Source organism: Fukomys damarensis, unplaced genomic scaffold (assembly GCF_012274545.1).
Source record: "Fukomys damarensis isolate Sample0158 unplaced genomic scaffold, DMR_v1.0_HiC HiC_scaffold_14, whole genome shotgun sequence".
Taxonomy (NCBI): Eukaryota; Metazoa; Chordata; class Mammalia; order Rodentia; family Bathyergidae; genus Fukomys; species Fukomys damarensis.
The window spans coordinates 84,216,406-84,288,494 of record NW_022900926.1 but is presented as its reverse complement, the minus strand read 5'-3'; positions in this window follow the sequence as shown (position 1 = coordinate 84,288,494).

The following is a 72,089-nucleotide window of genomic DNA, read 5'->3' as shown; positions in this document are numbered from 1 at the left end:
TGACTCAAATAAAAAAGTTTTGGTAGATTAAGAAATATGTTAAATATCAGACTATAGCATGTAGTTGGCAAATGTCGACTACTTTATTTGAGGAAATCTATTTTTAATTAGAGGTATATCTGATGAACAATCCAGTACTTATCACTTTCTTCTTTCTTCTGCATAAATATGCTTTAGATATTGAGTTAAAATTATTAATGTAGACATATATTATATATATAGGCAAGCCATAAAAACACATAACTATTTAAACATTATCAAAATTAATAATTAGAAAATCCACATGAAAGCGTTATTTGTATAAATTATAACTGAAACAAATTTGACTTATGAGTGTTGCTCATCCTTACTTGGTCTGTCTTTATTCATGAAGTATCTCTTGGGCCAATAAAAATGTCAATAAATGCACGTGGTGCTGACATCTGCTGGGTACCATGGCTGCTAGCAGCTCATGACTATAATTTAACCTGCATAGGCAAGTGTGGAACATCCAAAAAGTAGTAAGCGTTTAAGATTTTTTTTTACATTTCTAAGACTTCTAACATCATGTTAAAATGTGTATAACATGTTTACTAAATTGCATTTCCAAATCAATTTGATTTGATTGATGAATGAAATATCCCAGAGCAAGTCCTTTGACCATATTTGGTTTAAATGTACTTTTCGTTTTTTCCAGCTCTTAATATTGAACTTGGTTGTGACCTGCTTTTATCTCTATGAAGTTGTCAGTGTAAATATATAGTATATCAGAAACTTCTTGTAGAAAATAATCTGAAGATGTTAAAATAGACCAGGAACCAAATAGATATAAATTAAATGTAAATTAGTATCAGAATTTCACCTATAAATGAAAGCAAAATAATTCTAAATTCACAAACAAGCCAAAAGCTTAACCAATCAAACAGTTTCAGCTACAAAATAAGAGATAAAATATTTCATTTGAAAAAATTAAAAATGTCAGCACTCAAAGAGCTAGGTTTTACTTTTTTGGCAAGTCACTTTAATATCTCCAAGATTCATACTTGAAAGTGGAAGTTGTGTAATTCTCTTATAGTATATTTAAAGACATTTAAATGTGAGAAATGTGTTCACTGATGATTATTAAACTATAAAGACCTATACAAATGTAAAACAATATGCTTTTATTACTTTGCATATCTATTTTATAAATCTGTGATCTAGTAACAATAGCTGAGAATCTATAGGTAATTTTATTCTGGTTGAAATTTCATTTTAAAAGTGTAATACAAATTAAAAATAAAAAGCAAAATAAATGATAGGTAATTCTCAAATGGGAAGTGGATGAGAGATGGAGGGAGGGAAGGAAAGGAAAAGGGATAAAAAAGGAATTAAGATATGTTATGCACATGTGCCAACCCCACACAAGCAATACAAATATTATGTAATGGAAACATGTACTAATAAAAACTTCACATTCTATAACATAAAATCTAAAAGTAAAAGTCTAGTCTTGAAAGACTTCAATGTTTTTTTTTCCATTAAGTTTATTGGTAGATTTAAAGCAAATGATACAGTCACACTTATCATTGGGATGTTGTACGTTTACCTCATATGTCTTGGTTCTTATTTTTTCCCCATACCCCTGCCCTCCCTTTACCCTCTTCACCCTTTCCTGTTAACAAAGACTTTGTTTCCATTTTTTCCTTTTTTCATACTTTTTCTTTTCCCTTATTCCCTTTTCTTTCCCCTTCCCACTTCCCCTTTAGCCATTTTCTTCCTATCAATTATACCTTTTGAGCCATATTTGCACTTTTAGTTTTTCACACCAAAGAAACTATTCAGTATTTACTCAGGTGTGTCCTATTTATTTCACTTAAGAATATAACTTCAATGTACATCCATTTAGCTATAAATGTCTCTAGTTTCTCAATGTTTATGGCTGAGTTTTACTCCATTTTATAGAAAAACCACATCTTCTTTATCCAGTCTCCACGTAATGGGCATTTGGGTTGCTTCCAAGTTTTAGCTATTACAAACTGTGCTGCTCTAAACATGGGTGTGCATATATCACTGTGGTATGATTTTTTTAATTCTTTTGGAAAGATAACCCAGCAGAAGGATAGTTGGGTCAAATGGGACATCCAATGTTAGTTTTTTTTTTAGTTATCTCCATATTGATTTCCACAGTGGTTGCACCAGTCTGCACTCCTACCAACAATGGAGAAGGGTTCCTTTTTCCCCACATCCCTGTCAGCAATTGTTATTAAGGGTGCACAGGGCACTAATTTCTTATCTCAAGCTTGACTTAATGCACTAAATACAGTTATGACAGAAGATTTGTAAACAGTACATGTATTTAAAATGGCAATAAATATTTCATCATCTTCCAAAATTTTCCTATTTATTCTATTGTTTTACCTTATTATTATGTTTTCTTAGTTGGCTTTTATTTTGTGCAAGTGTTGTAAAACTCTTACAAGTAATATATTAAATAAATGCTAAGGTGACTGTCACAATGGAAAATAGAAAGATAAAGATACAGTGTAGTCCTTACCCTGTACAGTAACTACAGGAAAAACAGATATTCTAAATAACACAAATGAGGCAAAAGAATTTGAAAGCAATACATAGTACAATCAAAAAGTAGAATAACCTACTCAAAAATCTCAAATTGGAAAATTTTCTCAGATGTGGTCTCATTTGAACTTGGGCCCTGCTAGCAAGATTCAGGGCAGGGTATCCCTTCTGAACTCATAGATTTTCGCAAAAACTAATAGACGTTATTATTCCAGGTCTTGTCCAGTAGTATGGTAAGGAAGAATAAAAAACGTTAGGCATGGGAATGTAAACAGTTACAAGAGGAACTTCTGGTTACTAAAGGGAAAATTAATAATAAGAAACACAAAGTTTGAATAAGATATGCAGGCAAATCAAGTAAGCAAGTGTATGAGAAACAAGGAGGGAGCGATGAAGCAAAGAAAGCGTCAGAAATCGATAAGTAATCTGAAGATTTATTTAATGCGAAGATTGGTTTAAAAATAAGAAGTTAGGATATATTAATTATTTATTCTTTATCATTTCAACATTTACTGAGAATTCTATGTACCCAAGAGCTTGGGTAGCCCAGAAGGAATACGAAATAAGTTTGGCCACTCTAAAATTAATTGTACAGATGTTTATAAAAAAAGCTTTAAAGCAGGGACTGTGGGGAACATACGCTAGAATAAATGAGAACATGCTCTTCACTTTCACAAAGTTTATATCCAGATCACTTAAAACAAATTGATGGAAATAAATGTTCTTAAAAGCATATGTGAAGTGCCTGGAGAAGCTGAAGCATTTAACAGTCTTAGAAAAAAATTAAGTGGAAAAGTTTTTCAGGCTTATTGCAAACTACCCATAAACACAGAACTATTCATAAGTAGTATAACTTCCATGTATAGTAATTGTATGGGTAAATAGTTTATGAATAAAAAGCAGAAGTAATATACAGGTGGAGTAAAGCTAGAAAGGGCTAGAGAGAGTTTTATCTACAGACATTTCAGTAAAATCAGGGACACAATGATCAAAGTCCAAGATTATCTGAAACAGCTTGGTTCAAAATAACCTGACCTGTTTTCCCCTCACACACTTCTGCTTACTTGACTTGTACTGATATATGGTTTATAAATATGAACATTTTAAGCATGTGTGGGGAAAAAATGATGCTTGAAGCAAAGGTAACTGGCTTCTGAGAGAGAACTCATTTCTTCCAGCCCAGGACCCATTTATTCTGAGAGGGGAGATTGGTGGGAGGGTAAGCTCCAAGTAGATACAGAACACCTTGGTGTAATCAGAATCAGTGTTAAGAGGTCCTTTTCAGTGAGGGCACGGACCTGGTTTCATTGCTAGTCTGCCATCTTCCTACCATATCCTTTCTTCTTTTTTTTCTATCATAACACACTTCAAATGCTCTTTGTTTTTAGAACATTACTAATGATTTTTTTCATTCTTTTCTTACATTCCAATGTACAACATAATGACTTAGCACAGTTACCATAAGTAATATCCATCAAAAAGGCCCAAGGCTCTATGCAGAATTCTTCACAATTTCTTGCACCATTTGTTCATAGTTCAATTAGATTAGCAAGCAAATTATTGTCAATTACTCAGGTTCTGAAAAAGCAATTGTAATCACATAAAGCAGACACTGTCTTAAGATGAGCTCTTTTCCTCAGTAGATGGTTTTTATTTGCCCACAACTCATTTCAATATTTTTCAAAATTAAAAACTCACACACTTAGCTGAATCACAGAATGCATCGTGTCATTTATTGTCTTCTCTCATTTAATATAATTTACTGTCTACAACATAAATTTGGAATAATCCTACAGAAAATTAATGCATTTGTCTGAGTTGGTGATTTATGGAAGTGAGGAGGAGAATCCTGAAAAATATTTGATTACTACAGGGAAGGCTATGATGCTCAGAAAAGAGGCTTAATAATCACATTACAGTTGTCTCATGGTTATAAAGCATAGACATTTATTACAGTGAAGTACACTTTGGTCCATCTTGATACTCCAAAAACGTTCACTTTTTGGCAAGTTGAACAGCTTGCCCTCATCAAAGCCAGCCACTTCGAAGCGTCCTACTTAGAAGCATCAAACTGACCCAATTGTACTGGTGCACATTCGTGACTCCAGCTACTCAGAAGGCTGAGGGAGGAAGATTAAAATTTCCATATCAGTCTCGGCAACAAAGCACAAACTTGTCTCTAAATAAATAAGTAAGGTTGCGGATGTAACTCAGTGTTTTGTGGGTTTTAATCTCCAGTAGCACACACATACATACAAATCACTGAACACCATTAATATGTGCAATTAATATATGTAATTTCAAAAGAGTTTCAGGTCACCTGAAAACTAACCATGCTTAACCTGAAAAAAAACTTGAATATAACATGTTCATGTATGTATGTTTTAATTTATCTTTAGTCACAGTAATACATGAGAATTGTACCTAGAATGGAGAATTTTTTAAAAGGTCACATACTTTTTGATAGCACGATAATAAACGAACATTAAGCTTAAGTCTTCTTTATCAATTCATGACTTCTGACTGTGGTAATGTCCTGGAATGTCAACCATCAGGATGGATTCTTTACAAACAACTGGTTTATAAGCCAGCTACTATCAACCCTTCCTACCTTTGCAACTAATATAAAACAAAATTCTGTAATAATTACAAACCCATAATTTATTTATTTTTGGGTTTCAATTTGAATATAATTTATCTTGATGCTCACCATTTCTTTCTTTAACTGCATCATGGCTGCCTATGAATTCAGGGAAAGATACTAGTCATTGTTTTTAAGTGTTTTGCTCATTTCTTGCACTTTCACTTGATTCTTCCTTATAGTCTCTACCTCTTTTTGACGTTGTGCATTGGATCTTAAATAATGGTGATATTTTTGCATTAAAGCCTTTAACTTACTAACCATGGATATTTCAAATGCTGTTATGCAGGTTATAAATGGGCGGTCCCTTGAGAGTGTGACCCTTTGTCTTGCCTTCCTCTATTCATATTTTCTATTGTTCTTAAAAGAAACTTGAATGGCAAATACTGACCTAAACAGTTCTACCCATGGAAATGGGCACCCCTTTCTTTCAGTGAGAGGTTTGGCAAAGGAGATTAAATTAGTCTAGTTGACTTGGGCTGCATTTGAGGGCTTTTTTTGTCATTTTTTTCTACAATTACTACACAGTAATCTTGAATTTTCTTGAAATAAATACTTGTGTTGAGTATGGGCTAGATTTCTTAGGTTTGCACATGTGCTTATCCTTTCCTTCAACATCTATTGTGTCAACATTTTAAAATCTTTTTACCTACTACATTTCAAATGTAATCTCTCTTTAGTAAGGTTCCTTTTATTTTATACCTGTTGACGTGGTGATGGGAACAATGCGTATTCTAATATAGCTTCTGTCTTACACAGACACCACGTCTCTGCTGACTTTCCCTCAGTGATAGAGTTCTCTTCTACCTTTTTTTACCTGCAATGGATTTTACCAGTGGCCTGAATGACAATAGTGTGTGCTGCCTCTCCTATAGATTAAGGATACCATTCAGTAAGAAAATAGGGGTGAGAATGTGTTCTTCTTCCCCTACCCCATGAGAGCCTCTGTGACCCTCCCCTGGTCTACAAGTAAGGAAAAATTTTTCAAAATTCTCCCAACTTTTCATGACCACTCAGTAGAGTTTATCTCTACTTTTTTCACTCTCTAGAGCTTTACCTCTTTCAGCGGCACATGTAGTCATGCCTCCTAGACAGCAATGTGTTGACGAGCATATGAATCCTTGTCAAAATACTAAGGGAAAAGAAAAAATGCGAGGAAATGAAAAGATGGAAATAAAGTGTTTGTAAATGGGGAGGTAAGGAGGAGGTGAAGGGAGGGCAGGGACAAGGGGAAAAATGAGAACCAAGACCTGTCATGTAAAGGTACAAGAACCCAACAATGAACGTAACTGTACTGTATACCTAAAATGTACCAATAAACTCAATTTTTATAAAAAGTACAAATTCCAATTTAACAAGTGTGGAAAAGCTCAATATTCTGCATGTATTCAATTCTTCAGGGAGATGCTGGTCATCAGAAGGTACTTGGAGAACATTTGTTGTAACGATAGACCACACTTTTTAGGAACTCTAGAACTTTCCGTCTCTTTGGGAAGAGTAACGTCTGTGTTTTTTAAAGACTCCAGATATGATTATATTACACAGGCAAGAAAGACTATTATGGGAGTAGCTTTACTATGTAGAAATGTTTGCAAGGGTCATAAGAAGATCAATTTTGATGAGTTAGGGATGTAGCTCAGTGGTGCAGTGCTTGCCTAGCATGATGGGGACCATGTGTTCAATCCTCAGCACCAAATTTAAAAATAAATACATAAATAACTTGAAAGCTAAATTATATAATACAGGTTTCCATATTTATTAAATTTTATGTTTAATTATTAGATAAAACAAAGAAACCTTAAAAAATATGATGTACTATAGCAACCTGATTGTGATATATGATTTTAAATTCAAAATTCTACAAAGCCTTTTTAAAGAGATGCTTTTCAAAGAATCTTTTTCATTGAAATGAAAATCATTTTTAATATTCTTTTACACATAAATCTCACTCCAAAAATTAACTGGTCATCAGGGAAAAAATTTGGTTTTCTGAGTGAGACAGTTGATTCTGACAATTTTAAAGTTCTTTAAGAATGACTTAATCAGCTTTAAAGCACTGTTTAAAAAAAATCTCTGACTTCAGAAAGTTTCTTATCAGGATTTAAGAAAATCTTTTCATAAGATCCCACGAAAGGGAGTACTTTGTTACTAAAAGGTCCTCTCTATTTTCAGTCCACTGACCAGGAGAAATTTAAAGTTTCTCTTAGCCCAAACAAACTTTTTAGATAGGTTTCTTTCTGCCTTTAGCCTTGACCTTTTGTTTCTAGGAACATTTACTATAGAAATTGTATAATTGTAAACTTTTCCTTTTCCCTTATGAAATGCAAATCTGTTTGAAGTTGCTCGACAGTTTTACAACCCTAAACTGTTTTTCTCTAGGACTTGGGAGGCATATTTTGAAATGTCATGCAGGAAGATCTTTCTCCTGTTCCCTAGTGCCTAAGAAGGTGGGAAGTTTTCTCCTGCTGTGAAAAATTAGAAAGAGTATTTTCCTTTGTGCAAGACTGATTAGCAAGTATGGATTGCCTAAGATCTCTTCCACTCAAACTCTTAAAAAGGCTCCCATTTGTGTTTCAGTAGAATTAAGTTCTGACTTTCTCTTCCTGTTTAAAGGAAGAAATTACTCTGTCCAAAGTAATTTTTGCTGTGACACAACCAAGACATTAAATTTCCAGACTGTATTAGCTTCTTTGTATCCCAAGCTCAAAACCTAAAGAAAGATTCAATTTAATTTACAATACAGGAAGATTCAGTCCATAGTCAGCTGGTTCCAAGGAAGAAACTTCATGGAAGAAGGGAGTGGCAGAGAAAACCTGCTTAGTTCAAGCTGTTTGGGGAGCAATGAAGAGGAACAGTGCCAGAGAGAAATTAGTTCACAAATTGAGTGAGTGACCATATGCAATTCTCAAGGACATGCCTCTACGAACCACACAGACGCACCCAGGAGTACATTCTATTAATTTGCGTGGCATTTCTTATTTCAATTAAGTTGACATAATCAGGATTAATGGTCCCAATTCATTCCTTGTCAACTTCACACCCAAGCATATATCTGTAAACCATACTTAATATCCAAATAAAGACAATTGAAATTTCATAATTCCACCTATGATAGTACAACTATGGAATATATAATCAGAAATGCAATAATCCCTTCCCCATGCTCTCAAGAGTTCCAGCATTTTAAAAAAGTCAAGTCAATGTCACTTCTACAGCTGATTGTAAACTTGTAGCTGTGTGAACTTGGATAAAAATGAGAAACAAGTTACACGATCCCACAGTTACAATGGCACAGAGTTCATATTCCTATTTCAAAAGGAAGGAACAGGAGGATACAAACTATGATGACAAAAAAAAAATAGCAAGGCAAACATTAAATTTTGTAGCTCCCTGTTCAGTTTCCATGGCATTTAGTTGTAAAATGTGAGTTCCAAAATATGGGAATGGCCCAACCTCACTGATTTTCTTGACTGCAGCCCATGAAGTCTCTTCACTGGCCTGGGTAAACTACACACAGAGACTGAAGTTTTCATTGACTATCATCTCTTGGCATCTCCAACTTACTGGCATTTCCAACTTACATGGAACCTTGAACTTCCCATATCTTCTTCAATCATTGTCTGCTAGGGTCTCCTTGTCTGTATTCCTAGGCCTTTCTCTGAAATCTGGATGGAAGTCGCCTTGATCCCACAATCTTGAAATTCTGCATAACAGTAAAGCTCCAAGGTCCACTGTCAGCAGGATCAGTGCCGAAGGCCTCTTGGACCATTCCTACCATGACTACTGAATGCCTGGATGTCTGAGCTTGGTGAAATGAATTCCAAGTGACCAATTCCTTAGAAAGCCCTCCTCAAGCAGAAGCCCCAGGGTTCTCTTCTCAAATGAATGTTTGACACTTTTGTACTCTTGAGCCTGACATAGATGTTTTCTTACTAATTCTGAGAAGCCTTCAAGTTATCTTACTTCTTGTCCTGTACAAAAGACTCAATTTCTTTTTAAAGGTTCTTATCTCTTCAACAACCACACTTCTGCTGCCTCTATCTTTATACGATTTCCTTTGAGAGAATATTGTTTATAATTTTTTCTTCTCTGTCTCTTGCCCATGATACTAACTATAAATCTGTCTAAACGAAGCCATCAATAGTCATCCATGGACTGAATGTTGGGCTGTCTTTAAGCATCCTATGATGGGTTAGTGGCCCACAACTAGTTGCAAAGTCTCAGAAAATGTGCAAAATTTAGAAGAATTGTGTGCCAGAATTTAATAGATATGGTCTCTAGTTCACCTGTCATTGAAGTCCTTTTCCCCAACTGAATCTTCCTGATCCTGACCATTACTGTTGGTATTTATATTAACATTCTAGCCTTCAAACATTCTGATCCTACCAGAATTTCCCATCAAGCTTTTACTGTCCACTTCTCCAAACTTTTCCAACTCCTTCTCCAGGTTCCAAAAGCATCTAACTATATGATCAGTTACGATCATAGCAGCAAGACCATTTCTATTACCAAATTTCTGTATTCACTTTCACATTGTTGGGCACAACACTGAACAGTCAAAAATTAAAGAAAGAATGATTTAATTTAACTCATGATTTCTGGGGATTCAGTCTCGAGTCAGCGGGATCTAAGTCAGGAACATCAGGGCAAAAGTGCTCTGTGAAGCAAAGCTACTCGTTTCGTGGCAGCAGGAGAGCAGAGCAGGGGAATAGCACCAAAAAAGGAGTAGGTGAAGGACCATATATCACATGCAGATCTTTCAAACTTATGGTATGGGACATTGAAAATAATTTACCTAGCAATTATCTTGGAATTCATTTAATATGAGAAGAGCAATTCAGTAACTTTGTTGCCTTTGCTTTTCTCTGCTTTGTTACATTTTCAAAGATGTCATTCTCTTCCAAACAACACACACACACACACACACACACACACACACACACACACAGATTTTAGGATCCAGAAATTTGTACTTCTACTCAACATGTTCATGGGTTCTGTAGGATAAAAATAGGCACAAATTTCACATTTGAGAACTTTACTAAAGCTGAACTGTATGTTGAAGTTTATTTGATTAGTCTCACCTGCTTGTCTATTATTCATCAACTATCTTCTACAGTTGCATGCAGGAAACACCTACAGCACTCCCTCCTCCATACGACAATGACGCTTAACGAGATTGCACAGTAGAATCATCTGAAGAGCTTGAAAAATAAAGCCTGGACTTCATCCCAATAGATTCTTTTCTGTTGGTAGACCCAGGCACTTTAACAACCTCCCAGACAGATTTAACATGAACAGGATGGAGAGCCTCCAGATTTCAAGTGAACAGATCTTTTGTTTGATTTACTCATGATGCTTATCACATACTTCTTTTTAAGACATTTTCTGCTGTTATAAAATATATTTCAAATCTATGGAATATATAATTTGTCTTCCATATTGAAATTACCTTACTAATTCTGTTTAAAAGGTATGGTACTGAACTCTATTAATTTGCTTCCTCTTCATTAACTCTTCAAGAATAGAGTTCATGATTTAGTCTCTCTAGATCTCCCTTTGTTATTTGTAAAATTGTGAAAAGCAAAATGAAGGAAACCAATCCACATAAACTTCCCCAAAGAAAGTAAATGATCATTAAGTGTTAATTTAATAAATATAAAGAATATAGATATTTACACTAGATATAAATAAGCTATATAATTTGCTAATGAAATAAAACATTCATAATTAATTTACAAACATTTCGGTATTCTTCTACTTCAGTAGGCTAAACTTCAAGAACTCCTAGCACATCTTTCACAGCATGTAATCAACATGCTGTTCAATCTTCAGCCACGCCCCTGTGTACTCACCTCCTTCATCTGTCCCAGTCTGAATCCTCTCCAGGAAAGCCACGGAAGGAAACACGGTCCTCACTTAGTCAGGCACCATAAATTGGTCATCAACTTTTAGGGAAAAGATGAAATCATTGTACCTCTCTCCCATGCCTGATTGGACCCCTACACATCAGGCCAGACTCGTTCACAGACATCCTTCTCATCTGCATGCCACACCCACCTTTCTCTGGGGAAATTTAGGTGGAGGTGGTATCACCGCTCAGAAACATCTCTCTTGCATTAGTTTCCCCTCACTCTCTCACTCTCTCAACATGTGTTCTGTATTTTACTTGGCATTTCTTAATCAGTTTTGGTCTGTGTCGTTGGCCTTTTGGGCTACTGTAACTGAATGAGTGACATATGAGCAGAAACTTTATTTTCTACATTTCTGAGGACTGGAAGTTCAAGATTTAGATCTCCTGGTTTGTAGTCAGCTCTCTTCCGTGTCCTTACCTGGTAGAACAAGTAAGAGAGCTCTCTGGAATCTCTGATATGAGGACATGAATTCACTGGGTGAAGACCTTATGATCCAGTCACCTCACTAAAGCCAACCATTCAAGTACCATAACCTTGGAGAGTAGATCTCAATATATAAACTTTTGGGAAAGTATGCATTAGTCTATAGAAGTTTGAAGTGTGCAGAAAAGAAAATAGAAAAAGAGCTTGAACTCTTTGGAGAAACATCATTTACTAGCTTTGTTGTTTTTTTGCAAAATGAATTTCTACCTGAAAAATTATGTTTACTGAAAAATATCCTGTGAAAATTTATGAATGAATGTATGAACCAGGAGTATCTAGGTGTAAAGTGGACTTTCCATTGATCAGAACATAAAATATGTAACATAAACATGATAATTTCTCTTTAATCTTGTAAGCCTGAGATTTGATAGAGTAATTTATATACCTTACTTCTTGGAATTAGTCATATTTGTTTGTCTTAAGCACACAAAAAAGCAAACATTTAAAACATTGATTAATCCCCTTACATCCCCCTCTCGTCACTCATGGTCTTTTCTACCTTTTGTCCACAAGAATTATACTAATAGCTTTCTGTTTCCTGATCTCTGAATCTTCCCCATCTAAACTGTTGTTCAAAACATTCCAGCTTTGCCATATCTTCTACCTCTAAACTTTGTTTCCATGACCATAAGAGTGGTCAGTAAACAAGGGCCTGGTGCTTCTACGAAACTTGTCTTAAAATTCACTTGAAATTGTAAGTGAAATTTCCCCCCATTACACATGTAACACAAATGGCCGGGGTGAGGGTGCTTGTGTTACCAGCTACTCAACAGGAAGAAACTGCAAGAAGGCTCAGCTCAAGGGTTTGGGCTGAAATGTACCCACTCCAAATTTAGCAATATTGTGACATAAAACCACAAAGAGATTTCTCATCAACTGGGGAAAAAAAATGCTCAAAAAGACGCTTCAGCTCTACCACAGCAACCTTAATGAACTGCTTTTAAATTTGCTTAAAAATAATGTTTTTCAATTTTGTAATATTTAATTGTTTATTTCGACAATTTATTTGGTAGTATTAATAGAATAATAGCATACAGTTGAATTTTTAAACTTTCTAATGTGTATTATGATTAATATTATCAATATATTTTTTCATATTTGACTTGCATTATTTTACATGTATATGTCTATATACCATATTCTACAATCTTGTATATATATTTTTATATGCATGTAAATTATATATTTGCTATCTGCTTATTTCTATTTGTGTATTCTGGATACTTTTTAGGAAATAGTGGTATTAATGCTAGGGTTTTGGTATTGTGGAAGTAAATACACACACGTGCAAACATAACTTGGCAATCTGTGTCAAGATAGCAATTCATCAAAAGGATGAAACTTCCAAGAGGGAAACAAAGCAGAAAAAAATTCACAAATGTTTGGCAAATAGCTTTTGGACAAGAAAAAATGAACACTTTAGTTAGCTTTCCCCCCTTCTTTCTTGATGCCTTCACATAATTCTACAATAATGAAGATAAATCCAAATTTTTTCCAATTATTTAATAATTCCTAAAAAGTTAAAATATTATACACTGGAATGTTTTATTCAAATTTTTGCGACTTTATTAGTATTCTTTCCCATGGCTGGACAAAATACCTCATACACAGAACTTAAAGGAGAAATTTATTCGGTTCATGGTTTCAGAGGATTCAGTCTGTGGTTAGCTGGCTCTAAGGTAGAAAATAGAAACATCACTGCAGAGTGGTAATGTGAAAGTCTAGGTTGGCTGTGAAGGAGAGCGAAAAAACAGTGTCAGAGAGGAAGGGGTAGGAAGAATAAACACCATTCAAAATCCATGCCTCCATGACCCACTTTAAAAAAATACCCACAAGTGTGCTGCACTAATCCCTTGGGATGCGTGGGCCAATGAAACAAGCTATTTTTCATGTTTTAGGACAACAATGAATCGACTGCTGTGCAAGCTGCATTTGTATACTTGTCAAAAGAATTATTTGGGGAAGTCTTTAAGGAAAAGAACTGTATTTAGATATTAGTAGATATTTCAAAGGTAAAACTCAGGAATTTTTTTTTTTCATTACAAGAAAAAAATAAAACATGAAGGTTAAGAAGAAAGAAAAAAATTGACTTAGATCTGAAAAGGATGATATAATAAAACAGATATGCCCATAAATTGATGGAGCTTGTTTGACAATGTATTTATTTTATTTAAATTAACAATAGGAGGCCTGGGGATTTGGCTCAGTGGTTCTGCAGCCTGCCTTGCAAATACAAGGGCCGGAATTTGATCCCTGGTACCACAAAAAACAAAGAAATAAATTAACAGTAGGGCCAGAAATTTAGCTCAGTGATGCTGCCTGAGAAGAAATTGCACTTTACAAGGTACATTTCAGGGCTGAGGATTTAGCTCAGCGGTTCGATGGCCTGCCTTGCAAGTTCAAGACCTGAGTTCAATCCCCGGTACCAAACAAAACAAAACAAAACAAGGTACATTTCAAACAATAAAATTAACATTACACCATAAAAGTAAAAATTAAACAATAAAAACAAACCTTATAAAGATGAAAAATTGAAAGAATGATTCTGGACACTTGTTACTTCATGTTACAGTGTATATTTACAATATTGAATTAGGCTGCCAAACATAATAGCTTAATGAACAATTACATGCTTAACATAATGATTAATATTAAAGAAATATTAACAAACAATGGCATTAATTCCTAAAATTTTTTGAAAGTTTATATGCTGCCACAGTGCTATGGACTTTCTGTGGATTGTTTCAATAAATTGTGGCTACCTTTAGGTATTATTATCACTACCTTATCAATAAAGAATGTGAATGAGACATTTAAAAGTTTTAAAAAATTCTACACTGTCTAAATAGATTACTATAACAATGAATAATTTAAAATGGATATGATACTTTAACCAATCATAGTATGCAAAAAAATAATCAAAGAAATTGAGTCTTTTCATGAACTTTAGAACATGAAACATATATAAGATGTGAGATGTAATAAGGGGGGGAGAGGGAGAGAGAGAGATGGAGTAAAATAATCATTTACTTAGGCAGCGTGTATCACTCATACTGATCAAGGACTTTTATCTGCCTTAAAATGTCCCTCTGCTTTTTGTTGCTCTTCTCAGAATCCTTCTCTTGATACAGTTTTCTATGTAGGATGGGGTTCAACAACCAAGTACTGGTCAAATTCTTGCAATCCTCTGATCATGACAAGAGTGATGATTGTAAATATAAAGTCATGGCAGGTGTTCTTTACATTGAAGATTTATTTTCTGGGTGTTATATTTTAGATCTAAAGTGTCTCTCAAAAGCCTCATATGTTCAGAAGGTGACTGAATTTAAGAGACACTATTCTCATCCACTGATGATTTAAGTAACTGAATGTGCTGTTATGAAATGGGGACCAGTGGATACAAGGTTAACACACAAAATTTAGTAGCTTTCCTGTACACAAACAACAGACACACTATAAGAGGAACTGGAGAAACAACTCCCTACAATAGCATCCAAAAGAAGTGAAATACCTAGGAATTAACCTAATGAAGGAAATCAAAGGCCTCTATGCTGAAAATTGTAGAACTCTGAAAAAGAGATCAAAGAGGGCATCAGAAAATAGAGAGGCCGGGGATTTAGCTCAGTGGTGCCATTGCCTGCCTTTCAAGTGCAAGGTCCTGAGTTTGACCCCTGTACAAACAAACAAAAAATGGAAAGACATCCCTTGCTCCTAAGTAGAAAGAATGAATTAGTATAAATGGCCATACTTCCAAAACTGCTATATAGGTTCAATACAATCCCAATTTAAATTCCAGCAGCATGCTTCATAGAGAAAATTATCCAAAAATTCATTTGGAGCAAGAAGAGACCTAGAATAGCAAAAGCAATTATAGGCAATGAAGAAAAAGTAGGTATATCACATTTCCCAACTTGAAATAATACTAAAAGCTACTGTGATATATACAGCATGATACTAGAAAAACAGACCTTCAGACCAGTGGAACAGATTAGAAGATGCAGAAACAACTCCAAATGCACTCAGCTACCTCATCTTCAACAAAGGAGTCAAACACCCTCACTGGAGGAAAGATAGCCTCTTTAATAAATGGCACCAGAAAAACTGGGTTTTAACTTGTCAAAGATTAAAACTAGACCTATATCTCTCACCATGCACTGAACCAAAATCAAAATGGATTAAAAATCTAAATATTAAAGCAGAAACACTAAACTGGCTGGCAAAGATATTAGGTACAACACTTGAAGACATTCTTGTTGTAGGGAGAGGTTTCACAAATAAAATCTCAGTTGCACATGAACTATCACAAAGAATCAACAACTGGGATCTCATCTTATAAAAAAGATTCTGTACAGCAACACAAACCACCAATAGCGTGAAGAGACAATCCACAATGTGGGAAATAATTTTTACCAGCTGTTCCTCAGACGAAGGTCTACTGTCTACAATACGTAAAGAACTTTATAAAATCAGATCTCCCAAATTTAAACATCCAATCCAAAAATGGGCATCTGAAGTGAAGAGACATTTCTCAAAGAAGAAATACCAAAGATGCAAATGAAAAAAATACTGAGATTCCACCCCCCCCCAGAAAGAATGGCTGCTATCAAGATACCAACCAATAACAAATGCTGGCAGTGCCCTTGGGAAAAGGGAACCCTGCTCCACTGCTGGTGGGAATGTAGGCTGGTGCAACCACTGTGGAAATCATTATGGAGATACCTCAAAGAAATATGTGGAGGTCCCACTTGACCCAGCCATTGCTCTCCTTGGTATCTTTCCAAAAGAATTAAAAGAATCATACCACAGTGATACATGTGCATCCATGTTTATAATGGCACAGCTTGTAATAACTAAAACTTGGAAGCTGTGCTATTGCCCATTGATTGGAGATTAGATAAATAAAATGTGTTTTTTAAAAAATAAAATGGAGTAATACTCAGCCATAAAAATGAGAAATTAGAGACATTTATAGCTAAATGAATGCACATTGGGGTGATATTCTAAGTGAAATAAACAGGACACACATGTAAATACTGAAAAGTTTCTCTGGTGGAAGAAACTGAAAATATAAATAAGGATCAAAATATACGATAGATAATATGAAATCAGAAGAAAAGGTGCAAAGGGGAAGCAGAAGTTGGAGGGGTAAGGAAAAGGAAAGAAGGAAATGGAATTAATATGAGAAAATGAAAAAATGGAAGCAAAGTCTTTGTGGAGGGGTTGAAGCTATGGTGGGGGAATAGAGACAAATAAGAACCAAGATATATTATGTGAAGGTACAAATCCCCAATGGTTAATGCCATTATATTGTATGCCTAAAATGCACCAATAAATTTAATTAAAAAACAAAAATAAATTGGTACTGGTTGGTGCTGGCCCACTAGGGGAATAATCAGAAGGATGTGTTACTGTCCACAGCTTCCCCTTCATTCTGCTTCCTGGCTGTCATTGGTTCAGCAGGTTTTGGGCCACCATAGCCTCCCCTGCTGTTTCTGCCTTGCAGCCAGGACCTCTGACTGTACCCATGCTCCAAAGTAAAACTCTCGTCCTTTAAATTGCAGTTGTCAGGTATTGTCTTCCTGCCACGAGAAAGTGACAAAGCCTTTAGGGACTTAATACCATTTCTCCCCTGTGTGGCAGCCACACTCATAATACTCTTACTTTTGGACAGTGGGGTATGATATTTCTCTGAACAAACTTGTAACTGTTCTGCTGATTTTCATTCTTTTCCTCGTCATTTGTGGTCAGTGCCTCAGAAAAGTTTCAAGGAAGGTAATGATTGTGCCACATATAAATGGTGTTGGATTAATTCTTTTAAAAGTCCAAAAAATTTTCTCAAAAGTTCACTAAAGTGGGACTCATACTAAAATGTTACTGCTTTGCTTTGATTTTAGGTGTCTTAGACAAACATTGTACTTTTTGGAAACATGACCTAAAGAACAGCTTTACTATCTTTCCCCAATGTAAGATGCTATACAATCACAGTGCAATCATACAAATCAAAATAAAATTATACAAAATACAATCATCAAAAACAGGAAATAACATTCATTAACATCACTGTTATTAGCATTACTGATTGTAACATCACTGATTAACATCACTGTTATTGAAAACTACTTGTACTCAATTGCTGAGGCTGCCGCAACAAGCACCACAGTTTGAGTAGCTTATACAACAGACATTCATTTCATCAGTCTGTAGGCCTGGGAATCCCAAGATCAAGGCTTGAGCAAGGGTGGTGTCTGGTGTGAGCTGGATTTTAGGTGGCTGGCATCTTACACTGTGCCCATATGCCCTCTCAACACACACTGCGAAGAGTGATTTCTCTGGTATCTCCTTTATAACAATGCTAACTCTATTGATTTAGACCTTTACCTCATTTTACCTTAGTTACCTCCTTACTCCAAATGTAGCTACACTGGAGGTCACATCGTCAATTTAAGAATTTGGGAGGATGTAGAACACATTTAATCTTTACAATTTATTTAATTTAGCCAAAATGACCTTTGAATCCAGAATAGCAAATTGCACTTAGGTGTCATGTTTTATTGGTTTCCTTAAATCTGGTATTCTTTGTTATTTTTTGCCTTTCATGAGTTTTCACGACACTTTTGAAGAATGCTGAGAAGTTATTTTGAGGTTATTTTATAGAATATCCTTAAATTAAGGTTTTCTTGTATTTTTACATTTTTAGATTGTGGTTATGAGTTATCAACATGAAACCACAAAATGGTTATTGTGCCCTTCTGAGAGAAACACACTAGAAGATAAACAATATCAATACATCTCAGTAATCTGAGGATAACTTTGATCTGTTGTGTTAAGGTGCTGTGTGCCAGGTTTCCATACCGTGATATTTTGGGGTGATATAATGAAATTTTACAAAGGTCCTCTCCTTGATATTTCATTTACTAGTTTCACCATTATATGAGTTTGTACTAATGTATTAAATATCAGTCCTTTACCAAGTTGGACCATTCTAGACTTTCTTTTCTTATTTGCAACCTTCCAGTATGCTAAGTATCAGGATTATAAGCCTATACCACTGTGTGAAACAACCTTATCTGTAAGAGTAGAATGCCCTCCCTGTAGCTTATCTTGCCATTATTCTTACAGATTCCCTCCATTTCTGAAGTCTCTTAGCACTTTTCCTCTGCTCCCTTTATTGGAGTTATTTAATAGTTTAAAAACATAATTAGACTAAAGTCAGAATCTGAATGGATGTGTCCTTTGGTAAAGGCCATCCTGGTTGCTTTTAGTTTGGGGAAACTATTAATTATGAACAACACTGGTGTGATGGCTTGTACCTGCAATCCCAGCACTCGGGAGGCTGAGGCAGGAGGATCAGTATGAGTTCGAGACCAGCCTGGGCTACATAGTGAGTTCAGGTTCATCTTGAACTACAAAGAGAGATTCTGCCTTAAAAATCAAATAATAATAATAATAATAATAATAATAATAACAACAATTCTACTGCCAGTGACAGCATATTCACTAAATGATTGCAGTTTATAGTTATTTGTTGAAGGCTGGCTTTATTGACTAATATATGATAATTTTGGTTAATATTTTATGAAAACTTGAAAAGATTGTGTATTTGATAGTGATTAAATGTATTGTTTTGTAAATATCAATTGTGTTTATTGTATTTTTCAGATGTTTAATATATTTACTGATTATTTTTGTCTGTTCTAATAGTTAATGAAAGAGGTAAGTTCTCTCAATATATACCATCAGTATAAAACATGGGATATGAGAAACGGGTGTGAGAATATTACCTATGTTCACTTACAGCACATTCTTCACCAAAAGTTGCAAATTTATTGGTGACTCTGTCCTCCATTTCAAATTCAGTACTGTCATGCTTTTTCAGTGTCTCTAATTATGGATCTTCAGGGAAATCAAGAAATAATATAAAGACACTAGTAAAAATATGCATCACCAGAAGGACTTAAAAACTGAACACAGTGGTGTGTTTAATGGCTCTCTCCTGAAATCAAAGATACTCAGGAGGCTGACACAGAAGAAATTTAAGTAAAATTCAGCTTGGGCAACTTAGCAAGATTTCTTCCTAAAAAAATTGAATACAAGCCTATTTCCTCCAACTATGAAGTTTCATTGAAGAAATTATAGTCAACCTAAAAATCCATTAAAACTGTAAGTTCAATGTCATTAGAATTCAAAATAAAATTCACTTACTCTTTCAATGTAAGAAAAATATAAATCCATTGAATTGTTAATTCTGCTCAGCCTCAGAACAGATTCTAAGGCCTGAGTAGAGCTGAACTTACTTGTGAAGCTGTAGGCTCTTATTTTTTATAGAAATGATTGATATTATAGCGATCTTGAGAAGGATAATTAGTCTAATGTCAAATTGATAATGTGCTTCATTTTCATAGATATATAGAATACACAAGATTATCATAAGAGTGAAACAACTATCACTAAATTTTATATTCTATAAAATATATTTAATATGGCTAATAACATACAGTGAATGATTAACTTTAAAATCAGGTTATTACATTGAAATAGACGTTATCATTAATCTTTCTCTGAATACTGCTAGCTTCTAACACACTTATGCTAGAGTTGTGTTTTTGTTTTTGTTGTTGCTTTCAGTACCATGGATAGAATCCCATCGCTTGCAGGGCAGGAGTGGTGCCACTGAGCTAAATCCCAGGCTCTTATGCTATAGCTCTTACCACCATCTGAAAAACTTCTGGAATTTTTTTTTTCAGCTTTCTGAGGTGTGATAAAAAAAGAACAACAACACTGTGAATGTTGGTATACAGTGCTTACCAATGGAAATTAAGACTGGAAAAACATTGGGAGTGTCTCTCCATCTTGTTCACGGGATCTATCATTATGCAACTTTTGGTTCTTCTCCAAAGTGAAAAAGGTGAACATTTTGTATCCAGCTTTGTAGCCAGGACAATTCAACTAAGGAAAGAATTTCAATTTTAGTAAATTTCCAGAGTCTACTCATTGATATATTAAATTCAATTTGTAATTGAAATGTAACAAGCGACTTGCCCAACTATGACAAAAATTAATCTATGATATCTCTAGTAACTGAAGCATTACCTCTACTTTCTTTTGGCAATATTTACAAATTTGCATTACTGGCATTTTCTGTCACCAGATCTTTATTCTTCAAACTTTTATGGTAGTGTGGCTCAGAGATAGAGCATGTGCCTGGCATGCACGAGGTCCTGAGCTCTGTCAACTTTTACTGATTTGATTGTGATACCTTACTATTACATTCCTGATAATGATTCTTACTCTTTTTATCCTACTAGGTTTTCTACTCATTCCCATGTTTCAGCAGAATAACTTTTACCACATTTCTGAAGTAAAATAACATTTGACATTTTGAAGCCAGGGTCTCAAGATCACTCACAAACTAACACTGATAATATGTGGTCTTGTTGATATTCAATTGTCTTTTTCAGCTTTCAGAGTGCTCAGCCTTAACATTTGTCCTTTATTTTTTGCTAGGTTATTCCCCTGTAAAAGTGGTATCCAATGTTTTTAAGTTTTAATCTGCTTTTTAAGGCAAATTATTCTATATATACTGCTTCAGATTTCATTTGGCATAACTAATAACCGTTGCCATTCTACTAAAAATTGATTAAGAAAACATGCATGTACATAAGATTTTCTTTGTTTTGTCAGACTTTTCCATCCTTTAGTATTTTATTTTACAATTTTATTCTATCAAACTCTTAAAGTCTATTTTTTCTCAATTTAATCATTTTTTTATTTATTCTCTTTTTACACTGCTACTACTTCTTTGCTGCTACTATGCATCTTTTCCAAACATAGCCTTATTTTATCTTAATTTCCTGAGTATATTTCATTCCTGGAAACAAACCATTTCATGTTCAAGCCTTCATGATTTTTTATTCTTTCTTTTTTTTTATGGTACTGGGGATGAAATTCTGGCCCTTGCACTTGTGAGGCAGGCAGCAGAACCACTGAGCTAAATCCCTAGACTGAAGATATATTTTTTAAATATCAGGGTTTGTAATCATTTAAGGGTATTGATAAATTATGCACTCTCTTCACAGTAAGAGTCCTATGCTTCTATTATGGGAAAATCTCTATGTTGGATTTCTGAAATATTCATAAATTTTGTAACTAACAAATCAAAAAATCCAGCTGATATTTATGGTAGCAAGTGATGTTTAAACTTATGAACAAAAGGACTTTGGAGATTGTTTAGAAGAAATAGAAAAAAGGATTTGGAGCATCTTATTTATAGTGCCTTCTGAAAATACAGTCTGCTCTTTGATGAAGGCAAGGCCTTTGCTAGATGCTAGAGGTGCATAAATCCAGCTGGTGGCAAAACAGCCATGTACTGAAGAGTCTTAGCAGGATAAAATTTCTGCATGTCCTACTTTTATTAAGGTACAAGGAAATTCTGAAGTCCCTACCCTGCCATGCAAAAAGTTTCAGTTCCTATTATTTCACTGTACTTCCAGTTTTACACCTTGTTCATATCACAAAGGTAGTCTTATAACCTGGATTGTTAACTTCCAAAGTTTTCACAACTTAGCAGCTTTCATCTATGCATAAGTTCTGAATGAATTGATAAACTACATGAATGAATGAATGAATATCCAAAATATTACTTCTATTCTTTTGCTAAAACTTACATTAAACAATGCAGATTATAAGAGTTGCATATGTATTGGTCAGTCTTTAGAAAATGTTGGAAAACCGTCCTCTTTCATGGCCAGGTGCTTTTATATCAGAGCAGAATGAGACAGACATGTATATAGATAAATTTTTGGGTACTTTAAAAGAAACTCAAAAGAAATAAAGAGTGGGGGAAGCAAAGGGAGAAAAGAAAGAAAGAGAAAGGGAGAGAGAGAGAGGGAAGAAGGAAGGGGAGGGAGGGAAATAAAGAAGAGTAATGAAGTATGTATGTGTGTTTCATTCTTCTAACTTACCGTCTACCATAAGCTTTTGTGACCCAGTGTGAAAAGTTTATGTGACCTAAGGCTTAAAGTTATCTACCTACACACCTGGTAAAGCAGTCACACTACCACAGAGAAAATAGAAAAACCACAAAGATCAAAAGGCCTATGCTACTACATTGCTCCTGATAGTTAAAGCCACATATTGTGGCTGCCAGAAGATTCATCTCTGGTTACTATCTTTCCTCTGCAAAATTTCACTCCTGCTTTCTTTCTGTGTATATCAATATCTGAAAAGAATATATAACATTTCCATTTCCTATTAAATCGATGTTCTTAATAAATTTAAAGATTTTTAAAAAAGCAAATGTAAAGCAGTTAGCACCTTCATTGTGGATAAGGATGATTTTGAAAATTAGGCTGAAAAAAAAAATTACTGAAGAGATCCTTGCTAAACATAGGAGACAAATTCCAAAACCCACATGGCCAAGAGAAGTGAGAATAAGGTGCTCTTTTGGCAGTTACCGAAAGGAATTAGAAGATGCAGACCTGACAGTGTGCCATTTATTCTTTTCCAGTTTACTAACTGAATCATCCCTGTGCCTAGAAAAAGAGAATAAAAGGAAAAGGGATAAACTAGAGCTTAGAATCGTGTCTCTCATGAAAGTGAGAATTAAACATGATGTATTCATTGGCCATGATATTAGATTATATCAACTGTGTTGATTTATTTCATATTATTGTTTTATAAAAGTCTCCAGAAACAGAGATTGTTTCGTTTGTGGTGAAATACACTGTGGTTAAGCAAAAGAACACTAGAAACAAATTCCATGAACTCAATTCCTGGTTCACTGTGTGGACTTTGACAGTTATGACTATGTTATGTAGATTACTCTAGACTGTTGTGCACACTAAATAAATTAATCTGGTCTTTTTGTTTTTACTCAGTTTGCTGAAAGTTAATTTGATCAGTTTTTAGGGGTCATAGAATCGCTATTTTATTTTTAACTTTATTTTGAGCTATTAGAGATAAAGAAGTAAGAAACATTTTGTTTCATTTTATTTTATTGTTAATGTTTCCTCTTATTTACTTTTGTATGTGTGTATGTGTGTTACTGGGAATTGAACTCAGGACCTTGCACTTGCCAGGCATGGTCCCACTGAGCCATATCCCCAGCCCCTTTTCTATGTATTTTTATATTTTTAAAATGTATATGTTAAATGATGGCGTCAATAATGTTGAACCTCTGAAATTTTTTTATTTTAAATAGCTACATTTGGGGTTATTAATTTATACTCATACTGTTACTTAGATTTATCCTTGTTTTTAATTATATTTAATTGCTTTTCAGGTTCAAGTATGTTCTAATTTCTTCTATCCTCTTTTGTCTTCTGGATTTCTTAGTAATATGACAAACATACCGAATTACTTTACCCCTTTGTTTGTCACTCTAACTCATTTTTAATTTTATTACTGAACTTATAGATAAATATTCTATTCATATTTTATTCAACATATTATATTCTGTAAGGTCAAATATTCAATTCTGAAAAGGATTTCTAGTACAGGTATTTTTATCTATTGTTAAAAGTATCATTTAATCAGGAAATTTATTAATCAGCAAATTCCCTAACTACATGGAATTTGTTTTCATAGCAATTTAAATATGAGTGAATAAAATTATGATGGTTGTACTACATTTTTAACAAAAATAATTAGGTTTTCAGACAAAGCCATATGGTATAAGAATGGAAAATGTCCTTTTTTTTCAAAAACAGTCATTAGATTGCCTTTCCTAGCATCTGTTTTAAAAGGAAGCAAAATAAAACATTTGTTATAGATAGATAATTGTACTATTTCAAGCTGTCAGTAATATTTGGTTCTTTTCTTTAGATAGTTATACTAAAATGCATAAAACAAGGTATTTAATAACTACTGAAATAAAGAAATTTTAAAATATGCTCATGTGAATATATAAAACCAAAATGTATAAAAAAACTGAACTTCCATTTAGATTAAGACATTGTAAAATCTAAATACAAACATATTAAATAAAAGTGAGAAATTAGAACTTTTATTGTTGATCATACCATCATTAAAGAAATGGGATTGGCTTTTAAAATCTTTAACACATTATTTTCTTTTTACAAAATAAGATAAAATTCACCTTCTTCAAAGTAGAGGGAAGAGCAAAAAAGCACACCGAGTTTTTAAATCACTGATGATGAACACTTCCAAAATAAAAACCTAGCTAATTTTCATAATTTATTCTTTTAATATATGTTTCAACCCAGAAGATATAATGCGATTTAATAAAACTATAGAAGAGAATATTTAGCTATACATTCTGATACCATTTCAAAGTAGTTGTGACAGTTATTTAAGCTAGATGCTACTAAGGTCTAACCTTGCAAATTTCCATGTATATAAAAAAATAAAGTTGTGATCTGAATAAAGATAAAGTAAAAAGCACTCCATACTCATTCTTTTGTTCTAAATTCTGAAAGAAATCTAGATATATTTGAGCATATGTCATTAAAATTCTCAAGTGTTTTAGATCACTGGAAAAATGTCAATCTAAAAATAAGCCAAGCCAAAAATACAGTGCGGATGCTTTAATATGAGTATTAAGAGAAAATTCAAATAAATTCAGAGAAATATTGCCTTTTTTCACACACTTAGGATGCTAATACTGAAGAGACTAGTGTAATTGGGAACTTACATCTTCCCTTTGGATGTTAAATGAAAGAAATTTGACTAAAATTTGAGACAGAGAGTTGTGATCCGCATTGCATTCTGATTATTATGAAAGCATTTTCTGACACTGCTGTAGCAGAATGGTCAGAGAGGTGGTTAAGCATAAAGTCTTTGGAGACAGACATGTGGGTCAAAATTCTAAATCCATTCTGGCCCAGGAGGGGCCATAAAGCCTTGTTATCTGTTTGTTTGTTTTTCACTTGTAAGACTGAGATGAGAAAGCAAGAGAGAATTGATATTAATTTATTAATATAGAGTAAGTACTGGAGTACTACTAATAATTTCTATGTTCACATTATCTATCCCAGAGATGTGAGGCAGTATGCTAGGATGGATATTTTCCAGCTGGTTTTATTTCCTTACTGACAGGATTATTGTAGCATTCAGATAAAAATATAAAATATGTACCAGGCAACCTGGTGAGCATATGTTTTACCAGCTCACAGACACAAGGAAAATTCATCTGGTGCAAATTATGAGGTATAACGTGATAGGATGAGCTAACACAACCAGCAACTACTGTCATTTGCTTTTTCTGTGATCCCTTGTTTGTTTTGTTTTGGTTTTGACAAACTCACTACATTCAAACCTAAACCAATGCAAGTTTTATTTTACCTGCCATATTGCTGACAGTGTGAAGTTATTTTTTCTTCATATTTTCTGTTTAATTCCTGCTTATCGAGTCTCAAGTTAAATGTTTTCTCATGTCTAAACTTCGGTTTAGGTACAAGTGATGTTATATTTTCCTTTCAAGTAAATGACATTGTAATGCATATTTAAAATGCTCTTATTCACAGAGAAAATGGGTATTCAACGGGTAGAAAAAAAAACTGTTAGGTTACCAGACTTCTCATCAACTCATACTAAAAACTATCTTACATATTTGCATTAATTAAAGAACACTGTTCCAAATACAAACCCAACATTGTTAGAGAAGAAAAAGATAAGCAAAATATGAGATTGGATTAAAATTGCAAAGATCCATGATGATCACCTTATTTGTGTTTAGAAAAAGCTAAAACTGACTCTTAAATAACTTGGTTGTTGGGATGGGGGTTTAGCTCAGTGGTGCCACCACCTGCCTTGCAAGCAAGCCCAAGGTCCCAGGTATGATCCCCGATAACAAACAAACAAACAAGAAACTTGGTTATTATTAAAGTTGACCATATTTTGAGGACATTTGAAAATATCTTAGTGATTCATCTATTTAACAGCAGCTGTCTTCTAGGGAATTTTTGTTTAAGAATGGCTTGCCCCCCATGAGAATGGGTTGTTCTCATTTATTTTATGCTTCATTTTCCCTTAATGATTCTAAAGAATTTGAAAGTATAATCTGTTGCTTCACTTCTGCCTTTCTCCACCTTTCTTTACAGGAACTTGACTTGTTCTTCAAACTGCCATTCTTCATCACTGGTTACCATATGTAATGAGCAAAAGTAACTTCCTTAATGGTAAAAGATGGATTTATACCCTCAAACCTAGTCTCCCCGAGTTTTATTCTACTAATTTCTAGCTGCCACTCTGCCACTCTGCCTCCCAATACCTATACAAAGATGTAAGGAAGGTATCTAACAAATACATGAGTAAGAACAAAAGCGTACTAAAAGCTTCAATGCAGACTTGATCCACAAAACCAAAGTTCATTGTTTGACTGTCTCATAAATATGTCAAGTAAAGCTCACTGTTTAACCCTTTCTTTAAAATTTTTGACTGAACATGCACAATTTTACTTAGGGGAAGGAGAAAGAGATAATATGCAGGACTAAGATGTATGCAGGATTTTGAAAAATTACTTTCCTGGATAAGATGGGGATTGGCCCAAACTGTTCTGGAACTTCTGAATCATGCTGCATGGCAAAAAGGCAAGACGAGAATGTAAGCCTTCGTTCTAAAGGCAGTCCTCGGTGTTTCCCACTGTGTCATAACTCAAACCATAATGGGACAGTAAGGCAGTTAAGATTTCTGCTCTGACCATATATGATTCAGGTTAATTTCATCTCAAAATTTCTAATGCAATATATCATTAATATCTAACGCTTTCCATTCGTCTCAGAATCTGGGCACACCCCACAAAACTATCAAACTTGAAAATATTGGATGAAGAAAGAAGTGCCAGCAGACTCACACTTAAGGAGCCTACCTGGCTATATGATTAAGTTCCATTTATTCGGCGAGCTCTTCATTCCAAATGCTGTCCTGTCATTCTGACTCATCAGTTCATCGTAAATTAAGAAAGAATGAAGGAAAGAGAACATGGAGAATAGAGGCTTGAGAAACTGAATGAGGACAGGGAAACATTATCTTCTTCTAGACAATATGTTAAAGAATGAAATAATATGGTACCTACTATTAGAAAGAATTGAGTTACTTTACCTTTAGGAAAGAAAAATACCTAGGAATGTATAAACAAAACCGAGAACAAGCTAAACAAGTAGTGGCTGCTCTTGGACCTGAAACATTTTATAAGTTTGTAAGGAAAATGTATGCAAAACTAATACAGGGGACAGGAGAGAAGAGGTATTTTATGAGCTGTGATAGGACTAAAGGGTTGTTGTGTACCACGGAGTGGGTATGCATCCTCGAGCTGCTGCGCTGCTTGGCTGGTGCAAAGCGTGGGGGTGAATTATTCCAGTAGTACAGAGCAGCCATGCTGTGTTTATGAGAGCACAGAAATTAAGGAATGTAACAAATTTTCTGAAAAATTAGATTAGCATACGTCGAGAATAGAGTGATGAAAGGCCCAACTTCTGGATACAAACTCCAGCACATGAAAGTTGGCATTAGTTAAGACCAGAGTTAGGACATTTTAAAGACTGAGGTCACTTGGGAATTCTCAAAAATCCATATGGGATTCTTCTAATTATAATAATTGTCACAATATATGGTATTTTCCCATTAAAAGTATTAGTCTTTTAATAATTATTCCTGATGCCATCTCAACAGCCTATGAATTTTGTGATAAGTTTAACATGTTGGCAACAATTTATTCTTAGGTATATTTACTTTTTTTTCAAATTTTGAAATAAATTTTAGTACATTGCATTGATTAACGTATATGTTTTACATCATCATTCCCAATTTCTTTTGTTTCTCCATGGAACAATTTCTTGATTGATAGAAAGAAAGAGCCATATCTTTTCAGGTGTTAAGAAATGATTGCCCAGAAATTTAAAGCTAAGAAAAGAAGACTTATAGTGTAGAAAATTGCACACATATTTTCACCCACTCAAAAATCTACTATCTAAGAATTAAATGACTTAAATTATAAATTTTAAAACAGAATGTCTCTGCTATGCATATACCCACTTTGCTGAATACCAATGCTTTGATTTCTCCCATGAGTTCAGGGTGTTCTCATATGTGTCTATCTCACAATGTTCATGAAGCGATATTACCTATTCTTTGACTCAGAACTGCTAGGCCGTTTGCTACTACTGTCTAAGGGATGACAATTATATCCATGACTATAGTTCATTCCACCAATTGCTCAGTGCTGTTTTTGCTCATGACATATGTCTGCCCAGGAGCTTCTGGTCAGTAATTATTTGAACATGCATACCTGGCATGGTATATCTTCTTGTGTTTCTTATCCACTATACATCTTTCAACTAGGATGATCTATAATTCCATACTACACCTATTTATAGGATCACAAATCAAGACTCCGTTATGCTTCCATTGTGTTACAAGGAAATTGCTTATTTTAGAGCTAAGCTACCAGAAAGGCTTAAAGTGTATATATACCTTTAATTTAAAATTAAAATTAGGATAAAAAATTCATTTGATTTTTTAAAACGTCTCATAACGTGATTCTTTTTAATTCAACAACTTTAAGGGAAAGGAAGCATGACTTCTGACTGCATAACCATCTAGATTTCATGTCACTCTCCCTCTTTAAATTACGTTCCCAGGACACTCACCATTCGAGGGGAAAGTTTTTCTCTCCTTCTTATTGCAGAACTTTTGCTAATACAGTTCATTTCACCTACAATACTGTGATCTTTACTTTTACATAGTTATTTTATATTTATCATTCAAGTTTAAATTTAACATCGCATCTTCACAAAGCATTAATTTATTTCTGCAGTCATAAATTCTCACGGCAAGTATTATTTTTCTAGATGAATGTTATGTGCTACACAAATATTCCAATTTATTCACTGGCACAATTATCTCGTAAATGCTGGTCAGTTTCATGGGAATACCATGAAAGTAAAGAAAATTTGTGATACCGTAGTATCATCAGTAGTGAGCACAATGCTTGGAAAATACTTGTATTTCAGCAAAATATTTATTGGAAAAATGAATCAATGAGAACAAGGTCAATTGAAGTGGCAGAAAATGTATTACATTTAATATTAACCTCTCTGTATTACTTTCCAACAGACATTGATTCTGGATTTCTTAAGCAGAAAAAGCATTTTTTTTTCATAATACAGAAATTAAGATATTGATAAGAATATACTCTCCTTGAGATTTCTGACCTTTATTTACTCTGATACCCTTCATTTTTTGTTTTACCCCTCCTTCTAGTCCAGCTTTCTCCCTTTTTTTTTTTTTTTTTTTTTTAATCAGGGATCAAACACTTGCCCTTGCACTTGCGAGGCAGGCTGAGGAACCACAACAAAATTCCTGGCCCCAATTTTCTCTGATTTTGTAGTCTATATTTGGGAAATGTGGTCATTGCTATTAGAGGCTACATTTAGTAAGACAACTAGTGATTCTCCCTGATATAGACTGAATGCACAAAGGCAAATGACATGTATACAAATACCTATATGTCAGAAATAGACCAACAAAACTAATTCTAAAAAAGCATGGGCCCGATTCTTGGGAATAATTTAGCCTTTAATTTAGCATTTAAGATTAATTCACCATACCCAGCAAAAGAAACACTCCTCAGGCCTCAAGGCAGAGTTCCATAGGAGAAGTTCAGTCATTTTCAAGTCCTCTTTTTGAGATAATGTCTCAGGTTTATGACATATGATTATTGATTCATTTTTTTCAGAGCCCATTCATACTAAAAAATGTGACATAGCATCTCAAAAATCAGAATAATTTATGTGCCCTGAAGATTGTGCCAAGATAAACTCTTTAATCATTACAGTTCAATTTACCAGGGCACCAAAAACTTACCTCCTGGACTGCAATATGGCATCCAGCATATGAGATAATGATCTCACCTAAAAACTGTATACCCTTCAGCTCATCTCTTCAAGTCCAAAGCTGTGAATGCATTAATCTAGAAAGCTCACCCTGGTTAATGAGGCATGTAATGTGTGTGTTTAATGGATATTCACTGGACACATGAATACTGCCTAATCTTATTTTCAGGCTCAGAGACATGGTGGCGTTTACAGGGACAGACACGTAAACAGCACTTATTGAGATCATTTTGGTATTCGAGTCATCACAGGATTTTTCACCTGCTCCTATCACACATACACGGAACAGTGCATGTTAACAGGATTACAAATTTGCCAGCAGATATTTTATTATAAATGTGTCATTTAAAATAAAACATCAGAGTCTCACTTAAGCATATATTATTTACTATGTGATTATTTTTAAAATGTATAAATTTTAAGTATGATTTATTACTCTCTGAAGTTACTGTTTTCTCAATTAAAAGTAAATCCAACTTTATAATCAGATTATTGAAAGCATATAGTTGAATGTATACAAATTCACTTATCATATACAGTATTAAGAATTATGTATTTTTCTTATTAAGCACTTAAGGATTATAATCTATGGGGATTTGGATTTGGTGGGCAATATAAGAAAGCCATAATAGTGAAGTACCAGGGAGATGCAAAATCCATCTTAGAAAAGAGATGGCAATTAATTGTCGAGTTTTATAGAGTCTAAGATTACTAAAATGTAAAAAGTGAACTTCTAAATTAGAATACAAAAATAAATGATTTTTGTATAAATAAAATAATCAGAAAATATAATGGAAAAACATGTATTATTGCAAGAAAAATAATAAAACCCTGAAGAATGAACTTATAACTTAACTAGGAATAGTCAAATATGTAAGAAAAAAAAATCTCTAAACCACTCTTTAAGACGAACATATACTTGGAAGTTATTCCCTGTTTGTGGATAAAAAGTCTTAACATGGTGAAGGGTATAATTCCTCCTCAAGATGCTATATAAATTACATTTGGTCCTAGAAAACAATCCCACCCATACTAAACATGTTAATTCTAAAGTTTAATCAGAAAGGAAAACATAAAATAGTATTTATACAAATATTAAAAACTAAGGGAATTTAGGCAGGCAGTACTGCCACATTTAAATATATAGAATTACCCATAATTTGGAAACAACCAAGATGCTTTCAGTAGGTGAATGGATAATCTGTTGTACCAATGGACACTGAGTTTTTATTCTATGTTAAAAAATACAGAAGAGACCAGAGTACTAAGAGCATTTTCTTTCATGCAGGGCTAAGGAGTAAACCCTGGGCCTCATGCATGCTAGTCAGTCACTCTACCACTGAGCCCAACCCCAACCCCCAAAATAAAAATTAATATATATCGCATGTAATCTGTTATACTGCTGAAAAGAGTATTATTCTTAGGACACAGTGCTCAAAAACTAGTTAACCATTAGGAAAGAAAAAATATTGGATTCATTTTTGATGACATATACATATATATGAAAATGTGGTGCTTGATTCAGCAATCTAAATTAGAACACACTTGGCTTTCTTTCTATTATGGATGCGGACACAGCTTTTCTAATTATAACTCAGCATCTCAGCCACCAACAGTTATTTAAATGAAAATACTCATAAATTCAACTTCATTAAAAATAAAAATGCATTGTAAAAATGAGAAGTATTAAAGGCCAAGCAGGACAAAAATGCTTAGCTTGTAAAACAGAAACAAATTATAATCTCTAATTTTAAAAAATTCTACAATAAAGTTCTAATAATAAAGATGATTAAAACTTAAATAGTTTATAGAAAAGATATAAGACGAGTCCTAAAACATATGAAAAGTTATCAAAGGTTGATCAGTCTTCTGATTACATAGGAAAGGGAGAGCAAGAGCTAAAGAATAAAATACAATAGAGACCTGCACAGTTTCAAGTATTTGGGGGCTGGGAAGTCAGCGCCTCAGAGAGGGCAAAGACAAAGACATTCCTAGCTGGCCGCTATTTATTGAATTCATAGCACGAGATGACTCAGAGGGCTGTGGCAATCCTTCGATGCGCATCTAACGCTCATGAAGATCTTAGATTCTTACAACAGTGGGCGGGAAGAGTTAAGCTGATAAGGAATTTGCCCCTTTTCAGGTGAAACCGTTCTCTTTTTGTATTGCCACTGGATTCTTAAACAATCAAGATGTCTTCAGCTGATGGAATCCTGCCTTTGAGCTTCACAGTATCATGGGACCATTGAGACATTACACATCCCTAATTATAATTTAATTGTGAGATGATTTCTTCCCAAAAATTATGTAGAACGGTTCCCAGAAAAAAGGCATTGACATTCACTTGTAACATTAAAAACACAAATTAAGACTGTATTGATATGCCATTTAATGTCTATCAGCTTAATAGAAAATTGGAGCTCTGAAAATTCACCCTCTTGTCCAGGCTTTAGAAAAATGGACATTTTTACAAATGCTAGAAGGAACATGTGACAGTAAAATTCTTTGCAGAACATATTTTGGAAATAACTAACAAAATTGCATGTATATTTACTTTGATTCCTAAATTTCACTTCTATGACTTAACCCCATATATACCAATCTGCAAAAAATGAAAGAAATAATTGCAATGTCATTATTTAAAGTAGCAAATTTTGGATACATATTGGGATATATTAGTGCCTTTCCATAAAATAGAAATTAAATTATTTATTAAAAGAAAAAATCTTATATGTTATCATAATACTAAAGCCTATTTTTAAATCAAATTAAGTAATAGTGATCCTTCTTCTGATGAGTTTATATCCAAAAGATTTTTTCAAATATATATGCCTCCTCCGTTGCCAGACATTTGCTAGAACCCCCATAAGGGCATAGATGTTGAAATAGGAATTAAGAGAAATCACAAGAATTAAATCATTTCTGAAATATATTCTTAATGGATTTAATCAAATATAAATGTTAAGTGTAAGTCTGGCTGTAAAATATCCATCTCTGAGGATATCAACTTCCTCCAGAAGCATTGCATTTTCCATGTGTTGAATCTGTAAGAAAAAAGAAAAGATTAAAAATATGGCGTAACTAAACTTTGAGTAAGTGGGAAGGTAGGGAATTAACAACATCAGAATTGGGTCTTGCACTCCCCACTGAGCTCGTTTTTCCCCCGTGTTGAAGTTCTCAGGTTGTTTCTTTACTCATTCTGACCAATGTATGTCAGCACTTGTATTCTCATCCCTGTTCTCTAGCAGCTATGATAGCTGGAGAAGGATTCTTTCATTCCTGATTCCCATCTGTTCTGATTATCTTTTCTTGAATGAGATAACAATTCTAAAACAAAACAGAATATATCTGCAGTCAGGGACATGTGAGGCTCTGATTTACTGTGCTGATACTGCCCAAATCAAAAGGATGAATGATGTCCTTAAGGCCTGGACTACTTGAACCGAAAGAGGAAAGGATGTTTTCCCAAACATTAGGATTTTAGGATTTTTTTAAACATGGAAATGGGAATGAGTGCTGGGCTGACAAAAACAACAGCTGCCAACAAATAGCACTGCGGCCATTTCTGGGTCCCTAAATTGCGCAATTCATTTTGTTAATTTTGTGAAATGTTAGGGCTTCAAATAAGCTACATTAACAATTCCTGGAGTCTTTAATTATCGCTCTTAATCTCATATAATGATTAAATGTATATTGAATGCCATTTTATAAGGTGAACTACCTTTGATTACAAGTTTCTTGATTTCACATTCTTCGTTACTCAGCTGAACATTATTTACCATTAGGTATGATTTATTACAAATTATAAAGAGTTCCTGAATTAACCTGCTTTTATGCTAGGTAATTTTTAGTTGTATCTCAACAAAGTTTAATAATAAAGGTGAAATACTAACCTCCAGAGCAAATAGATTGTTTTGAAAATATGATCATTTTTTAAATAGAGAACAAAGTTGTCAGAATAATACATTAATTTTCTGAAGTGTAAAGTGCCTTTTATTCTAGTAACAACATATATCCATCACTCTTGCCTTTCATTAGTGAGATGAAATAATGTTTGATGAGCATGAAAGAACACTCTATTATAAACTACAATATGAGAAAAATATAATACAACATGAACTAAAATATCTAAATTGTTTTTAAATTTGAGTTTTATGAAAGATCAATCTCCATTTTATAATTTTAAAACTATGTACTTAAGAATTCATTATGATTTTCAATGATCTATGTATTTCAATTCCTGATGCACTGGATTTTTCAAATCTTTTTTGATAGAGCTTCGTCAATCAAGTTTTCTGTCAGCAGAGACAATCCCAAAATCTTAAGGACTTAAGAGTTAGTTCTCTTTCATGTTGCACAAGTGCTGAGGGTTGCCTTCATCCTGGCTGAGCATGGCTGGATTTATCGGTTGGTTTCAATATGTTTGTCTTATCTCCTTGTGTTTTCTTATTCCAGGTTCCACACAGAAAGGTCAGCTACTACTATAATGTATTGTTTTAATAGGAGAAGGCAGAATTTAAAGGCAGCTGATGGAAACTTGAAATACCTCTAACAGTTTCTGAAAAATAATAATAATATACAGTGTATATGTTTACATTCTGCTGACCCAAACAAGTCTCATGTCAAAGCCCAGCATCACTGGACATGGATTAGATTTCTCCCATGAATAGGAGTAAGGTGTAAGCAAGGACTGAGAATATGTGGTTAGGAGAAATACCATCTATCACTAGAGATGTTCAAATAGTTGTCTTACTTTACTATGCTTGGAACAGCTAAAAAACTACCTATTAATTAATTTATCTATGTATTAATTAACATACCTGTTATTTGAATGTCCACTTTCAGACACATTCCTAATATGTGTTTCCTTGTGACATGGGTTAAAAGTACAAGGAAGTGTATTCCCAAAGAGTTTCCATTTCTGTTTTGTTTTTTTTTTTCATTCATTTTATTGGTACATTTTAGATATACAATATGCTGGGAAACATTACTGGGAATTTATAACTTTACATAATATATCCTGGTTCTTATTTTTCCCCCATTCTCCTGTTCTCCCTCCAACCCCTCCACCCCTCCCTATTTACAAAACTTTGTTTCCATTTTTTTTCCTCATATGTATTTCTTTCCTTTCCTTCCTTCCCCCTACCCTTCCCACTTTCCCTTTCCCTTTTGACCTTTTCTTCGTATGTCATTTGCCTCTTTTATTACCTATTACACATTTTATTTTTACTTTCAGTTTCTCACACCAGAGAAATTATTTGGTATTTACTCAAATGTGTCCTGTTTATTTCACTTAAGAGTATGGCCTCAGTGTGCATCCATTTAGCTACAAATATCTCTAGTTTCTTATTCTTTATGGCTGAGTAGTACTCCATTTTAATAAAAAACACATTTTCTTTATTCTGTGTGCAGTTGATGGGCAACTGGTCCTTGTTTAGGCTAGAGTTTGGTAAATCTTTCCTCTAGTACTCCACATATTAACTACTTAGGGGTTGTAAGTCACAAAAAGTGTGTATGGAGAGCTCTTTTTTCATTTTTCTCCTTTTTATTCTCTTGTTCCTCTTTCATTTCCTCCCTAAATGTTCTTTTTTCTCCTTTGCTTAAAGGTTCTGTATATGTTTTTTTTTTTTTTAAGTAATATAGTATACAAGGATGAACTGAATTCAGATCTTGATTTTGTTATTTGTTAGCCAGGAGGACAAGTTTATAACAGCTAGTGTATGGTTTTGATAATTCTAGAATTGGTGTCATCTTGTGATTATATTTTCCTTTATTATTTGAATTTGAATTTAAATCCAAAAGAATATATTGATTTTACTTTTTTTACTTCATAATCTAACTAAGCATTTATACCACATATTTCAACTTGGGTTTTGTGGAGTTTAGTCTAACATTAGTTCAGACTGATAGCAATTACACTGCCATTTGGATAATTCCGTATTTGTTCTGCCCGGTGGCCAATTTGGGAATGAATGAAGCCTACCTAATAAGTCAGTTCCCTAAACTTGTGATATAATGTTTAGGGTGAGATCCATGCAGATGAAATTTGAAAGTGAGCCCAGAAATTTCATACACAGTTTACAGGATTTCTGTTGATCATAAAAAGGAAAGAACAAAAAAGGAAACTAACCACCAGCTCTGCAAAACTTTAAATTTTGAAATTCTAATCACTTTCCTGAACATACCTCCTTCCTTGAACTTTTAGGACCGTTAGCTTGCTATGTCCCAAGCATTCTATCCAAGATTTAGAGGTTTTTACAGTGGAGAGATAAATTTGAACTTTAAGTTTATCAGTAACTTTAATAGGCATTGATTAGCATTGCACCAAAGACAGTAGAAGCAAGGGAAATGATGGGAAAGAACTAGAAACAGAATTCCAGGCAAGAGGGCCCAGAAGGAGAGCACCAGTAGAGTGAGGAGAGGACCACATTCATGCTGACGTACTGAGTAGTTTCCAGCAAGTAATGTGCTCTATGAGATGACTGAAAAAGCAGATCTTAGGAATCTGAAAGAATCTCAGAGAAAAATCTGGGCATTTCATTTAGTCCAGTTAACAGTTCTCCCAATGAACCTCTTCAACATTCCAGATAATCTGCTGCTGTTCATAAATCTTATAAAATCAAAGGTGACGATAGAAAGTGTCAGCATAGTCTCTATTCTATTTGGGAATCCTTAGTATAAATTAAATTATATTATGTTTGAAAGAAAGAAAAATCAAATAAAATACAGTAATTTTAAAAGCCCAATTCAGCTAACATGAAGAAACTAAATGTTAAAATGATAAATAATAACAATGATCAAAGCATACCACATGGAGATTATAAGTCAGCCAATATCTTTTCACTAAATACATTCCAGAAACATCAAGGCATCTTCTTTGAATGTGCTTCCTTTTAAATTTAAATATCCCTCACTAACAGGCATCACTGCTGGAAGAGGGAGATCTCTCCTTAATGTGCATCTATGCTACCATCTTTCTTGTTCTTGGCCTTCTCTGGTTCTATTGGCCAGATAGTCTATCAATGTTTGGTGCAATGATCAAACATGAAAACAGATCTTGGCAATTTTTCAGCAAATCATTTCCCATTAGCATTCCCATGCAAATTCATTCTGAATCCAACAAAAGAAAGACACTTCAGAGAACACACAGGGAACCTCATAAAACTCCTAAATTCCAATTCCTGTTGTTTCTCTGGCAAATTTTTCATATTTTAGCCAGATTTTCAACACTGTACAACTGTTTTCCTTCATACTTTGGTAAATGTCAAAGATTTTTGACAGCTCCTTATGGTTGTACTCTTTACTTTTAACCCAGACATTAAAGAAACTGACTCCTTTGAGAAAATTTGGTGATTCTTTTTTTCTTTTTTTTTTGGTGGGGGGTGTAGAAGGGATGGAACTTGGAACCTTGTGCTTCCAAGGCAGGTGGTGGAAGCACTGAGCTAAATCCCTGGCTCTGGTAATTATTTTTAATCAACACTAATACCTTGTATAATTATTTATAGACTGGTCTAGAAATTTTAAATAAGTTGCTTCTGATAAAGGATCTAAATTGTCATATAATACAGGATTTTATCTAGATATGTACTATTATACAGGTATATTTTAAGAGAGATAACAATTTCACTCAGCCTCACTTTAATTTATTTGCCAGTGCCATGAATAACACTGTTTATATATGAGAACCCATAAAAACTGGTGTGTGTAGATTTCCTAAGAAACAGAAATAGCATTTCATCACATTTTTATACATTATTATGTTACTTCCATGTACTTGGAAATATTTTGCTTAAATATTTGTCATTCAAACATATATACGTAGTTTGAAGACTTTAAAGACACAGCAATTTAATCACAAATGTCTTCCAGTTGCAGGCCAGGAATGGTATTTCCTGTTATCTCTCATTTTCTCTTTCTTATCATAAAGACACATGAAATGTAAGAAAAACTGCCAGATCTCAGCAAGTTGCAATCCTAACAAACACAGTGCACCCTGAGAAACAGATGGAGTCTGGGCTCACTGCATTCAATGCCTCTCCTCTTTCTCCGGTGTGACTCACGCAAGGTGATTAGTCTGAAGCCCAGATGCTGCTCCGTAGCTGCCTCCCAGAGATGCAACTTCTCTTGGGGGTCTGCTACTCTGTGCAATGCATTTGAAAGTATTTAAGCCATGTTGAGCATGTGGTTTTTGTTTTTTTATTGTTTTAATGATCAGTCAATATGAAATGAAATGGACTTTGAAGATAATGAATAAAATTTAATAGGAAAGCAAAGACTTTTTTTTCCCCTGAGAAAATGTTAGCATTTGCCTAAGTACCCACAGGAGAGCTTAGTTACTATTTAGGATGCAGGTTGAGCTAAATTTTAAGATATGACACAGGTTTTAATGATAATTATATTCTAAAATTTAATCCTTAAAAATAGACCTTCTTGGGCTGGGGATTTAGCTCAGTGGTTCCACCTCCTGCCTCGTAAGTGCAAGGACCTGAGTTCAATCCCTGGTGCAAAAAAAAAAAAAAAAAAAAAAAAAAGATCTTCTTGAAAGCAAAACTTTTAGATACATTAAGTCTACTTACTATCCATTGTATCACACGAAGCCTTAAAATAGGTGCTAGAACCAGATGAATTATATTTGAAAATGGAAGCAAACAAAGCAAGTTAAATGTTACTAGACCAGAGGCACAACCAGTGTCAACAAATACTATAATTGGAGGAATAAGGAACAATGTATTATAGGCATGGGACATATCTGGGTCAAGACACTGTACTGAATTTAAATGTTGCAACCTGTTAAAAGCACACAAATTTAAAAATACTGAAGGCAGATATCCAGAAAAAGTTGGATTTTAATAAAAGTCATGACTTAAATACTCAATAGATTTTCTTTCCAATACACATGAAATATAGCACATATAGGAGGCAAATTAGATTTAAAAGTTAATCATCAAATATTAAAAACATGAGCTGGATATGGTGTTTCACATTTGGGAAGTGAGTCAGGAGACTAATTTGAGCCCATGAATATGAGACAAACGTGGGCAAAACAGCAAGATATTGTTTACAAAGCTTTGTGTGATGCACACCTGTAATACAATCACTCGGAGACTCAGGCAGGAGGATCGCCAGGAGATTGAGGCCAGCCTAAACTACATAGGGAGAGCCTGTCCCCTAACCCCACCCACCAAAAAAAAAAAGAGAGAGAGAGAGAAAGGTTTATATGTGGGGGGAAGATAACAGAGTGTAGGATTAGGGGACAGTATATCAAAACTTCTTATAGTCCTGAACTAACCAAGACTTAGATTTGGAAGCCAAATATGCTACAGAAGATATATTTTTAGGAAGCAAGTACCTCTGATCCAATGTTGTGGTACTACTTCACAGTTTATGGACTTAATTTATTTTACAATTTGGGAAAAGATGTCTATCTTTTTGTTTGTGTGAAGAGATGGTTATGGTTGTGTTGGTCAACAGATGTGTACTTTGTGAATGGAAGCAAAATTTTGCTGAACGCTTTTGTTTGCCCATTGAATTGCTTGCAAATAGAGGCATTTGTGAACCAAGGTATAATTTTGTATAAATTCCTTTTTAAAGGCACACAGTATATCTTTCTCATATATATTATGACTCCAGTGCCTAACCTTTATTAGTTGACTAATAAATATCCATTGAATGAAGTGAGTCACAGACTAGCAAAAAATTTTGTTTGGACCAGTTCAAAGATTGAGGCACATGAGTTTGTAGAAAAAGAAAGAAAAATCCATGTAGGAAAATCTATTAGAATAGCATAACATTTAAATGTACAAGGTAAAACGCATAGACTAAACCACAGACTTTATATTCATGACATAGACAAAGAATGTACCATAAATTTTGTTCATGACAGGTATGACTACTATCTCAGGAAAATATTATTGTAACCATGTCCAACTTGAGTTGAAATCGACATGATGGAAAGTAGAAAAAAACCACTCCTGTAGATATTTCATCATAGTTGAAGAAGAACTGGCACCAGTTGTGGAGAAAAATATAATGACCAGATAGTGAATTCCATGTGGAAATTACATGTGCTAGACTAAAGATCCCAAACCATCAAGCAATATCACAATTAGAAGAAATAAAGAAAACCATTGGTGAGATATCTGGGATAGAATGAATTATTAATATTACAATCTTTTCCAGGATGTCTATCAACCTCTTTCATCCCATTCATTGATCCCATGGGTGAAGGCACGCATGACTCTTAAGTCATTTCATGTTTACAATGAACGTTTCATATTATTATTAAATCTGAGCATTTCTAGAAAAAATTGATTATTTGTGTTTCAAACGTGTCTTACTACACTGTAAATTTTAGCCAAATCAGCATATAATGTTTTTTTCCCCTTAAGACAAAAACTTTTACCTTGTCACTTAAAGGAAGTACTTTATGGATTGTCTTCAGCGTATTCAAATTGCTAGCATCGTTACTTTCACTTTGCAGCAGTAAAAGTAAAATAAAGATGACTTAAGCAAAAGCACTCTGATGCAACCTAGCAGATCTGATCACCAGGAGGACCATGGAGTGACTGATGGGTGTGAAGCACATATAATCTGGATGCACTGGACAGACAGACAATTCAGGTCCTAAGGAGAGTAGACAGGTATAGCTAAATTCTTAGTCTGTTCTTCTGGGAATGGTGCTTCATGTATCTTGTCTAAGATATTCTCCCTTGCCCTAAAGTAATAACATTTCTTCTTTTCAATTGTTTTATTTTCCCTAAGAAAGTTAAACTGATAGATATTTTAGAACATTGTATGAATTGGAAGGTTAATTTTTCTTTTATCAATATGGAAGGATAATTATTCATTTTTGATTAGTTGGTACTTCCCTACTCATTTTAAAGCCCTTTCTAATATTATAGGAAGTTATTATATGTTGGTGAGTGACTCCCACCCCTATATTACTTTTCCTTGCACCAACTCCCAAATTTTTAAACTTTTGTAACATCATTATATTAATAAGATGAATTTTTATTAGACTCTAACAAAACATTGCTATCATTTTGATTGTTAGATTCATAGTTTAATTTTATAAGGCTTCATATTCATGAAAAAATACAGCTCTTCATTTAGGACCTTGAAAAATACTTTATAATATTCTACCAAAATTATGTGATATTTAGCAATAACACAAACAGATTAATTTTTGTTACCATAGTCTTCAAAGCAACATTTAAAAAAAATCAGTATCTATTGGATTTTTATTGGTCAATGAAACACCACTGATATTTATACCTTATTAACATTAATAATTATAGAACTCCCTGAGTAGTTTTAATAGTTTTCACTTTGTTTTATTTGTTTGTTTGTTTATTTTGGTTTTTTGAGACAGGGTCTCACTATGTAGTTGAGACTGACCTGGAACTCACTATGTAGCCTAGTCTGGTCTCCTCCTGCCTCAGCCTTCTGAGTGCTAGGATTACAGGCGTGTGCCACCACTCCTGCCTTCACTTTGTTTGTTTTTATTTTAAATTGAATTTAATGGTACATTCTAGGTAGACAGTATAGTTACATTCATTACTGGGATCTTGTACCTTTACATGCCAGGTCTTGGTTCTCATTTTTTCTCCTTGTCCCAACCCTCCCTTCACGCCCTCTTCCCCTCCCCACCTTCAAACACTTTAATTCCATTTTTACATTTTCTCATAATTTTTTCCTTTTCCCTATTCCCCTTTCCCTATCCTTCTCACTGTTCCTAAACCTGTGGTCCTTTTCTTCCTATTTCACATTGCCAATTGTCCCGTTAGGTTCTTGAGTACTATTTTAGTTTTTCACACCAGAGAAACTATTCGGTATTTACACATGTGTGACTTATTTATTTCACTTAGGAGTATATCCTCAAAATGGACCCATTTAGCTATGAATGAATCTACTTTCTCATTCTTTATGGCTGACTAGTATTCAATTTTATAGAAAAACCACATCTTCTTTATCCAGTTTCCAACTGATGGGCAGATGGGCTGTTTCCAAGTTTTAGCTATTACAAACTGTGCCAGTATAAACATGGGTGCACATATATCACTGTGGTATGATTCTTTTAATTCTTTTGGAAAGATATCCAGCAAAGGGATGGCTGGGTCAAATGGAACCTCTAATCCTAGTTCTTTGAGGTATCTCCATATTGACTTCCATAGTGGTTGCACCAGTCTGCACTCCCACCAACAATGGAGAAGGGTTCCTTTCTCCCACAACTACGCCAACATTTCTTATTGTGTGATTACTTGATAGCACCCATTTTTTGTTGGGTGAGGTGAAATCTCAGTGTTGTTTTCATCTGCATCTCTCAAATGACCAGTGATTTGGAACATTTTTTCATATATTTACTTGCTGCTTTTATTTCTTTGTCTGAGAAATGTCTGTTCATTTCAGATGCTCATTTTAAAATTGGGTCTTTGTATTTGCTGGGGCTGGTTGTTTTGAGTTCTTTATATATTTTAGATAATAATCCTTTGTCTGAGGAACAGCTGGTAAAAAGTTTTTCCCACGTTGTATGTTGTCTCTTAGTTCTCTTGATGGATTCTTTTGCAGTGCAGAAGCTTTTTAATAAGATGAGATCCCAGTTGTTGATTCTTTCTGCTAGTTCCCATGCTACTGAGGATTTGTTCATAAAGTCTTTTCCTATGCCAATGTCTTCCAGAATTCTGCCTAACTTATCTTCCAGCAAGTTTAGTTTTTTTGTTTTTATATTTAGATATTTAATCCATTTGGATTTTAATTTAGTGCATGGTGACAGATAAGGGTCTAGTTTTAATCTTTTGCAGGTTGAGATCCAGTTTTTCCATCACCATTTATTAAAGAGGCTATCTTTCCTCCCCTGAGGATGGTCAGCTCCTTTGTCAAAGAAGAGGTAGCTGAGTACATCTGGCTTTGTTTCTGTGTCTTCCAATCGGTTCCACTAATCCTCAGGTCTGTTTCTTTGACAGTACCATGCTGTTTTTATCACAGCGGCTTTGTAGTATAGTTTCAAATTGGGAATTGTTATACCCACTGCCATGTGTCTGTTGGCTAGGATGGCTTTTGCTATTCTAGGTCTGTTATGATTCCAAATGAATTTTTGGATTCTTCTTTCTAGTTCTGTGAAGTATAGGGTTGGGATTTCAATTGGCATTTCATTGAATCTGTATAGTAGTTTTGGTAGTATGGCCATTTTCACTATGTTGATTCTTCCTAACCAGAAATAGGGGAGATCTTTCCATTTTCTTACATCCTCCTCGATCTCTTTTTTCAGAGTGCTGTAGTTTTCAGTGTAGAGGTCTTTTGCTTATTTTGTTGGATTGATTCCTAGATACTTTTTTTTTTTTTGCATGCTATTGTGAAAGGAATTGTTTCCCTAATTTCTTTCTCAGTGTGTCTGTTATTTGTGGACAAGAAGGCTATTGATTTTTGGGTGTTGACCTTGTATCCTGCTACTCCGCAGAAAGTTTCAATTAAGTCGAGAAGTCTTTTGGTGGAGTTTTTTGGGTCTTCAATGTAGAGTATCATATGTTCTGCAAATAATGACAGTTTAACTTCTTCCTTTCCTATCTTTATTGCCTTAATTTCTTTCTCTTGTCTAATTGCTATAGCTAATGTTTCCAGAACTATATCGAAGAGGAGTGGTGATGGTGGGCATCCTTGTCTTGTTCCTGATTTTAATGTGACAGTTTTCAGTTTTTGGCCATTTAATATGATGTTGGCTGGGGGTTTTTCATAGATAGCCTTTATTTAGTTGAGACATAGAACATCTATTCCAATTTTTTGCAGAGTTTTTATCATGAATGGGTGTTGAATTTTGTCACATGCTTTTTCTGCATCTATCTAGAGGATTATGTTGTTCTTGTCCTTGACTTCGTTAATAGTAATGTATTATATTTACTGATTTACGTATGTTGAACCATCCTTGCACCTCTGGAATAAATCCAATTTTGTCAGGATGTATGATCTTCTTGATGATCCTCTGTATTCTGTTTGTTAGTATCTTATTGAGGATTTTTGCATCTATATTCATTAGGGAGATTGGCCTGTACTTCTCTTTTTTAGTTACATCTTTCCCAGGTTTGGGAATCAAAGCGGTATTTGCTTCCAGGAATGAATTTGGGAGTATTGCTTCTCTTTCAATTTATTTGAAAAGTCTGAAGAATAATGGCAGTAAATCTTCTCTAAATATCTTGTAAAATTCAGCAATGAATCCATTAGGACCTGGACTTTTCTTTGTTTGTAAGTTTTTAATTACATTTTCAATTTCACTGATTGTGATTGGGGTGTTTAAAATGTTTTTATCTTCTTCGTTCAACTTTGGTAATTCATAAGTATCTAGAAATCTGTCCATTTCTCCTGTGTTTTCTGTTTTATTAGAGTACAGTTTCTCATAGTATGCATTAATGATCCTTTGGATTTCTTTGGGATCTGTTGTGACTTTGCCTTTTTCATTCCTGATTGCATGAATCTGAGCCTTTTCTTTCCTTTTTTTGATAAGGTTTTCTAAGGATTTATCAATTTTATTTACTCTTTCAAAAAACCAACTCTTTGATTCATTTATTTTTTGTATCATTTTCTTAGTTTCCATTGCATTGATTTCTGCTCTAATCTTTATAATTCCCTCTCTTATTGGAGCTTTGGGTTTTTCTTACTCTTGTTTTTCTAGGAGTCTAAGAGTCATCATTAGGTTGTTTATTTGAGCTTGCTCTGTTTTCCTAATGTGGGCATTCAGTGCTATGAATTTTCCACATAGAATTGCTTTCATTATGTCTCACACAGATTCCTGTATGTTTTATTGGAGTTTTCATTTATTTGTAAAAACTGTCTTATTTCTTCTTTCATTTCCTCTGTGATCCATTGATTGTTCAGGAGAGTGTTGTTTAATTTCCATGTGTTTGTGAAGTTCCTACAGTTTCTTATGCTATTGATCTCCAGCTTTATTGCACTGTGATCCGATAATACAAATTTTTTCTTCTTAAATCATGTGTGTCTAGTATTGTGTCTTAGAGACAAGAAAACAAGTAAGACATTGATATATGAAACATGAATAGACCTTTACAAAAAGCTATTAGCAAAAGCTTATATATTTTACAGTTCTGTTTAAATGAAATATTCAAAATAGGAAACCCATCAATACAGAATAGATTAGTGGTTGGTTAAGGCTGAGGGAGTGAGATAAACTGCAGTAACAATGAGTATGAATTTCTTTTAATGTGATCAAAATGTTTAAAATGAATTGTTATGATGATTACACAACCCTCCATATACTAATAACTATTGAATTATATAACTTGAATGGATACATTATATAGTATTTGATTTATAGTTTTTAAAGTTGAAATATATATTTTAAAATAATGTACAAACAAATGGCCATTGCCCTTATAAAATACTGTTTGAAATGTAAAAAAATGTAACATGGGATAACCATAATACTCAATATTTTGTGCAAATTAGGCAAATTTTAAGAATTACAGAATTCCAATAATAGTTTTGAAATTGAGATTGAGTAGAATAATGGCTTTAAGGAGCTAGAAGGAGTTATAATTTTTGCTTTTATATGGTTTAATTGAGATCTAATGGATATAATAAAACAAAAATATTTAATGTAAAAGATTGTATCACTTTAAAGACATAAATAAACCTGTAAAATAATCACTAAAATTAAGAATTCCAGCTCACCCTGGCCTTCATCCAGTGGAACTTTGCAGACTGTATCAGCTGTGCAGAGATCCAGTCCTTAATAGATGTCTACAGAGTGTTCCCCCCACAAAATCAGAATATACATTCTTTTTGGCTGCACATGGGTCATTCTCCAAAATAGACCACATACTAGCTCATAGAATAGGTTTAAATAAATGCAAAGGAACTGAAGTTAGCCTCTATATATTATCAGGTCATAGTGCATTTAAACTGGAGATCAATAGCATAAGAAACCATAAGAACTTCACAAACACATGGAAATTGAAGAACACTCTCCTGAACAATCAAAGGATCACAGGGGAAATTAAAGAAGAAATTAGAGTTTTTTACAAATAAATCATAATGCCAATAAAACATGCAGGAATCTATGGAACACAATGAAAGCAGTTCTATGCTGAAAAATTCATAGCAGTGAATGCCCACACTAGGGAAACTGAGCAAGCTCAAACAAATAACCTAATGATAAATCTTAAACTTCTATAAAAAGAAGAGCAAAAAAAACACAAAGCCTGAACAAGGGAGGAAATTTTAAATATTAGAGCAGAAATCAATGCAATGGAAACTAAGAAATTAATACAAAAATCAATATATTGAAGAGTTGGTGTTTGGAAAGAATAAATAAAATTGATAAACCCTTAACTGACCTTGAAAAAAAAATGGATCAGATCCACCCAGTTAGGAATGAAAAAGTTGAAGTCACAACAGATCCAGCAGAAATCCAGAGGATCATCAATTCCTACTTTGAGAACCTGTATGCTAATAAAATGGAAAACATAGAAGAAGTGGACAGATTTCTAGATACTTATGAATTACTAACATTTAACAAAGAAGATAAAAAGTTATAAACATCCCAGTTACAATCAGTGAAATTGAAAAGGTAATTTGTATCTGTACTGTATCTGTAAAATGTACCAATAAGCTCAATTAAAGCTGAAAAAAAAAAAGTTTACCAACAAAGAAAAGCCCAGTTCCTGATAAGTTCACTGTTGAATATTACAAGACATTTAGAGAAGAACTACTGTCACTGCTCTTTAAACTTTTCAATGAAATTGAAAGGGACATGATACTTACAAATTAAATCCTGGAACCAAGTGTTACTTTGATTCCCAAACCAGGGAAAGATCCAACTAAAAAAGAGAACTACAGGCCAATCTCCTTAATGAACATAGATGCAAAACTCCTTAATAAGATACTGGCAAACAGAATACATAGTGTCATCAAGATCAAACAACCTGACCATGTCGGATTTATTCTAGGGAAGCAAGGATGGTTCAACATACATGAATCAGTAAATGTAATACACTGACTTAAAAGACTCATATAATCCTCTAGATAGATTCAGAAAAAGCATTTGACAAAATTCAACACACATTCATGATAAAAAGCCCACAAAAAATGGAATAGAGGGTCTGTATCTCAACTCGATAAAGGCTATCTATGAAAAACCAACAGCCAACATCATATTAAATGGCCAAATCCTGAAAACCTTCACGTTAAAATCAGGAACAAGACAAGGATTCCCACTATCACCACTCCTGTTCAATATAGTTCTTGAAATACTAGCCACAGGCATTAGACAAGAGAAAGCAATCAAAGCAATGGATAGGAAAGGAAGAAGTTAAACTGTCATTATTTGATGACAATATGATACTTTACATTGCAGACCCCAAAAATTCGACCAAAATACTTCTAGATTTAATTGACACTTTCAGCAGAGTAGCTGGACACAAGGTCAGTAGTCAAAAATCAGTAGCCTTCTTGGGCACAAATAACAGACTCACTGAGAGAGAAATTGGAGAAACAATTATTTTCAGGAAATAGAGGAAAATAAATAAATATGAGAAAATGAAAAAAATGGAACTAAAGTATTTGCAAATAGGGAAAGGAGGAGGGTGTGAAGGGAGGGCAACAGTAACAGGGAAAAATGAGAACCAAGACCTGTCCTGTAAAGGTACATGATCCTAACATGAATATAACTGTACTGTTTACCTAAAATGAACCAATAGACTGAATGAGAAAAAAAAGAATTCATTTCACAATACCATCCAAAAAAATGAAGTATCTAGGAATTAATCTACTGAAAGAAGCAAAAGACCTCTACACTTAAAATTACAGCACTCTGAAAAAAGAGATCAAAGAGGATATAAAAAAATTGAAAGATATACCCTGCTCCTGGGTAGGAAGAATCAACTTAGTGAAAATGGCATACTACCAAAACTGATATGTATATTCGATGCCACCCCAGTTGAAATTTCAACAATATATTTCAGAGAACTAGAGAAAATAATCCAAAAATTCATTGGGAAACAGAAGACAGATAGAATAGCAAAAGCAATTCTAGGCAACAGAGACATGGTAGGGGGCATAACATTTCCCAACTTGAAACTATACTACATACCACTGTGATAAAAACACTGTGTTACTGGCAAAGAAACAAACCCGAGGATCAGTGGAATAGATTGGAAGATACAGAAACAACTCCAGATGTATTCAGGTACCTAATTTTTGACAAAGGAGCCAACCCTCCTCAGTGGAGGAAAGATAGTCTCTTTAATAACTGGTGTTGGAAAAACTGGATTTCAACCTGCAAAAGATTAAAACAAAACTAGACCCTTATCTTTCACCATGCATTAAACTAAAATTCAGGTGAATTAAAGATGCAAATATTAAAAAAAGAAACACTAAACTTGCTGGAAGATAAGTTAGGCAGAACTCTCAAAGACATTGGCATAGGAAAAGACTTTATGAACAAATCCTCAGTAGCACAGGAACTAACACAAAGAATCAACAAGTGGGATCTCATCTTATTAAAAAGCTTCTGCACTGCAAAAGAAACCACCAACAGAGCTAAGAGACAACCTACAATGTGGGAAAAAAAAGAATCAAAGTGGGATCTCATCTTATTAAAAAGCTTCTGCACTGCAAAAGAAACCACCAACAGAGCTAAGAGACAACCTACAATGTGGGAAAAGATTTTTACAAGCTGCTCCTTAGAGAAGGGACTATTACCTGGAATTTATAAAGAACACAGAAAAACCAGGCCCCCCAAATGTAAAGACCCAATTCAAAAATGGGCATCTGAAATGAACATAAATTTCTCAGACAAAGAAGTAAAAGCAGCCATAAAGAATGAGAAATTAGAGTCATTAAAAGGAAAATGGATGCATATTGCAATCATACTCTTAAGTGAAATAAATAAGTCATACATGTGTCAATAGTGAATAGTTTCTCTTCTGTGAAAAAGTAAAAGTGTAAATAAGATACAAATGGTATAATAGACAATGTGAAATAGGAAGAAAATGCCTGAAGTTTTAGGGAAGTGGGAAGTGTAGGGGAAAGGAAATAAGAGGAAAGAAAAAATATGAGAAAATAAAAAAATGGGAAAATTTTTTTTTGTAAATAGGAAAGGGGGAGTGGGTAAAGGTAGGGCAGGGGTATGGGGAAAAATTGAGAACCAAGACCTGTCATATAAAGGTACAAGATCCCAATGATAAATGCAACTGTTAGTATACCTAAAGAGTACCAATAAACCTAATGGAAAAAAAAAAAGAGTTCTACTTGAGGAATGTGAAAAAATTCTGTAGGTTTATGATGGCAATAGATTTACAGTAATGTGAATGTATTTAATGCAATAGAACTATTATCCTAAAATTATTGAAATAGGAAATTTTTGTTATGTACATTTTACCATAAAAGAAATGGTAAAAAGAAAACAAGAAGACAACTTTTAAGAGAAAAAAAATAGATACCATATTATTATTGCTAGATCAAAATATCTTGCACGCATAACTTAAAGAAGTAAATTTTATTTTGGCTTATGTTTTCAGAGGTTTCTGTCCATGATTACCTACTGCCAAGGCAGAAATAGTATGGCTAAAATTTGGGCCAGAGGAAAGCAGCTTGCTTCATGGTAGACAAAAAGCAGAGAGAAAAAGTGCTGGGAAAAAAAACATATTCTCCAAAGATTTGACACCAGTGACCTTATTACTTCATTAATGGATAGGCCATTCAGCTACAAACTAATCATTGGGTCAATCTAGGGACAAGGTTAGCATCCTCATGATCTAATAATCACTTTTCCAAAACTTCAATCTCTAAACACAGGGCATCTTGGGGGAAATTTTACATCACATGATAAGAGACATCAATAGAAATTCTTATTTATTTACTGATACCCAAAATTAAATAAAATAATAAAAGGGCTGAGAACCAGGGTTAGGACATAAAATGTGATGCAGTTTTCCCTTCTCCCATTTTCCATCTAAGATCATATGTTTTACTTTTTGGCTTTATGAGCATCAGAGTAAATGATTTCTTTCCTGAATTTCTATGACCTCATATGTTTCTCCTAGGAATGATGAGTAACCTATAGAATTGGTAAAATCAAATTAAAAAACACTAAAGTTAAATTGTTCCATGGATTTAAATTACTTTGTGAACTTGTCTATTTTTAAAGCAAGCATACACTGCCCTTTCATTTTCTTCCATTCATTAAGAAAATTGTGGAATCTATAACCAAAATGTTAATATGTTATAGAAAGTCCCTTGTACTAGTACTTTTAGAGAAAAGCTACTTACATCATGGTAGCCAGAAAGCAGAAAGAGAAGGGAAAATCCCTGGAAGGAGACATACTCTTCCATATCACACCCATGGTAACCTTCTTTTTACCACCAGACTCCACCTTTTAACAACAAGTCCGCTATAACACCCTCATGATACAATTAGCTTTCAAAAGCACTGCCCATGAAAGCATGAAGCCTTTGGGAAACATTCTTGATCTAAAGAATAGCATCTCTCCCCTCAAAGCCCCCAAACCATTCACATCTCTTTATGCAAAATGCATTTTTTCCATCTTTAAAAGGTGCCAGATTTCTAAGAGTTCCTGAAAAGCTGAAAAGTCCAAGTCTAAAGTCTTCTGTGAGACTCAAAGCAAACTCTTATCTGAGAGCCTAGGTAAAAATAAAAAAAGAAAGTTAATCATTCCAGCATACAATATCACAGGTTAAATATTTCCATTTCAAAGGGGAAGAATATGATAATGGTAACCAATGGGACCAAAGCAAGGTAAACATTAAATCTTTTAGTTCCATATCCAATAACCATAAGCAGTTGTAGCACTGATAGATGAACCCCAAAAGGCTAGAGAAGCACCTCATCTACAGGACTGTTGGTTGTATTCTTCATAGCTTCTCTCTTGAGGTGGCTCCACTCACTGCCTGGGACTTTCCTCAGCAGACATTACATGTTCCAGGCATGTCCCAACTTATTGGGATTTCTGTTTTGGCTTCACTCTTGCAGCTTCATGTATTGCCATCTCAGAGTCACATTGTCTGGCCTCTTAGGCCTTCTTCTGAAATATGGAAGCCTCTCTGACACTAGAATTATTGGATAAGGAATACTTGTAACAAGGACTACATGGGTGATGGCAACATGTGCTGCCCTCTTGAAGAGTGACTGGGTCCCCTTGGATCATGACTACAGAAGCCTTTGAGTACCCCAATGGTTGAACCTGGTAAAATAAATCCCAAGGAATCCATTCATGAGGAGGATGCCCTACAGTTTTCCTCTCAAAGAAGTTTTTTAATCTTTGAACTGATCTTGCAAAGGATGAGACTCGCTAATTTTTAGGGTGTTTTAAAGGTATCCTTCCTATCGTCCTGATGTAGAGAACTTGTATTCTTTTGAATGCTAATCTTTTCAGTAACCATGCTCTCATCCACTAAAATTTTACAGATTTTTCTTTTCCAGGGAAACTGAAAAACCTTTAAAATTACTGAAGAGTGTTATTTGAATTTCATTCTCAATGTAGGGCTGCACAAAAGCCCACACAGTATCAATACCAGTCTTACAGTAAGCTGCCTTGAAATTTTCTCCAACATATTTATTGGCCTGTTGCCTTTAATCTCAGCCTGGTGAGACTATAGGAGCAGGGATGACCAAGCCCTTGGGAGTTTACTTCTGACTGTAATCTGAAGTGAAGGTTATGATGCTATAGGATTCGATGTTTATCCTTCTGGGTTTACACTTATTTTGGTCCAAATACTTTCTATTATCAAATTTCTCCCTTTTGGAGTGAAAATATATGTCCTATGTTATTGTATACTGAAAGTATTTAACTTTCTTTTTTTTAGTGGGGGGGCTCAAGAATTTTACTTGAGTTTCACAGGATACTTAGATTTTTCAGCACTGCTACAACTGTTAAGATGTTGGTGACTATTAGAAATAGACTAAATACATTTTACATAATGAGACGGACATGTACCTTTTCAGGAGCAGGGTTTCAATGTTATAGTTTTGATCTAAAATGACCTCCAAAAATCTCATGTTTTCAGAGGTGGGGCTTTTAGAAGGTGATTGGATCATAGGGGCATCATAGTCATCAGTGAATCAATTCACTCACAAGTTCATAGTTAGGTATGCTCTTAGGAGGTTGGGGCCTTGTTGCAAAAGGTGGATCTTTATAGGTTTGACCCACAAGAGGGTATTCGGGATACTCATGAACAGGGGTTCCTTTTTTTTTTTTTTGTACTGGGGATCGAACTCGGGTCCTTACACCTGCAAGGCAGGTGGTGGAACCACTGAGCTAAATCTCCAGCTCCCATTGCTTCTTTATTGACATAAGGTGAGCAACTTTCCTTTGTCTTTCCTTTCCACCATGACGTTTTTTTCCTTGGAGCCAGAGAATGATGGATATTTCATCATGAATTCATCATGAATTCTCTGATATAATGGGCCAAAATAAATCTTTCTTCTTTTATGTTGTTGGCATCAGGGATATGCGCCTCAACAATGGGCAAATGACTAATATATAGCCCCAGCCTATAAGAAATGACTGCTAATGAGTGCTAAACTGAAGTTAGCAAAAGGGAGAAAAATAAAGTACTTCAGCTGTGGACCAGACACTTTAGGAGTGCCTACAAAAATTATCCCACAAAAGTTATTAACTAGATGTTTAACTAAACATTTTAAAAGCAGTATGTATTGCAACAAACAAACAAACAAACAAACAAACACACCATCTCATGAATTTCATGTGTTTAAATTGCTTTTCACTGGACAAACTGATTCCCTTTCAAATTTAGGTCTGTGTCCCATGTTCACTCTGCCTCATAATTTGCTAGTGCTCACAGGTATTTTGGACTTTTATAGAGGGTAGAGAAATACAATTTGAGGATAACATATGTAAAAGCATTCTATGTTTATCATTAAACCTTATATGTAAAGTTGTAGAACTCTCAATTATAGGAACTTTTCCAAGTTCCAATTGCTAAGTAATAACTAAAAATGTAATCAATAATATATAGCAAAGAATGAGTTTGGCTTCTTCAGTCCTACCAGCATTTTAAGTACTGGATGAATAGAAACATAACAAGTTAACAGATTGATTATTTTAAAATCATAAAAATGGGTTACTTTACTAGTTTTATAATGTTTTTAATTCAATATTCTGCTAATTGTTTAAAATGTATTAAACCATTCATGGAATATTTGCTTTATTTGAAATATTAGTTTATTCTCCAGTAATTTTCAGTAAGAAGGGATCATATTATTGTTCTTAGTTCTCTACAACTAATTCATGCAATTTACAAACATTTATGCAGCAGCTAATAAGGTTTAAAGTTAAACCCTGGAGAGAGTGGTAACTGTCTTTGACAGCTATATTCTAGTAAACAACATGCTATTAAGAAAACATTGACCAAAAGTTAAGTACAATAATTTCAACTAGAAGTAAAATTATATAGACAAAAATAGAATATGTACAGTAAAGATACAATAATAAGCTGAATCTATTGAAAAGAGGCAGATGTAACTTATTGTGAAAAATAGAAGGTCTTTTAAAGAAGAAACTAGCCATGTAATGATCTGGTAGAAAGGCGTTCTCAGTAGTGGAAAAATCAGGTGTAGATACCTAAGTCAGAACTAACTTGACTGTTTGAAATAAAGAAATATCAGAACTTATCAAAGGAATGAAAGAAAAGTTAAAGGTTAAATTCTATAAAGTAAGCAGTGGTAGAACAGGCCAGGCCTTGTCGTTTAAAGGGAAAAGGGTAGATTTTACTTAAGTTGCAATGAAAAGCCGCAGAAGCAGAATAACTACACAAATTCTCATTCAAACCAGGACACTTTTGAGAAACATGGCTTCTATTAATAATTATTCCAAAACAATACGAACAAACTCTTTTAAGAAAACTGGGTCATGAAATCCACTAATGAAGATATCTAAGCAGAGGAGAGATATGACTTGATTAATGCTGATAAAATGCTATATAGATCACTTTTCAGAGATTGGACCCCAGGAAAACAAACTAAGTATTATTGCCTATATCTGACTGTAACTTTTCTGTGTTTAGATTTTTAGTATCACAATTATTGCATGTATCCAGGGGCAGTGTTGGAGCAAATAAGAAATCTTAATGAAATAGATATTTGGAGTATAAGAAAGAAAAGAATATGAAATAATTCTAAGTACTTTTGCCTGAGAAAATGGGTGAATAATGACCATTTATCTGCAAAGAGTAAGGAGGAATAGTCAGAGGAAGAAATAAGAAAACTCTGTCAGAAAAAATTCATTCTGAGATTAATACTATATCTCATGATATAAAGGCCAAATCTTAACTCATTGTTAAATATATAAATGAAGTCAAACATCCAGGTTAAACTACCAAACGAATTTATCCAGTTTCAACTATCAAAAGAAATTCCTTAGGTGAATTTAAGTTTTTAATGTGTATCTTTCAACAAAAAGCATAACTAAAAGAAAATGAGAATTAGAAAAAGAATATAATATATAAGGACATTCTTCTATTTTAAAATCAAGGATCTTTCTGTGAAGTTAATTTTCAAAACACAAAAGAACTAAATGTATGAATTTGTTTTGCTTTACTCTGCTTATACATATTTCCTAGTTTCTTTCTCTCTCTAATGGAAATAGTAAATATTAAAAAAAACTGTGTACTTGGTCTACAAAGCAATTATATTTACTTACTACATAAGGAAGCCAAACAAAATTTTAATTTTTATCATCCATAGGAAATATGTACCATTACTGTGAAATGATTCAATAGCAGAACAAACTAAAAAATACAAAAGTCATCTTACAAATCTAAATAAGGAAGTTACTACAAAACAGCTGACCTATTATTCTTCCAAATTTCAAAGTTAACAAACACAAATAAAAACTGAGCATTTTTCCCTGATTAAATGAGATTAAAGGTGCATGGTCATTAAATGTAATATTGAATTCTACTTTGGATTATAGACACAGAAAATGACTAAAAAGATATTTGGAAGACTACTGATGGAATGTGAAAAGAGACTGTATTATGTATAAAATATGAGATATGATTTGACATAGCAACATGTCTCTGAATTCATCTACTTATGCAAATGTACATAAAGGAAAGAAATAAGTCTCTTACTTTATATGTTTTATTTTACATAAATGAGATTACATGCACTGTTCTATAAACTTCTCCACCCAATGATATATTTTGATAACTTTCTATATCAGAATATGTATTTTTATATTTCTTCTTATGATTTGATGAATTTGACAGGGACTAAAGGGCATTTAGATAGTTTTAATTTTCAATATCATAAACAATTTTTTTCTGAACCTTCCTTATACCTTGTATCTTTATAAGCCTGGCCCAGTAATTTTCCAGGAGCAATTACTAGAAGTAAAACTGTTATTTCAGAATATGTAAGCAATTTAAAGACAAAAGTTCTCCAGTTTATGATGGTTTGATTTATGATGTTTCAACTTTATGATATTATGAAAGCAAAAGGCATTCAGTTGAAACTATACTGAGTTTTCAGTTCTGAACTTTCCACAAGCTAGGCATACATGGTACATAAAACACACTCACACCACAAGTGTAAATAACCTATACCTTACATCATATTGCTTTGTTCAGCTGTGATACTTGGTGGGTTCTTTGAACTAAGTGCATGTTCATGGTGCCATAATCTCAATTTTTCATGGTTTATTGGGACATAAACTCAAACTAAATAGAGGAATATGTGTACTGGTAGATGCCACAAAATCATCTTCTGATATGATTTTCAATTTTTGCATCCCCTCCCAAATTCAGACTGAAATTTAAATCTCCAATGCAATAATGTGGGGGGGTATTCAAGGCATGATTAAGTCATAAGTTTGGAGCCTTTGTGAATGCAATTAAGTCCTTCAAAACAGGCCCACAGGAAATAATGTTTACCCCTTCTGTCCTTCCATACTTTTATCCCTATGAAGACAGTACATTTCTCCCTTCCCATGGGCATTGTAAGAGGTGCCAGGTTACAAGCAGATAGCAGCCTGAACTAGACATCAAATGCTGGTGCCTTGATCTGGAGTTTTCCACCTTCCAGAATCATACATGATATGTTTCTGTTCCTTAGAAATTACCCAGCCTCAGGAATTTTGTTAAAGCACCACAAAATGAGCTAAGTTATCTCCCAAACTCTGAATCAAATTACCACTCAACTTCAGCAGTTCATGGGTGTTTCATTTCTAAAATTTATTTCCCACAATCGAAGATTAAACTTTGAAATTTTATCCAATTTATATATAGCATTATTGTTTTGATTAGGATTTTATGTTACTTATGAGCTTAAGCATATTTTAATATACATATTCATTATTTAGATGTTTTCTAAAAAAGTCTATAAATGTAATTGGCCAATTTTTTTTCTTTTGACAATTTTATTATAAAATCATAAAGGTTTTCTGTATTTTGTGTATCCATGTTTGTTTTTTTGTTTTGTTTTTGGGGGTTTTGTTTTTGTTTTTTGTTTTGTTTTGTTTTGTTTTGAGACAGGGTAGTTGAGACTGACCTGGAACTTACTATGTAGCCCAGGCTGGTCTCCAACTCACAGTGATCCTCCTGCCTCAGCTTCCCGAGTGCTGGGATTGCAGGCGTGCACCACCACGTCTGGCTTGGCTTTCTGTATATTGTGATTATTACTCCTTTATTGCATCTTGACTTTTTTCAACCCTTATGTTTATCTTATATCTTTACAGATTGTTCCACTTACAGTTTTTTTACTCAACACACATTCAGCAAGAATTGTGTTTTACATTTTGAGTTTTTTCCTTTTTGGAAATGTACAATGCAATACTTTTGTGATGTGGGTAGTAGCAGGAAGCACATCTAACCGGAGATTGATGATTGTCACTGTAGAATCCCCATCACTCAGCAATTAATTTTAGTATAGGTCTTCAAATATTCCTCAGGTCCAATGTGCTTTCACCTGTGTACATTAATGATGAGTATTGATATAACCATTCTCTTTTTTAATAAATTACATATTTCAATGTTTTCTTTTAATAGGTTTTGTATGAGATGATTGTGCCCACCTGTAGGCTAATATAAGTATTCTAAGTGTGATGAAGGTAGACTAGGCCAAGCCACTAGGTTCAGTAGATTAGAAGTATTAAATGCATTTCAACATGATAGTTTCAATGTATGAAATGTTTATTGGTTTGTAATCCTATTATAAATTGAAGATTATCTATTTATATATATTTATGCAGCTTGTTTTATTAAGAGTTTTTCAAGCTTCATGGGCTCAGGGTGATATGGCTTGTTCAGGAAGATTTATCTCTGAAGTTTGAAAATAACATTATTTTCTCCTGTTTTTAAACATTTGTACAGTATGCAATGACTTATGAACTGTTTGCATTGCAAACTTTCAAGGGTGTTTGTTGAAAAAAAAAAGTGAGCTGAAACAGGAGCACCCAAGGCAAGGCATTGGGGAAAGAGCTTCCAGGCTGTCTCAAACAATGGAAAGAAAGAGTGAGAGACCAACTGGGTGGAGTTTACAAAGGACTGTGTGGTGGGAGATCATCCTGTATATTGGGGATTTGTTGTACTCTGGGGCTAGTAATGGGATGCTGGGTGATTGGAAGAGGAGGATCATATGGGTAGCAGGGTGGGGCAATAAGTTAGGTTTTGCTTCTCCAGAAGGGGTAGGTTTCACTTTTCCAAAGTGGTTTATTTCCCATAAAGGGGAACCATTTTAGGGGCAGAAGCCATTTTAGAATGTAGGGCTGTTGGGGCCATTTTGTCTGGTAGACAAAATGGACTTAACATTATAAACAGTTTTAGATGTGAACAAAAGACAGAAATATCTCATGTGTCTGTGGGACATTGTTACAGTTGTGCTGCTATGTGCTTACTATCCAGTGAAATAGTGTACAGTAGTATAGTACTTATTCAGAGTCCAAGAGGTCCAGAAGCAAGAAGAAAAGCAGTGGTGAGGTGATATGGAAAGGGCTGCTAAGAAGTGCAAACCAGTAACCATGGAAACACAAGTGAGGGATTGGACCAAGGCAAAAAGATGGTAGACATCATTCCGCCATTTCTCACCCGCACTCCCTGTTCCAGTAAGTCACTCTCTTCTCAGTTCAATCCATGCAATCCCTTCTGTGCCAGTTGTTGTACTTTAGTGTTCCACCATTTTAAGGTAAATATAAAAGCAAAAATAGTTTATTTATAATATTTTCATGTTTGTGGATGTTTTTGGCCTTATATTGTGTGTATTTCTGTCAAAATGTATAAGACTCACTTTGTCAAACTTAGAGCCAGTTCAACTTATGAACTTTCTCCAGAAATGGAATTGGGACTTACTTATCTCAAATAATTAGCACTTTTATAGAGTGTGAGGTGACTATTAATATTCAACTTTGTTTCCAGATAAATGTCTATTCCTTTTTCACTTGAAATGTTTGCTTTTATTCCCATAATTTGAAAAATGTTGCTTTTATTTACTAAATTTCTCCATAAAAAGAGCCCTATTTCTCTACTCAATATTGACAAAACATTTTTGAAAAAATACACAATTTTTGTTTTTTTTCATTTTACTACCATTAATTGAAGTATATGTAAGGATAATATGCCACTAGAACCTTGCTCCTGTGGTGTAATGGTTAAGATTAGAATGCAGAACTCTTCCTGGGCAAAGCATTTCCTGCCCACAGATATGTCTTTTGCTCTATCTGTATTCCTTATCAAATATTTCATAATTATAGACTTATTATTATAAATAGAAAATAACCTATAAATACTGCTTACTTTAGCATCATTTTATTTTTGAAAAGTATTGATGCAGTATTTGCTTCATGTAGATTTTTTTCAATACCTTGTGAATTTTGATGAATATCACTTTTTTTCTCTCTTAGACAAGACAATGGGCTTGAATACTAGGTTAATTTTTACCCATTAGATTAGTTTTACATTGATTAATATTGTTTAGGAATAGAACTCTATCTTCATATGAAAATTCACATACAGTCTATCATATCAGTTCCTGAAGACTTGAACCTGTTAGGATTAAAGCTGTTCAATCTGACCACCGATTAATAGCTTCTAAAACTCAGGACAGTTTGAAAAATCTCCACTTGTCCAATCACATGTATTTTCCTTTTAGTGAGCAGTAACTGAAACAGCACTTTATTTTCTGAGAAGAAACTTCCAGTTGGTATATTTCATAAGGAAAATATTCCTAGACATGATTCTAAAATTGGTAATTTTGGGAATCAAATCAATAAATGATCTCCATTTCCCATGTCCAAGAAGGATCAATTTTACTAAGGAATCATGGTAGATTAAAATGAATCAGATGAAAGATTTTTGTTTAATCTAATTATATAAAACCTGTATACATGCTTGCTTCAGCAGCACATATACTAAAATCTGTTTACATGGATGCATACTATAACATACAGTGAGCTAGGGTTATATTATAATCATGTTTATACCACAATGGTAGATGTACTAATCATACCAGTCTTTTGTACAAAACACACCACAGGATTTTTGTGGTTCAGTAGTGCCTATTTGTTGTTTTTTTTAATTTAATATAAACAGCTCTATAAACTGAAGTAATGCAATCAGCTTTCTGTATTTTTGCTTTAATGTCATTTTTGTTGAGCTATAATGCTATTCGATAGTTATTGTTATAAACATGGTTTGCTGTATATAAGGAACTATAATAATAGGCTCTATGCATTCTGTTGTTACAGTTTGTTCAACCAAGTGGCAGCAAGAACTTGCACCTAAAACATACAGTGTAGGCCAAAGCATAGGTAGGTTCTGGAGGGTAAGCAACTACTGCAGACTGGGATAGCAGTGATGGCTCTCTAGATTCCAGTGTGGAAGGAAACTTTCCAGAATGTGAGAAGCAAAGTCCAATGTTAGAACAGCAATTTGTCCATCTAAGAGTTTTAGTAGCTCTGAACAAGCACAATGCAAAGCCTATGGCTAGTATAACTGTATGTTGAACAGTGTTTTGCATGTGTGATGATAAAAAAGGCATCACTGATAACACTATTGTCATAGGAGGGATACCATAGTGGATACCCTGATAAGCTATGTCATCAAAATATACTATGTCACAAGGAAAAAAATGGTTGACTTTAAACAAAGAATTATTACCTTAAGCTATTTTGTTTTTGAGCCATTTGGGAATAAAAGAATAAGTTTGAATACTTCATTATGCTTAGGTTCCAGTAAGCCTTCTAATTCTTAGACTATATATATGTCTGACACAAAACCTTTTTCTATGTAGTGATAAAACTCAAGACTTTGGAAAATAAATAATAGTTAGAATAATGGAGTTCTTAGAATTCCTTGATTCTTTGAGAATGCTATCTGCTCAAAGTTTTTAAAAATCTACTATTTGATTACCATTCAAAAGGACTTTTAGAAGTGAGAATGCTCAAGATCATGACTAGCAGTTTTGAAGAAGACTCCAAAATCAATCCATTTAATTTCAAAGCCTGTATTCAAACCTTAAAATCACAAGTGTTTCATTGAAAAGTAGTCATTTCCTCAATAATTCAAATTTCCTAGTTTTAAAATTGAATCAAAATATTTGTATAAGAATTGCAATATAAATCTGCTACAAAGATTAACTACAGAGATAATAAAGCAAACTTCTTAATGTTCAATTTTGCTGTGATCTGACTTACTAATTTTTCAATGTTGATCTTACTTTCCAGATACAAGCATTATTATGAGCTTGATGTGTATTCTCCCAGTGTTCTAAATTACTATACCATGAGTATATTATCTATGAGCCATCAACATATTTATTTCTGTATTAAGCTACATAAGCTGTATTATCCTGTGTGAATGATCCCACAATATTTCATATCACATGTAATCTAATTGCTTCATTTTAACAATTCTGTAATGATCTATTCGCTTTATTTATTCATTTTCTGTATGAATATTTGGATATAAATTTTCAATATTTTAAGTATATTTGTAGCAAATAAGCTTATTGCCTTATACATATGTGTAAAGTTTCTCTCTGTTTACCTAAGCTGTATTTCTAAAAATATTTTCTAAGTGTTCCATGACCATGCTATCTACTACAAATCCTTTGCATGTAAAATATGTCTTTTTCAAATATTATTTGAAGTTAATATTCCATCAGCACTATACAAGTATGCCTATTTTTGCACACTACTAGTAATAATTTTTAAAAACTGTAACACTTATTCTACTATATAAAATCTCTACCTACCATCTATCTATCATCTATTACATTTTTAATAGTATAGAAAAGTCTATTGATGTGGAGCCAAGTGGTCTGAGATTGGGTAAGAGTTTATTCTCAGAATGTAAGTGAATGAGGCTGTAAGAGATCTGTAACATGTAGGGCTCATGTTGCTCAGGACAAGCACTCATTTGATGTGAAAAATACATATTGGGGGATGTCCAACAGAAACAGTCAGAAGGAGTGGACACTTCTGCCTTGTCTTCCTCTAGGTCAGCTTAGCTCAACTTTAATTTATCTAAAGTATTAACCCAAACTTTTGATTATTTTATTATTGTTTATTTCTTTTTGTTCTGTCCCCCCAATGAACTGTAATTTAAGTCAAGGAAAATTACTTTTTATTTCCTATTTCATTTACAGTCTTTGATATTCAACACATTGGGGAATTTAATGTGATTTTTTACCTAAATTTTCTAGCACATATGAATCAAGTCTTGAAGGATTTCTTGGAGTCAGTGTCTGAGGGTTTTTGGAAAGGGTCATTTTTTTCAAGCAAATATTTATTCAAGAAACTAAAATTACTTAATATGGTTGGAGTGAATCATTTTGTAGTAAGGATTAAAAATAACTGTAGATAAATAACACTGAAAATGAAAGCCGAGCAAAGTCAAGAACTATTACCTCGTTACAAAATCTTGGTCGCTATTGTAATTATTTAAGGAGGAGAAATATCAGAATACATTTTCATTGTTAAAGGACAAATCAGAGAAAAGTAAGCAGTTATATAGGGTGCAGATATAGCTTCTGATAGAATAATTATAACAGCTGATATGATAATTATCCTGTTAAAAAATATTTGAATTTTATATGGCGTTTAAATGCAGAAAAGAGTGAAGAGCTTTCTAAAGGTAGAATTAATAGTACCGTATTTGTAACCTAATCTAATCAATGTAGCAGGTAAAAGAAAAAGACAAAATAATATTACTAAAATTTCTAGTTTGGGCTATTAAGTGCAAAATAGTGTTGTACAAAAAAAATGAGAAATGAAAATAAACATGATGGGATTGGGTAGAAGGAGAGAATAATTTTTAGTTTAAGACTATGGTAAAATATAAGGTACTAACGATACAGCTTCCTCTGATTTGTATCACTTGTATAAATTTCTTTTATTACACAAACTCCTTAGGTGACATTTCCTGCACATTTGTTAGATATATATTTATATTTTTGGTTTACTCTTTAAACTCTACAGTGTATAATTAAACAGACACTCAAGGACTGAAATATAGAGGGTTTTTGAGGAAAACAATCCTGGCTTAACACTCTATTAATTATAACTCTTCGGTGATATTTAAGGTAATCATCTTATGGAAACTATGCTACTGAAATGAATATTTCAAAAGAAAAAAACCTTTCTATTACCAAAGGAAGAGCAATAACATCATAAGCCTATTGTTTCACATTAGCTGGATCAAAATAACTAATTCCTATCATGTGTTTTAAATTTGTGTGCACGATGAAAACGTTAAATACTTCTCATTTGTGTTTGTCCAGGAACAGTATGGGTCAACCATAATCCCCTAGGGAAAATTTAATGTTGCTACACAAGTATTAAGAAAATAAACACCAAAGTGTTTTTGAATGATCAGACTTTAGTCCAATTATATACTTCAGAAAAAAAATTTGAAAAACAATAAATTACCTTACATATCCAAAGAGGGTCATTTTTCAGCCATAAACAATTCAACTCAATAAAGCATTTCAATTTTCACTTTGAAATTGCTCAATTCTGAGTTCACAATTAAAAGCAGAAAGTGATTGCTTTTATTAAACTCAAAATTGAACAAATTTTTTATTTGAGAAATGTGACGTATAAATGATTACATGGACTAGCTGATGCTCCAGATATAATTTTATTAGCTTGGATAACACATTAATAAGTAGAAAATATATAAGAGTTTAAAAGAATCAAATAATTTTTATTCCCAAACTCTCAAAATACAGGATAGAACATAAAATAAGGATGGTCAGATAACAAAGTAGGCTACTTAAATCCATATTCATTTTTGGTCTGATGCCTAGTTGTCCACAGCTATTCTTATCACTAGACTCACTCTCTGTCTAACGTTTGACTTCCCATCTTTAACAAAAGCAAGTAAATTAACACAAGATTCATACTTTAGTTAAAAATAAATATTTCAAAACTTAAAATATTGATTGAAATCTGCTTCTTATTTCTTCTTAATATCAAATCATACCAATTTTTTTTCTATCTGAATTTATTTGTACCTGCATAATCTAGTAATGGTTAACATTAGTGTGTGTCTTTCAAATAAAAATTAAAAGAAAGGAAAATAAATAAAAGTGGAAAATTGAAAAAAAATAAAATTTGTATATTTGGGGAAATTATTTGAAGTTCTCATTACCTATTTATCATCTATATATTTCTATATATCAAGTTTCTCACAAGAGAAAACATGATATACAAGCTTGTGTGCCTGACTTATTTCACTCATTTCCTACCATGACCTTTATGTATTTTAAAGACTAATAATACTGCTTTTTGTTCTCAAATTAAACTCAGAATAGCTGAAAAGCCTGAGTTCCCTCCAAAAAGGACAAATCTCCTCCGTGCATGTACTGTGCTGGCAACTTTCCTCACAAACACAGGTATTTTGTGAGAACATCTCATGTCTCACCTGGATTACATGCTTCTCCCTGATATTCTGAAGAGCACTCAGTTTTCTCTAAATTTATACTTTTTAAAAAAAATTTTAATCACAGAAAAGTAAAATAGAAGATAAAATATTTAAATTCTAAAAAAATAGTTGGCAACAAATATTGAAAAATCATAATCATGAAGAGTTATATTCTAGTAACAAAGCAATTAAAATTTGTATCATTTACAAAACACTAGCATAAATTACAAATATATAAAAATTTAATAAAGGAATTAAAAAGAAATATTTGTAATGCATGTATAATTGACACCAAAGAATTGGCCAAGTCCCAAGGGAACAAACATCTGCATCCTCTATATAGGTAAGAAAAAGACTATCCTTGGGAGCTGGCCAGGATCACATGGACTTTCTATGCATGTCAAGATGCTCTTCTAGGACCCTGAACATCAGAACTTTAGACTGGGCCATGGCACTGTTATGAACAAGGACATTTCTATGTTTAAATTTAACCTTTCAACATCTCAAAAGAGATGTGCCCCTAATGCTGAGTATGGAATTAGAGAATTTACTGCTAAGTTTTGTTCTTGCTTTGGTCCCATTTCTTTCTATCTCATAGCTCCTCCTTTTTAGAATGTTTGCCCTATGGCATTGTATGTTGGAAATTTTGGAAGTATTAACTTTAATTTTGATTTTACAGGGATTTACAGATAAGAGTTTGCCTTGTGACTCAAAAGAGATTTTGAAATTAGACTTTTCAACACTATTATAGCTGTTAAGATAAAAACTATAATTGTACATAAGATCCTAATGGTATAAAAGACAAAATGAAATAGGAAGAAAAGGGCTAAAGGTGTAGGGGAAGTGGGAAGGGTAGGGGAAAGGAAATAAGGGGAAAGAAAAAAATGTGAGAAAATGGAAATAACGTGTTTGTACATGGGGAGGGTAGGAGGGAGTGAAAAGAGGGCAGGGGTAAGGGGAAAAAATGAGAAACAAGACCTGTCATGTAAAGGTAGAAGATCCCAATGATGAATGTAACTGTACTGTATACCTAATGTGTACAAATAAACTCAATGAGAAAAAAAAGACTTTAGCAACTCAGAGACATACAGACATGAACCTTCTGAGGTTTAGGGGTAAAATTTTGTAGTTTAGCTCAAAAATGTTACCCCAAATTCTTACATATAGAGGTCAAGCCTTGTCAAGAAAGACAGGTCATTCAGGGCATGAACAGAAAAGGTACATCCTTGTCCCTGCTTTTTTCCTTCCTTCTCTTGCTGCTTCCTGGCTCCACTAGACTGTGCATCTCTGCCTCTACCATTCCTCTCTGTCATCATAAATAGATCTAGCTGCTCATTGACTGAAACCCTAAACCAAAATAATTCTCTTCTCTGCCAAGTTGTTGGTTTTAGGTCTTGTGTATTTTTACCGTTAACTGAAAAGTGGCTAATACATTTGCACCACAAAAAATGCTTAACTATTTAGATGAATCAATAATAGAGTTCGGGTACTTTAATCTATATATTTAATAAAGATCAAAAGAAAAAAATACGTGGATAAAATATTGTTTTATTTTTATTAGTATTTGTTTTTCTCATGGCAGTTTCTTTAAAATAACAGCAATAATTTATCCAATTCTATGTCATGTATATACATATATATTACCTTATAACTAAATTAAATGAATGACAGTGATACAAAGAAAAGAACTGGAATTTTTGCTAATATATTCTTCACTATCTTTGAACCAGTAAACTGTTATATTAAAGTGAACTTAGATTAGTTATAAATACATATTGCAATATCTAGAGCAAACACAGAGAAAAGGAGAAAAGCAAGTGTTACTGAGAAGTTGTGGTATTCAGTTTTCTGTCACTATAACATAAATTAGGTTAAGAACTTGGAAAATATTTGTTTGTTTCACTGTTTTGTATGTTTCTGTTCATGAGCAATTTGCCAAACTGCTTTGGGCTTGTGGTAAGGTAGCTCATCATAACAAAAGTATGGGGCAAAGCAAAATTGCTTACTTAATGGCCAAGAAACTACAAAAGAAAAGGTGGTTGTATCATTTAAGGCCATTCCAAAAGGCCACATTTCTATTCCTCCCAAGATTACTACACTAAGGGAAAAATAAATCAATATAAGAACCTTGATATTTAAGTTTCAAACTATGAAGTATGCTAAGAAGGAGAAAATAGAGTAGCATAAAACACTCAAAGCAAGAAAAGTCATAAAATTTGAGGAAGATAAAAGCAGAACAACAAAGAAAGACAAAACTTGGAAAGAGCAACAAGTATTGGAGATATTTATCCAAATATATCAATAATAACCTTATCTGTTAATCATCTAAATGCATCAATGACAATGCAAATGTTACCAGAGTGGACTGAAAATAAACAATAGCAACAGCAGCAGCAACAGCAGCAATGATACAAATTCTACTTTTAATACAAAGATAGATATAGATATAGATGATATAGATATAGATAGGATAAAAATATGTAATACTGTTTTAATATTTAGACCTTTAATCAATTTCAATCTTAGTTTAGTGCATGACAAGAGATATAGGTCTAGTTTTAATCTCTGGCAAGTTGAAACCCAGTTTTTCCAGCACCACTTATTAAAGAGGCTATCTTTCCTCCAGGGAGGATATGTGGCTTCTTTGTCGAAGATGAGATGGCTGAGCATATCTGGAATTATTTCTGCATCTTCCAATCTGTTTCCCTGATCCTCATGTCTGTCTCTTCACCAGTACCATGATGGTTTTATCACAGTGGCTTTGTAGTATAATTTCAAGTTTGGGATTATAATACTTCCTACCATTATACTGGCTGGAAGAGAGGTTAGGTAGAACTCTTGAAGACAATGGTGTAGTAAAAGAAGAAAATCTAATTTGCCTGGGAACTGGCCCAAGCAATCAACAAGTGCAATGTCTTCTTATTAAAAAGCTTCTCAGCAAGAGAAATTACCAGGAGTATGAAGAGAAAAACACTCCTTAGAAAAAGGTATACTTTCTAGAATATACAAAGATGTGGTTTTTCTATAAAATGGAATATTACTCAGCCATAAAGAATGAGAAATTAGATTCATTCATAGGAAAACGGATACATATTGAGGATATATACTCTTAAGTGAAACAAATAAATCACACGTGTAAATACTGAATAGTTTCTCTGGTGTGAACAAACTATAATAGTACATAAGATCCTAATGAGTTAACTGACAATATGAAATATGAAGAAAAGGGCTAAAGGTGTAGGAAGTGGGAAGGATAAGGGAAAGGTAATAAGGGAAAAGAAAAAAATATGAGAAAATGAAAAAATGGAAATAAAATGTTTGTAAAGGGGGAGGGGAGGAGGGATGAAGGGAGGGCAGGGACAAGGGGAAAAAATGAGAAACAAGACCTATCATGTAGTACAAGATCTCAATAATGAATGTAACTGTACTGTATACCTAAAATGTACCAATAAACTCAGTGAGAAAAAAAATAAATAAAAAAACAGAATATAAAAAGAACTTAAAATAATCAGAACTCCCAAATTTAAAAGCTCAATCCAAAAATGGGCATCTGAATTGAAAAGACATTTCTCAAACAGAAAAGTATAAATAGCAAATAAACATGTGAAAATTTGTTCAACATCACTGGTCGTTTGAGGGATGCAAGTCAAAACAATGCTGAGATTCCACCTCACCTCAGAAAGAATAGCTGCTGTCATGAAAACAGCCAATAACAAATGCTGATGGGGCTGAAGGGAAAGAGGAATTCTGCTCCACTGTGGCTGGGAGTATAGACTGTGCAACCACTGTGGAAGTAAGTATGGAGATTCCTCAAAGAACTAGGATTGAAAGTCCAAATTGACCCAGCTATCCCTCTGCTGGGTATCTTTCCCAAAGAATTAAAAGCATCAAACCATAGTGATATATGTGCACCCATGTTCATAGCAGCAAAATTTGTAATAGTTAAAATTTGGAAACAATCCAATTGCCCATCAACAGGAGACTGGGTAAAGAAAAGGTGTTTTTGTTATAAAATGGAGTACGACTCAATCATAAAGAATGAGAAACTATATAGCAGTTTTGGTAGAAAGGCCATTTTCACTGTGTTGATTCTTCCTACCCAGGAGCAGGGAATGTCTTTGATTTTTTTTTTTTTTTGTACTGGGGATTGAACTCAGGTCCTTGCACTTGCAAGGCAGGCCACCAAAAGGCTGAGCTAAATCCCTGGCCTGCATTTTCTTATATCCTCTTCTATCTCTTTTTTCAGCATGCTGTAATTTTCAGTATAGAGGTATTTTGCTTATTTTGTTAGACTGATTCTTAGGTATTTCATTTTTTGGAATGTTATTGTGAAAGGAATTATTTCCCTAATTTCTCTCTCAGTGAGTCTGTTATTTGTGTACAAGAAGGATATTGATTTTTGAGTATTGATCTTGTATCCAACTACTCTGCTAAAAGTGCCAATTAACTCAGGAAGTCTCTTGGTAGAGTTTTTTGGGTCTTCAATGTAGAGTATCATATCATCAGCAAATAATGACAGTTTAACTTCTTCCTTTCCTATCTTTATTGCTTTAATTTCTTTCTCTTATTTAATTGCTGTAGCTAATGTTTCCAGAACTATAAGGAAGAGGAGGTGTGATAGTGCTGTACAGATTCAATGCAATGCCAGTTGAAATTCTAACACTTTATTTCACAGAACTAGAAAAAATAATCCAAAAATTCTTTTGAAACCAGAAGAGACCTAGAATAGCAAAAACCATCTTAGGCAACAGAGATATGGCAGTGGGTATAACAATTCCCAATTTGAAACTACACTACAGAGCCATTGTGATAAAAAGACAATGGTACTGGCAAAGAAACAGACCTGAGGATCAGTGGAACAGATTGGAAGACACAAAAACAACTCCAGATATACTCAGCTACCTCATTTTACACAAAGGAGCCAACCATCCTCACTGGAGGAAAGATAGTCTCTTTAATAAATGGTGTTGGAAAAAACTGGATTTCAACTTGCTCTACATTAAAATGAGACCCTTATTTTTCACCATGCACTAAACTAAAATCTAAGTGGATTAAAGATCTATATATTAAAAAAGAGACACTAAATTTGCTGGAAGATAAGGTAGTCAGAACTCTTGGAGACACTGGCATAGGAAAAATAGTTTATTAACAAATCCTCAATAGCATGGGAACTAGCAGAAAGAATCAACAACTGGGATCTCATCTCATTAAAAAGCTTCTGCACTGCAAAAGAAACCACCAACAGAAGAAAAAGACAACCTACAATCTGGGAAAATCTTTTACCAGCTGCTCCTCAGACAAAGGGCTCTTATCTAGAATATGTAAAGAACTCAGAAAAATCAGCCTCACATATATAAAGACCCAATTCAAAAATGGGCATCTGAAATAGACATTCCTCAGACAAAGAAGTAAAAGCAAGTAAATATATGAAAAAATGTTCCACATCACTGGTCATTCAAGAGATGTAGATGAAAACAACACTGAAATTTCACCTCACCCCACAAAGAATGGATGCTATCAAGAAATCACACAATAACAAATATTGGCAGGGTTGTGGGGAGAAAGGAACCCTTTTCCGTTGTTGGTGGGAGTGCAGACTGGCCCAACCATTATGGAAATCAATATATATATACCTGAAAGAGCTGGGACTAGAGATTCCATATGACCCAGCCATCCCTTTGCTGTTTATCTTTAAAAAAGAATTAATAGAATCATGTAACCGTGATATATGTGCACCTATGTCTATAGCGGCATAGTTTATAATAGCTAAAACTTAGGAACAGACCACTTATTTATTTACAAATAAATAATTTAAAGTTTGATAGCATAAAATTATATGTGATTTAAGTTAATACATATGTTTCTGTGTATTAACCTTCAGATATATGTTATCCTCCAGAAATTCTAATTTAATTGGCTGATAGATAAGTAGGTACTCATAGCCCAAATGCTTTTCATTTGCTTAAACAGTGGGCTGGGCTGGGGATTTAGCTCAGTGGTTCTGCTGTCTGCCCTCACAAGCACTAGGACTCGAGTGAAATCCCCGGTCCAAAAATAAATAAATAAATAAATAAATAAATAAATAAATAAATAAACTAAACTAAAAATGAAACATACATAAACAGTGGGCTAGTTTAAAGTGATTGATAAGAGTAAAGATGTCTTGGGCAGGGATTTAGCTCAGCGGTTCGGTGGCCTGCCTTGCAAGCGCAAGGACCAGAGTTCAATACCCGGTACCAAAAAATAAATAAAAAAGTAAAGGTGTCTTCAAAGTTGAGGACATGTTTTTGTTCAGGTTGTTACCCAATCAAAATAATATTTGTCTTTAAAATTATTTTCGTAAATCCAATGTCCATGTTTTCTATGTAAAATAATTTGAGAGTTTTTCCTTGGTTAAGGATATTACATACATAACCTGCAAATGTTAACTATGCTTTGCTTTAGTTCTCATGAATCATCAAAAATAATTGTTAAAATGAATAAATAAATAAATATAAATAGAATTAATACTTCTAGATGTTTATAACGTCTGAGTCATCAGTTGCTAAATATAAATTCAAATATCCTTAGATCTTCAGGCTTATGAAAAGAATATGTTTTGCTTATTAAATGTATTTCTAAAAATTATTAATATTTATAAAGATTTAAGATTTTCCTTAATTTGGCTTAGTTCAATTTCTAATATTTAACTTTATATTAAATATTATTTTTGAAATTTCCCCTTATTAAACACCCTTGGCCTAAAAAAACAATAGGCAAAATACTCCTTTGTGGCTAAAAGAAAGAGAAAAAAATAGTAAAAATCTCATATAATCTGGAAGGCCTTACTCCATAATTAGAGAGAAATAAAAAGCACTTACTCTGCAGTGATGAAGTAACATTATCACTAACTGCAGACAACATGACCTTATGTATACAAATTGCTTAGACTACACAAAAAATAAATATTAGAACTAACAAATATATTCAACAAGTTTGTAATGTAAAAAATATCCATAGCAATTGTAAATATTATAAGGAATTACACTTGATCTTAGCCAAAGGCTGAGAAGTGATAATGTTATAAGGAATTAAAAAGAAAACAAGGAAATAATCCCATTTACAATATTAATTAAAATATCCAATAGTTAGGACTAAATTTAAGCAAGGGGGAAATATTTCTATCACAAAAACTATGAAATATTCATGAAAGGAAATCACAAGTAAACATTAAAGATATCTCATGTTCACAGAGTAGAAGAATCAATATTTCTAAAATGTTGCTATCAAAGGGAGATGCAAGACAATGCATTCCTTATCAAAATTTCAATGACATTTTCACAGAAATTTAAAGATTATAAAATTTGCATGAAATCAAAAAACAATTGAAAAAATATTCAGCATCACCAATTATCAGAGAAATTCAAGTTAAAATCACTATGAGAGGAGCTGGGGAGTTATCTCAGTGGTGCTCCTGCCTGCTTCATAACCACAAAGACCTGAATTTGATCCCCGGTACAACAACAACAACAACAACAACAACAACAACAACAAAAATTCGCTATGAGAGATCACTTCACAACGGTACAACAACAACAACAACAACAACAACAACAACAACAACAACAAAAATTCGCTATGAGAGATCACTTCACAATTGTTAAAAAAGACGTTGTACAAAATTGTACAAAAATATGAGAAAATAAATCAGTAAAACTGTAAAGCAAAACAGTAAAAACTTGAAAAATAGAAATGTCATATTTTCTAGTAATACCA